This window comes from Lithobates pipiens, unplaced genomic scaffold (genome assembly GCF_037356315.1).
Source record: "Lithobates pipiens isolate NorthernLeopardFrog02 unplaced genomic scaffold, aLitPip1_a1.2 Scaffold_22, whole genome shotgun sequence".
Lineage (NCBI taxonomy): Eukaryota > Metazoa > Chordata > Amphibia > Anura > Ranidae > Lithobates > Lithobates pipiens.
In genome coordinates, this window is record NW_027507784.1 from 117,905,723 (window position 1) to 117,977,811 (window position 72,089).

A 72,089-nucleotide genomic window follows, 5' to 3' on the forward strand; every position below is an offset into this window, starting at 1 on the left:
ATTTTCAGCTTTGACTAGATTGAGCCTTAAATGATTGGCACTGGGCTTATCACAAGGTTGAAGTAGTCTCTTGAGTTTTGCAGTTGACTATGTGGTGTTCAGGCATAGAGGCGATCCCAAGTGTTAGATGCACAGCAGATGAACCCAGACCTACTTTGGTGGAGTTGAAGTTCAGAATCAATAAGTCCCTTAAAACAGTGCCATTTGAATTTGTGAAAATTCAATTTATAATACCTTAGGCAAGATCATACATACTCTAGAAAGTATTCTCCATTTCATCTTTGATATCAATTCAACAAAATATTAGCTAGTTAGATAGATTAGATAGTTAGATGGTAGCAGATTGGATTCTTCTTCCAGACTCTGATCTTCCCGGGAATTCTTGTACATTTATGCTGGAGTTGCATTTCATGGGTCTTGGCTAAACTCTGCAGCATCTTGCAAACTGTGAGTGTGTATAATGCACTGTGCACGCACCATGGGCAGTGTACATTAAAAAATATGCCAAAGAGACAAAGTTCCACTTTTAGAAGGTCAGGGGATATTTGGATGAGTCTATTGGTAAAGTAAGAATACCCCCTTTGAAAACAATTTTCTGGACATATTCATAAATTATTCTACCCCCATAGGGGAAAGGTAACAGCCAAGTGAGTAGAGTGGAAAAAAACAAATGTCAAATAGCTCACTATAAATATAGTAAGCCCTTGTTAAATTCTGTACCCAGTCAGAATGTTTTGGCAATTTGCATAACCCATTAAGAAAAACTTAATTAGTCACTGGCACAAATGTTTACAATGCTTAGTCTCAGTTTCCTGCAAAAGCTGACCAGCTATTTCTTTCCCTCACTAACCTTCTGGGAATCTTGTAAAGCTCTGTAAAATGCCTATAATTCATGCTGCAGGATACAATTAGACTTACAAATTTCAAGCGGTCACAAATTAGATGTGTGAAAATATGTTCTCTAAATATAACACCAAGTGCGAGAAAAACGCGTTAATCAGTGGTGTCTGTGTAGTGTAAACTGATTCCCTAAATGTTATTGCAGTCAGTAAAATCTAATCGTGTCATACAGAATGTGTTTTACTAAATTACTGTGATTATTACTTTAAGCTACCACTGGGATAGCCAGTAATTGACTGCAGCTGGTAGCATTTTTTTGATGCTTATTGTGCAGCTGAAATTATTCAAAGACAATACATAAATGAACACAATATTTGGTATTTTAAGGATGGATATATTTTGTTTTTGTTTTTTTTGGTTCGATTGCCAAACAAAAGTAAACACAAATCTAATAATATTAATTACGTTGTAATTTTGGGGAATTCTGAAGTGTTTTTGAAGTGATGAATTCATTTTTTTTGGGATGCTTTAAGAACCCCAAACCATTGTTTTCATTACAGAGAGCAACGGGAAATCCAACATTTTTGAATTTTCACAAAAACCCTAGTCAAGGTGAAAATTAGACATAACTGTGCCGCAACCTATGCAGAGCAGCTAGTAGTGCTTAGGAAGACACTGTTGTGTTGATGGAAACTCCTCATGCATTGTTGATGCCATTGTGGCTCAGATGCCATATGGTCAGAATCCTGCACCAGGTAGTTCCAGATTCCACTTTTTATGCAGCAGCCCATTCTGTTACAGATAATAGAGAATATTCAAAAATGGCAATCTATTCTAACATCACACACTGAAGGTATCTGTCATGGGAGGGATGCCTAACACAGGCATCTAGCACAGAGTAAATAGATCAATGGGCTGCACTAAAGGAATCGGGCTCAAAGGTAAGCGACAATATATATAAATATTTATTAAGGATAAAGACACGTGCAAACCAAACACAGTAAACCATGAACAAGCAAGAATGCAAATAATACACAGCAACCCCAAAACCCTAACCTAACTAACTAACTATATATACACACGGAAAGGGAACACATATATAACAACAAGGCAGGGATGAGAGACAAGGGAAACAGGAGGCCAGGTGGAGGAAGCAGAAGCAAGGGGAGCCAAGCCAGGAATCAGGGCACAAGTCTCAGGAACCAGGTACAGGAAACAGAGTCCAGGACGGGGCAGGAAGCAGAGGAACAGGTTTCTGGCAACAGATCAGATCAGGCAGGGACAAGGCTTGCAGGAAGGAATTCTGAAGCACTGAGCCCCAGTGAAGGGCGGGCTTATATACTCCCAGCAATTCCACATCAGGTGCAACTTGATCACTAGAATGTTCATTTGCTGGGAGACACCCGCTGGTGGTCACCAGAACTGCACCCTTTGATGCCGAAAGAAACAGTGACACCAGCAGGTGATACAAGCAATAACACTGTTCCTGATAGTATCAGTATAGACTTGTTATTTTTTTAGGCAAAAGCTTTAAAACCTATGAAGCAGAACTTCTGAAACTAAATTTAGAATATGTTCTACAGAGAATGATGTCTGTCATATACATTCTAATTTTAGAGATGCAAATCTGTTTTTTTCCTTACAAATCAAAATTAGCTGCCCTTGATAACAACAGTAAAATAAGGATAAAAATGTGGTCACTCCAGAGATAACCAAGGGTCATAAACTTGGCTCATTTTTTTTAGGTCTGGCTTAACACCCCTTTCGCGCTATGAGCTTTCTCCCTTCATGTGACTTCCACATCTTTTGATGCAAGAGAAACCCAAGACTGGCTAGCTAGTAGAGCTGCACGATTCTGGGAAAAATTAGAATCATGATTCTTTTGCTTAGAATGAAGATCACGATTCTCTCACGCTTCTCAAAAAACTGTTTTATTTGAAAAATTTACAATCTCTGAGAACATTAGGTTATCAAACCAAATGGCAATAAAATAAGCCATACAGAAAAGGGAGATCATCACTATAACACTGGATAACACATGAATGTGATTTTGCATGTAGTGGCCACTGGCCACATCCCTGGATTGTATAGAACATACAAAGGACTGTTCCTCCCCCTTGGATGGGACTTTTAAGGCCACAAGCAAACACTGAAGTGCATTAGAAATTTGATTTATTTCACATATATAGATCACATAATGGTCAATGGTTAAAAAGAATAATTTGTTTTGCTTTGTTTGTCACATGTATTATACCACATCTAGTGGTTTATGCCTTTAACCATTGTTGTGTGATCTATCTGTTTATGTAAAAATAAATCAATTTTCTGACGCACTTCAGTGTTTGTGGCCTTAAAAGTTCCATCCAAGGGGGATTTGGGAACAGTCCTTTGTTCTAAAATAACTTAAGCCATAATACTGGCTTCAATCAAACAAAATGTGAAATCAAGAAATTACAATTACTTCAAAAAACATTCAGGTAACAGTTACTAACAGATCATCTTCACTGTCAGTGTCAGTGTTGCCTAAGAACAGATAAGAGTGTAAATCCAAGGAGACAAGCGTTCGGATAGTTGTTGCTGCGAGTCTGAAGCTGGAACTGGTGCCCCTTCGCTTTGCGCAGCTTTGAAAAAGCTACCCAAGGTTCAGGTTGTGAATGTAGTGGCCACATCCCTGGATTGTACAGAACAAAGGACTGTTCCTTCCCCCTTGAGCTGGATGGGACTTTTTAAGACCACAAACACTGAAGTGCATTAGAAATTAGATTTTACATAAAGATAGATCACTCACATAATGATCAATGGTTAAAAAGCATAATTTGTTTTGCTTTGTTTGTCACATATATTATACCACATCTAGTGGTTTATGCCTTTAACCACTTGAGACCCGCGCTATAGCCGAATGACGGCTACAGCATGGATCTCCTTTTCCGGGACTACGTCTATTGACGTAGTCCCGTGCACGAGCGACCTGCGTGGCCCCTGAGGGGCGCGCGCGGCGCACTCTGTGATCGGCGAGTCTACGAGACTCGCCTGATTACCGATCCGTGCAAGGGGTCGATCCCGACCCCTTATCACGTGATCAGATGTCAGCCAATGACAGCTGATCATGTGATATAAAGGAGCCGGTAATCGGCTATTAATCCTCCTCGCGCTGATAGCGCGAGGAGAAAAAAAAAGCCGATCACCGGCGGCCGTGATCGGGACATCAGTCCCGATCACGGCCAGCCCTGCCAGTGCCCACCTGCCCCCTGCCAGTGCCCACCTGCCCCCTGCTTTGCCTGCCTGAATAAAAAATGTGTCCCCCCTGTCAGTGCCACCCAGCAGTGCCCACAGTGCCACCCAGCAGTGCCCACAGTGCCACCCAGCAGTGCCACCTAGCAGTGCCCACAGTGCCACTCAGCAGTGCCCCCAGTCTGCCTCAACAAAGGTGCTGCACCCCAGTGCCACATATCCGTGCCCAGCAGTGCCACCCATCAGTGCCCATCAGTGCCCAGCAGTGCCGCCCATCAGTGCCCAGCAGTGCCACCTATCAGAGCCACCTATCAGAGCCCATCAGTGGTACCTATCAGTGCCCCTTAGTGCCACCCATCCGTGCCACCCATCTGTGCCACCCATCCGTGCCATCTAAGCTGTGCCCGTCTTTGCCCATCAGTGCCGCCTTATCTGTGCCCATCGGTGCCGCCTTATCTGTGCCTATTAGTGCCGCCTTAACTATGCCTATCAGTGCCCACCAGTGTAGCCTATCAGTGCCCACCAATGCAGCCTATCAGTGCAGCCTATCAGTGCCCACCAGTGCAGCCTATCAGTGCCGCCTCATCAGCGCACTTCAATGAAGGAGAAAAATGACCTGTTTGCAAAATTTTATAACAAACTATTAAACATGATTTTTTATTTTTATTTTTTGCATCTTTTTTTGTTTGTTTAGCAAAAAATAAAACTCCCAGCTGTGATTAAATACCACCAAAAGAAAGCTCTATTTGTGGGAAAAAAATGATAAAAATTTCATTTGGGTACAGTGTTGTATGCCCGCGCAATTGTCAAAGTGCATCAGCGCTGAAAGCTGAAAATTGGTCTGGGACTGAGGGGGGTTTAAGTGCCCAGTAAGCAAGTGGTTAACCATTGATCATTGTTGTGTGATGATGTGATCTATCTTTTTATATAAAAATAAATCAATTTTCTAACACACTTCAATGTTTGTGGCCTTAAAAGTCCCATCCAAGGGGGATTTGGGAACAGTCCTTTGTTCTAAAATAATTTAAGCCATAATACACTGGCTTCAATCAAACAAAATGTGAAATAAAGAAATTACAATTACTTCAAAAAACATTCAGGTAACAGTTCATCTTCACTGTCAGACAGTGTTGCCTAAGAACAGATAAGAGTGTAAAATCCTAGGACAAGAGTCTGGATTGTTGTTGCTGTGAGCCTGAGGCTGCAACTGGTGCCCCTTCACTCTGTGCAGCTTTGAAAAAGCTACCCAAGGTTCAGGTTGGGAATGTACTGTAGTGGCCACATCCCTGGATTGTATAGAACAAAGGACTGTTCCTTCCCCCTTGGCCTTTGGATGGGACTTTTAAGGCCACACAGAAGTACGTTAGAATTGATTTATTTTTATATAAAGATACATCATCACATACAATGGTTAAAAAGATAATTTGTTTTGCTTTGTTTGTCACATGTATTATTATACCACATCTAGTGGTTATGCCTTTAAGTCTTTACCATTGATCATTGATGTTGTGTGTGTAAGGGCTTACCTAGATTGGAGTCCATGTTGCAGAGATGTAGTCTCACCCTTGCAAATAAACACAGCCCACAGTACTTATGCAAAACTAGACATGGCTGGAAGGCAGGCAGAATAGAACTGAGGTGTGGCTCAGAGGTAAGGTAACGGGAACAACTACTGGCAGTCATGAGTTCAATACCACCCAGAGCCACTAGAGGCGTGACTACACCTGGCTGTCCAAAATACACGGTAGGGACCGTGACAGTTCCCTCCCCTTAGGAATGCCCTCAGAGCATGGAACATCCTATTTCTTTTGGGCTTTCTTAGTTTTAGAAGTTCCAGTTGGGTAGGCTTTCGTCGCTCGCAAGGCTCTTTCGAAAGTCTTCAGGTCCTGCTTACAGACTATGGTGCCATTTGAGGCATACGTACAGTCAGGAGATAGCGGGATCACCGGCACAGGAACTTCAAGCGGGGTCACCGGCACAGGAACTTCAAGCGGGGTCACCGGCACAGGAACTTCAAGCGGGGTCACCGGCACAGGAACTTCAAGCGGGGTCACCGGCACAGGAACTTCAAGCGGGGACACCGGCACAGGAACTTCAAGCGGGGACACCGGCACAGGAACTTCAAGCGGGGACACCGGCACAGGAACTTCAAGCGGGGACACCGGCACTTCAACTGGGGAAACAGGCACCGACACTTCGAGCTGGATAGCAGGCAGAGATTCAGGGACAGCAGGAAGGATCCTAGAAGTACCCACTTGGAGAACCTTAGACCGAGGTGGGCGAATTGGACAGAGAGATATAAGATGCCCTCTCCCCCCACAGTAAAAGCAAAGACCACAGTCTCTCCTCCGCTCTCTTTCACCTTGGGATAGCTTGAGCCGGATGGCCCCTATCTCCATGGGTTCTACGTCTCCCAGGGAAGGTGTGCGTGTGACCTTAGGAGCGTCTAGGCTTTGTGGGGTAAGGACTTCAGCTTCATGACTTGGAACATACTGTGATGGCATGGAGTCGTATCTGTACCGGGTACTTCTGTCCTTGGATTCCCGCAGGCCACGCGAGCAAAGAGTAGACTTGGGAACTCTGGTCTTAGAAACACGAATGTAAGAATCCAGAGCAAACATGAATGCCTCCCAGCTATCCAAGACTGGACTCCTTTCCTGTAAAAGCTGATGAGCCCATGTTTTGCATTGTCCAGTGAGCAGGCTGATGGAAGCACGAATCTTAATAAAGTCAGTGGCATAGGTCCTAGGCTTAAGGGCAAACAACAGCTCACAATCCATCTTAAAACAAAAGAAGGATGCACGATTACCATCAAACTTCTCAGGCATCAAAACAAACGGTTCTGGACATGCAGGTTCCAGGGTTGGGTGTACTGTGCCTCTAAACAAACGGACTTCTTGCTGCAGCTCAGCAATGGTCTGGCCCAAGCTGGAGATTTGTAGAGCAAGGGAGGTGAGCATCCTGTACATCTCTGCGGACTCCCTGTTGGTCAGTTCATTATGTAAGGGCTTACCTAGATTGGAGTCCATGTTGCAGAGATGTAGGCTCACCCTTGCAAATAAACACAGCCCACAGTAACAAACAGATAAGCTACCTGGGCTGTGAATCTGTGCACAGGGGCTTGACAGGAATTTGCCAAAGGATTGTCCAGGTAAAGCCGTAGTCAGGGATTCCAGAAGACAGAATAAACGATATACAAGCCAGGGTCGGTAGCCGGGGTCAGTCTTGGAACTCAGGAACTCAGGAAACTTTGGCAACAAGAGACAATGAACTGACAAAGCCCTCAGAGTGAGGCAGTGTTTTATACCCTAGCTGATTAGGTAACCTGCCACAGCTGATCCAAGAGTGACAGGTACAAACAGAATTGCCCACAGTACTTATGCAAAACTAGACATGGCTGGAAGGCAGGCAGAATAGAACTGAGGTGTGGCTCAGAGGTAAGGTAACGGGAACAACTACTGGCAGTCATGAGTTCAATACCACCCAGAGCCACTAGAGGCGTGACTACACCTGGCTGTCCAAAATACACGGTAGGGACCGTGACAGTGTGATCTCTCTTTTTATGTAAAAATAAATCAATTTTCTAACACACTTCAGTCAGTGTTTGTGGCCTTAAAAGTCCCATCCAAGGGGGACTGGGGAACAGTCCTTTGTTCTAAAATAAGCCATAGTAGTACTCTGGCTTCAATCAAACTAATTTTAAAGAAATTACAATGAATGTAATGAAAAACAATTTGAAAGAAAAAAAATTACAATTACATTCAAAAAACATTCAGGTAGGTAGTATCATCATGATACTACCTGAATGTTTTTGAATGTAATTGTAATGTCAGATAAAGATAACAGATTTAAAGATTTTTAGCTAGAAACACAAGCCTATCCACATTTTGTGGCTTCAGTGCAGAACAGCGACAAGTGACAATGTTGCCCCCTGTGCTAAAAACCCTTTCAGAAGGGGAACTGGTTGCAGGAATGCAAAGGTATTTTCTGGCCAGTGCAGACAATCTCGGATACTGTTCCTTGTGAGTCTTCCACCAGACTAACGGATCATCTTCACTGTCAGTGTTGCCTAAGAACAGATAAGAGTGTAGTTCCAAGGACAAGCTTTCGGATTGTTGTTGGTGTGAGCCTAAGGCTGGATCTGGTGCCCCTTCACTTGCCGATTTGAAAAAGCTACCCAAGCTCTTTCGAGCCTTTTTTGCATGACATTGTCCACTAGGAGTTGTAGGGGGGCTTTCCTTAACTGTTGTTAGTTTTGACATCTCCTCTTTTAGCCTGTTCTGGACAGCAGTTTTGTTATTTTCATTAACGTAAGTCATCTTAAACCTGGGATCAAGGGTTGTGGCTATGTCGAGAAGGTCTTGTGTTTTTTGGTCCTGATATTTTTCCTCCAGATACCCCATTATCTTTGATTTCATTGTGCAAATAAGATCAGAGTCATCTTCCTTAACAGCCAAAACAGAAGACTGAAATAGGTGTAGAGCAGGTTTCACAGAAGAGACACTGACATATTGCTCTCCTGAAAGAGCATCTGTGAAGTCTGCCAGTGGGGTGAGAGTCTTGTCCACAGCCTCCAGGATCTCTAGGTCTTGCCATGTTGGCAAGAGGTGCCTAGCCTTGCGGTCAGAAGAGAGGACATGGGTGATGGCAGCTTGCTGCTCAAGTATCCTCCTCACCATAGCCTGCCTAGATCCCCACCTTGTTGGGGACTCTGTCTTGAGCTTGTGGTCTGGTAAACAGAGTTGTTTTGTGCCTCAGAAAGCTCCCTCTTCCTCCTCCAACTACAGCTAAAACACCCGACAAGCTTTTTGCACAAACCCATAGCACGCTCAATTCGTGGGTCCTTCATTGCATTCTCTATTGCGAGATGAAGCCTATGGCCAAAACACTGCAATCGTGTCCAGTGATTTATGGATATGGCCTTTACAATGTTGCTTCCGTTGTCTGTAGTGATGCACACAAGATTCTTCTCCTCCAATTTCCAGTTGATGAGAGCATTCTTTAATCCCTGCGCCAAAGCTTCGCCAGTGTGGTCCTCAGGGAAAAACCCAGTTTGTAGGCACCGACTTGTCATCTCAAAATCATCATTAATGAAATGGATTGTTAAACTCATGTATGGTTCCATTGCTCTGCTGGACCATAAATCTGAAGTTGCTGCAAAATTAACTATATCTTGCAATTCCGTTGCAACTCTTTCACGACATTTGACGTACAGACCAGGGATTGCAACATGTGAAAAATAAGTACGAGAGGGCAATTGAAAGCGCTTATTAAGGGTTTGAATTAGTTTTTTAAACCCCTCTTTTTCAACAGTGGTCATGGGAGCCATGTCTTTAGCCAGGTGAAATGTGATTGCTTCTGTTATTTCTTTGCACCTGAGAGAGTTTGTCGGGTACGGTGTTGCATTAAAAAATGTTCCTTTAATTGACGTTTGTTTCGTATGCTTGCAGGTACTTTGTGATTGAGCAGTATTCTTTTTCCCTACCGTCTCATATTCTTGTATGTGATTAGGTTTCAGGTGATTAAACAGATTGGTGGTGTTACCCTTTGGTGCACAAACAACGGCTAAACATTGCTTGCAGTAGATGGTTTGCTGAGTGTCATCATCTGGTTTGAATCCGAAATAAGCCCACACTTGGGAATAAGCCCCTCTTTTTGGAACAAAAAGATCTGGGTTTTTAATTTTATCAGACTCACTTGCGCATTGCTCTACCTCTGAGTCTGTGCCTGCGGCAGCCTCTGCACTTTCTGCAGGCAGGCACCCCCAGTGATTGTGCTGATACAGAAGACCCCATCTGGGCTAAAGAGTCCTGTGTATATTCTCCAAATTGCTAAGGTGCTGTTGCAGCTCTCTCTCTCTTTCCGTTATATTCAACTGGGTGTGATGTGGTGGACGGAAGCAGACAGATCTGTTGACCATGTTCTTGTTGTATGTACCTAGAGAAAACTAATTGAGAGCACACACTGTCATTTGTCTTAGTTTGAAAACACTGTTTTAAGTTTCAGCTAGCTTTATGCACATTGCACATGCATGCACTATTGCACTGACATTTAACCACTTGCTTACTGGGCACTTAAACCCCCCTCCTGCCCAGACCAATTTTCAGCTTTCAGCGCTGATGCACTTTGAATGACAATTGCGCGGGCATACAACACTGAACCCAAATGACATTTTTATAATTTTTTTCCCACAAATAGAGCTTTCTTTTGGTGGTATTTAACCACTTCCCGACCAGCGCACGACGATGTACGTCGACAGAATGGCACGGGCAGGCATATTGGCGTACATGTACGTCCAATATTTGTTGCCGCTGTGCCATCGGGAGCGCGCCGCCGGCGGCGCGCTCCCGCGCTGGTCGGGACCCCCGTGAGTCTGGTCGCGGGACCCGCAGACTCGATCGCCGCGGGCATCCCCGCGATCGTCTCACGGAGCGGCCGAATGGAGGAAATGCTGTATAAACAACATTTTTCCATTCTGCCTAGCAACTAGTGACGCTGATCTCTGCTCCATGTGATTGGAGCAGAGATCAGTGTACACTAAATGAAAGCCCAACCCCCCCACAGTTAGTAACACACCCCTAGGAACACTTAACCCCTACACTGCCACCCACTGGTTAACCCTTTCACTGCCAGTGTCATTTACACAGGAATCACTGCATTTATATAGCAGTGATTACTGTATAAATGACAATGGTCCCAAAAATGTGTCAAAAATGTCCGATGGGTCCCCCACAATGTCGCAGTCACAATAAAAATCGCAGATCGCCGCCATTACTAGTAAAAAAAAAAATAATAAAAAATTATTAATAAAAATGCTATAAAACTATCCCTATTTTGTAAACGCTATAACTTTTGCGCAAACCAATCAATAATCGCTTATTGCGATTTTTTTTACCAAAAATATGTAGAAGAATACGTATCGGCCTAAACTGAGGGAAAAAAATGTTTTTTTATATATTTTTGGGGGATATTTATTATTACAAAAAGTAGAAAATAATGCGTTTTTTTCAAAATTATCGCTCTATTTTTGTTTATAGCGCAAAAAATAAAAACCGCAGGGGTGATCAAATACCACCAAAAGAAAGCTCTATTTGTGGGAAAAAAAGGACGTTAATTTTGTTTGGGAGCCACGTCGCACGACCGCGCAATTGTCAGTTAAAGCGACGCAGTGCCGAATCGCAAAAAGTGGTCTGGTCTTTGACCAGCAAATTGGTCCGGTCTGAAAGTGGTTAATTACAGCTGGGAGTTTTATTTTTTTCTAAACAAACAAAAAAAGATGCAAAAAAATAAAAATAAAATCATGTTTAATAGTTTGTTATAAAATTTTGCAAACAGGTAATTTTTCTCCTTCATTGAAGTGTGCTGATGAGGCGGCACTGATAGGCTGCACTGGTGGGCACTGATAGGCTGCACTGGTGGGCACTGATAGGCATAGTTAAGGCGGCACTAATAGGCACAGATAAGGTGGCACAGATAAGGCAGTACTGATGGGCACAGATAAGGCGGCACTGATGGGCAAAGATGGGCACAGATAAGATGGCACGGATGGGTGGCACGGATGGGTGGCACGGATGGGTGGCACTAAGGGGCACTGATAGGTACCACTGATAGATGGGACTGATGGGCACTGATAGGTGGCACTGATAGGTGGCTCTGATAGGTGGCACTACTGGGCACTGATGGGCGGCACTGATGGACACTGATGGGCATGGATATGTGGCACTGGGCTGCAGCACCGTTGAGGCAGATTGTGGGCACTGATGGGTGGCACTGTGGGTAGTGATGGGTGGCACTGTGGGCACTGATGGGTGGCACTGTGGGCACTGCTGGGTGGCACTAGGGGCACTGCTGGGTGGCACTGACGGGGGGCACTTATTTATTAATGAGGTGGCACTGGCAGGGGGCAGGTGGGCACTGGCAGGGCTGGCCGTGATCTGGACTGATGTCCTGATCACGGCCGCCGGTGATCGGCTCTTTTTTTTTCTCCTCGCGCTGTCGGCGCGAGGAGGAATAATAGCCGATTACCGGCTCCGTTGTATCACATGATCAGCTGTCATTGGGTGACAGCTGATCACGTGGTAAGGGGTCGAGATCGACCCCTTGCTCAGATCCGTGATCAGGCGAGTCTCATAGACTCGCCGACCACAGAGCGCGCCGTGCGCGCCCCTCAGGGGGCGCGCAGGCCGCTTGTGCACGGGACGACGTCAATAGACGTTGTCCCAGCAAAGGAGGTCTGCGCTGTAGCCGTCATTTGGCTATAGCGCGGATCTCTAGTGGTTAAAAGGCAACAAACAGTGTTTTTTTTTTTTGTTTTTTTTAAGTCACACAACCTGGTGCTGTCATGGCTGGGCCCCTAACCGCTTGCAGATGACAGTCGGACAGGCTAGGCTATTAAAGAGGGTCATGTGAGGAGTGGACTTAAAATACTTGCAACAACCACTGTCCCTTAATATATTATGAATATTACCACAGTCTGAGTTAGCTAGCCTAGTACTAGTAGTACTCATATTATGAATATTACCACAGTCAGTCACAGTGACAGTCTTAGTCAGCTACCGTACCCATATTATAAATATTAGCACAGTCAGTCAGCTACCCCCCCAGAGGCCCAGACTGAGACTCTCTGTGTCGCACTAGCTGACTATGGTAATATTCATAAATAGGGGGATATCGGGGGGTAGCTAAGGGGGTAATATGGGGGTAGCTAAGCTGACTCAGTCAGAGTCAGACTGTCACTGTGGTAATATTCATAATATGGGGGTAGGTGACTCAGCCAGACTGTCACTGTGGTAATATTCATAATATGGGGGTAGGTGACTCAGTCAGACTGTCACTGTGGTAATATTCATAATATGGGGGTAGCTGACTCAGTCAGACTGTCACTGTGGTAATATTCATAATATGGGGTAGCGTAGCTGACTCAGAATGTCACTGTTACTGTGTGTGTGCTGTGGTAATATTCATAATATGGGCATTGGGTATCGTAGCTGACTCAGAATGTCACTGTGACAGTGAGCGTGACTGTGCTTGCTGCTGTGGTAATAATAATGATAATAAGGGGCAGTGGTCCACTGCTCGCTTGGCTCAATCACTCACACACAGGCTCACACAATACATGAATATACAATATACATGTGGTGGAAGGAGGAATCTCACTCACGTGTTGGAATTGGAAATCAGATCCGCGGCCTGCACACACTGCTGTGCTGTGTTCATTTCCCAGCCACAGTGAGGGTACCGCCCACGTCCAGGCATCACGACTTCCAGTTCCACTCCAGCGGTGTGTGTGTGTGTGTGAACTGCTCCGCATCTCGCTCTCCAATGACTGACATCAGTTCTGGTTGCTGAAAACAGAGTTACACGGCGCCGCTTACGTAGAACTGGCGGGAATATCAAAATGGCGGGAATATCAAAATCGCGGGTCATCCAGCCTGGAGATCGCGAGGGGGGGTGAATCGAGATTGCGATCTTATTACGATTAATCGTGCAGCTCTACTAGCTAGTGGCAATGCAGAGACAGGGTCACCACCATGCTCACCAATTTAACCTCCTCGCGCCCGCCCTATAGCCGAATGACGGCCGTAGAGCAGGCGCCTTCGTTCGGGCGGTCGTCCCTGGACGGCCCGATGTTTACTTCCGCAATGCGCGCCCCCGCGGGCGCGCATCGCGGAAGTTCTGTGTTCGCCGTGTCCCCCGGGGACAGGCAAACACAGATCGCTGTAAACGGCCAATCACAGCGGCCGTTTACAGCGTGATCGGCGTGTCCAATGGGAGATGATCTCATATGTAAACATATGAGATCATCTCTCGGCGCCGCTCTCCCTCCTCGCACAGACAGTGCGAGAGGGGAGAGATGAACGGCTGCAGCGGCAGCCGTTCTGCCTGTGGGATAGAAAAAAAAAAATAAAGTAAAAAAAAAAAATAAAGTTCCATCCTCCCCCAGCAGTGCCATCTGCCGCAATGCCATCCGCCCCAATGCCATCTGCCCCAATGCCATCTGCCCCAGTGCCATCCGCCCCAGTGCCATCCGCCCCAGTGCCACCTGCCCCCAGTGCCATCCACCCCAGTGCCACCTGCCCCCAGTGCCATCCACCCCAGTGCTACCTGCCCCCAGTGCCATCCACCCCAGTGCTACCTGCCCCCAGTGCCATCCACCCCAGTGCTACCTGCCCCCAGTGCCATCCACCCCAGTGCTACCTGCCCCCAGTGCCATCCACCCCAGTGCTACCTGCCCCCAGTGCCATCCACCCCAGTGCTACCTGCCCCCAGTGCTACCTGCCCCAGTGCCACCTGCCCCCAGTGCCACCTGCCCCCAGTGCCATCAGTGCCACATAGTGCCATCTGTCATCAGTGCCACGTATCAGTGCCATTTGTCATCAGTGCCACCTGTCAGTGTCACGTGCCATCTGTTGTCAGTGTCACGTGTCATCAATGCCACTTATCAGTGCCATCTGTCATCAGTGTCACGCGTCATCGGTGCCATGTATTAGTGCCATCTGTCATCGGTGCCACGTTTCAGTGCCACGTGTCTTCAGTGCCATGTATTAGTGCCACATGTCATCAGTGCCACGTATAAGTGCCACGCGTCATCAGTGCCACATATTAGTGCCATCTGTCTTCAGTGCCACCTGTCATCAGTGCCACGTATAAGTGTCCTCATTGCCACGTATCAGTGCCATCTGTCATCAGTGTCACGTGTCATTGTCCTGGTGCTTCAAAAGTGTAATAAATAGTCAACAAGTTAGATGTGTAACTTATGTTCCTAGAACACATGATGGCGCTCCCTGCATGTTGGGCCTCTCTATGTGGCCAGGCTGTGAAAAAGTCCCACACATGTGGTATTGTAATACTCAGGAGGAGTAGCAGAATTTATTTTGGGGTGTCATTTGTGGTATACACATGCCATGTGAGAGAAATAACCTATTACAATGACAATTTTGTGGAGAAAAATAAAAAAAATGAAAAATCTTAATTTTGCAAAGAATTGTGGGAAAAAAATGACAACATCAAAAAGCTCACCATGCCTCTTACTAAATACCTTGGAATGTCTACTTTCCAAAAAGGGGTCATTTGGGGGGTATTTGTACTTTCCTGACTTGTTCGGGTCACAAGAAGCGAGATCGGCCTCCAGTACATCAGATGTGATCAGTTTTGTGCGATTCGCACCACACCTTGTAGACTCTCTAACTTTCACAAAGACCAAATAATATCCACTAATTTGGGTTATTTTTACCAAAGATATGTAGCAGTATAAATTGTGACCAAAATTTATGAAGAAAAATTAATAATTTGCATAATTCTGTCACAGAAACAAAGAAATATGCGTTTTTTTTCAAAATTTTCGGTCTTTTTTCATTTATAGCGCAAAAAATAAAAACCCCAGAGGTGATCAAATACCACCAAAAGAAAGCTCTATTTGTGGGAAAAAAAGGACAAAAAATTCATTTGGGTACAGTGTTGCATGACTGAGTAATTGTCATTCAAATTGTGAGAGCACCGAAAGCTGAAAATTGGTCTGGGCAGAATGGTGTTTAAGTGCCCAGTAAGCAAGTGGTTAATAACTCAATGTTTGTGATATTTAGTATACATATGAGGTGTGACAATTTCTTTCCCCGAAATGGACTGTAAAAAAAATGTTTACTTACCTATACACTAGCAGCTGTTTACAACTTCAAAGTAGTCGCCTTGTGAAGGGACGCACTTCTAGACAACTGTGCCACTGCCGGAAACATTCCTGCAAGTCGTTTTCCAGAACACTGCACAGTATCTTTGACGTGGCATGCTGGAAGTCCAGAATGTCATCAGATTTGTCAGCACAACTGTGTGGGTCCTACATAGCACCAGCGATCTGCAACTGTAGGAGATGGTCCGGGTGCTTGCTGGACCTTCTTACACCCCTCACATTTTTTAAAATATTTTCTTATATCTTTTAATGTGACAGCAATGAAGAAATGACACTGCTACAGCGGCTTAGACATTAATGGCTGTGTGTTGAGTTATTTTGAGGGGACAGCAAATTTACACTGTTAGTGCCTAGAAAAAGTATTCATACCTCTTGAAATATTTCACATTTTGTCATGTTATAACCAAAAACGTAAATTTATTTTTGAGATTGTATGTAAAAAACCAGCATAAAGTGGCACATAATTGTGAAGTGGAAGAAAAATGATAAATGGATTTCAAATTTTTTTACAAATAAATATCTGAAAAGTGTGGCTTGCATTTATATTCAGCCCCCCCCCCCCCCCCCCGAGTCAATACTTTGTAGACCACCTTTCACTGCAATTACAGCTGAAATTCTTTTTGGGGATGTCTCTACCAGCTTTGCACATCTAAAGAGTGACATTTTTGCTCGTTCTTCTTTGCAAAATAGCTCAAGCTCTGTCAGACTGGATAGAGATCATCTGTGAGCAGCAATTTTAAAGTCTTGCCACAGATTCTCAATTGGATTTAGGTCTGGACTGGGCCATTCTAACACATGAATTTGCTTTGATCTAAACCATTCCATAATAGCCCTGGCTGTATGTTCACTCAATGACCCCCACAAACCCAATGCCCTGCAGCTGTTGGCTTCCCTTCTCTGCCCTCCTGTCGACTTTGGGAGCTGTAGGACATTGATAGAGGGATCGGTTTGTCCAAATATATCCCCTCTCTGCTTCTCCAACCCTCCTTTTAACGCTTCCCATCTCCCTGATTGCCCGGTGTCCCTTCCATGCAACTGCTGGCTGGCTCTCCCACCTCTCCCTCTCACCGACTGCTAGTGCAGGAAATGTGGTTGGAGGGGCTGCTCCATGCAGCTGCTGGTTGGCTCTTCCACCCCCCACTCTCCCTGGCTTTAGCCGCTGCTAGTGTGGGAGATCTGGATGGATTTCATCTAGAAGAATACAGACAGTGATCACAGTACTGATCGCTTCTGTATTCATTAATCACTGACAGATTGTAAACTGTGTCTGTTTGTGAATGAAATATAGAAAACACTGTTTACTACATTTAATTTTATGAACGAATAGTCCTATCTCATTCACCCAAAGTCTTGTCTTCAGTCCCTTTCTCTGTCTCAAAAAAATACATTTAGACCCCTGATGTCCCCCCATAAACACCCCCCCCCCCCCCCCATGTAAGTAAAAATAATAATAATTTAAAAAAAATAGTACCTGTAAAACAAAAACTAAAGTTGTAAAAAAAATTCAAACAAACAAAAAACATAGTAAGAGCCCTTGTTTTTGGCAGAACTGGATGGTGGTGGGAGTCAGCGGACAGAAAGGGGTGGTTGAAATTTAAATGGGGGGGGGGGGCGCCTAGGGTAGCAAAAAAACAAAATACACCACTGCACCTTTCCCCAGGGATTGGCCAGAGTTGCATAAATATTCAGCTGCTGATTAGACCCTTCCTAACCACCAACTTTCAGAACATTTCAGGACAGTCAGGGGGGAAGCAGTCAATCTTGCAGCCGCTGAAACACTGAACAGGATGTTATAATCAAACATAGCAATGCTGATTACAGTGAGCCAAAACTAAATTTGCCTAAGCCTAGCAGCTATCTAGCAAGGGGTGCTACATAAATGAGCAGATGTCAATGGTTGAGAAAACGTTCCTAAATGTATTTAACTTGGCATACCACCATGCACAGCATGTGCATCATGGTGCACTGCAGAGAGGGTTCATAGGCACCTATAGTATTTGTGCATTGGAGTGTTACTCTAAAATGGTCTCCAAACTTACCTCCACTGTGCAGTTTGTTTTGCACAGAGTGGCCCCCCGATCCACGTCTTCTGGGGTCCCCCTGTGGCGCTATCAGCTCCTCCCCGCAGCAGGAAACCACCTATGAGCACCACCACCACCTTATCAACCACCAGGTCAGCCTCTTAACCATTTTCCCCTGCTCCTCTGCACCCCACAATCCTCAGTAGAAACCCTGCAGCATCGGGGGGCTGGCACCGCACTTGATACACCTGCCCCAGCACCTCTTGCTGCCTCTGCAATTTTGGAAGACATAGACACAAAAGGATTGGACACATTCTCGGCAACTGATACCTTACATACAGACTGGGAAGACACTGACACACTAGGCAAACACACAGACTGGGAAGACGCAAGCACACTAGGCACACACACAAACTGGGCCACCACAGACTGGGAAGACACAGACATATTGGGTATTGGCACAGACTCAGATGGACTTACAGGCACCCCAGCTTCTGAGCTCTGAGCATACCCCATGTCCAGGCGGTAGAACTCTCTCATGAGCTCAGGCTTGTTGTGCATTACCTCAGAACACTGACTGTAAGGATGTCCCACCACATTGCAGAGATTGCACCTTATAATGTTTCAATCCTTTGCCAAATATCCTACACCCTGACACAGAGAGCACTTTATCACCGGACAGGAGGATGCAAGATGCCCTTTATCTCCACACTTGTTGCATAGCTTTGGTCAACCCGGGTAGAGGATGGTAAGACTGTCTCTCCCCAGGAAAGCTGAGGATGGCGGATGCTGGATGACCTTGTCAATGACTTTTAATTTTAACTGCACAGACCACTCTTCTGTCCATATTCCCTGATCATCCAAAATCTTCTTTAAGGGGCTCAGGCCATCTCCATACCTCCTCAACCATACAGATAAATCCCCTTGTGGTATGGACTCATTGCGGACAAGAATTGTCACCATTTTAATGAGGGGCTGGCGTGATACAAGCTTGGGGATGAGCCCTCTCCAGTTCGCCAGACCCCTATACTCGTGCTGGTATTTCTCCCAAAATATGTCCAAAGACTCTGGACGGATAAAGGATAAATCATACTCATAGTAACCGGCTGGACCAATCAGGGCAAAAGAAATCTGTGGGCCTAAAGCCTATCTGCAGAATTTTATCTACCACTGCCCCCCTATGCGGAGGAAGTCCTCCACCCTCCCATTTAAGCTGCACAACATTTAAACATTGAGGAAGATAAAAAAATGTCATATTCCTTCCTTGCTTGCTCCCCCTTCTCAGATCCTGTAGCAGCAACACCAGCATACCTTTTTTTTTCCACAGAACCAGTAATTGCAGTCTTGTCCTTAGACACAATCAAACCTGCTGACAGAGTGTCTGATTCAGGTGGGATAGCAGTCCTTGGATTAACAGAGGCGGGACCCACCCTCTCCCTCTAATCTGAACACGCAGCTTCTTTCCTGGGTTCAAGCACAGTCCTGTCCACTGCAGACTCCTGGAGATTTGTAGCACTACTGCACCCAGCATCTCCTCCACCATTCTAAGGAACAGCCGCTGTGTCTGGTCCAGGCAAAGTCACTGCATTGTCTATGGTGCTCCTCTGTGCAGAATGAAGCTGACAGTTATTCCCAAACACTCTCACCATTTTTTTTTAATCTGAAGCTTTTTTTCAGCAGATAAATGAGACAGTATTGTATGTTGGACATTGTCAATGGGTCTGGGCTGACTGCCCATAGCACTACACCCCTCAGAAAGCCCATTGTCATTAAAGTTCACACCACCATCTTGCACACACACTGTACCTGCTTGCTGTGCTGTTACTGCAATGTTATGGCTGGTGGTAGCATCAGACTTCCCCCCAGGTGTTGCAGACTTCATGGTGGATGTTGCTCTCTCCACAGGTCTCTCTTCCACAGGGCTAGGAACAGAATCCATATTCTCATCACCATCCAGGGAAGCCGCATCCAAAGGGGATTCCAGCTCAGTGATAAACTCCAGCATGCCAGTACCTCCCTCAACCTCCTGCTCAGATGTTCCATATTGCTGTTGTAGAGGGAGGGGGACAAAGGTCTCCACCATTGAGGGCTCAGCAGATACCTGAGGTGTTGAAGAGCTGGGCTCAACCTCCGGGCTCACTTTTTCACTCTCTGCTGACTCTGTCGGTTCCTGTATCTCCTCACTGATTGGATCACTTTCCATGCAGGAAGCAGCTTCTCGTCTCATTTGGCTGAAGTGTTCTTCATTACTATATTTCTCTTTAAATGCTCCATTATTTTCCTTCAGAGCACTCACCAGTTCTTTCTGCTTCCACACAGCTTGTTCCAAGTCTTTCAACTCAGGCCTAAGAGCCGGTATATTCTTGTTGAACACTTTGGCACAAACCAGCTTTTTTTTTCTTCTTAAATTCAGCTTTCAAAGCTAGCAATTTCTCCTCTCCTTTCTCAATCCACTTCAGCGTTTCCAACAATCCTCCATCTAAAGGCAGACAGGGACTCATCTCTCCTTGGGCAAGGCCCAGTGTCTTCCGTAGGCTGAGGCCTATCCAGGGGACACCCGCCAGGGTCATCCCCAGGATCCAGCATCCCTCCTGGGCACAGAAGCAACTTGGTCTCTGAAAGCACAGAAGCTAAGGAACCAGCAACCTCACACCTCACTGTCAGGAGATCAACAGGCAACAGCTACAGAGTCCTGATATTCCTCCATGCCTTTATCCAGGCCTCCTGCTGCCACCTGTCTTTCTCAAGACCCCGAATCTTCCCAACCTCACCCAGAATGTTCTGCATCACCACTTAGACGGGGAGGATTTTACCCCTTAAGGATACCTGACACCGTGCACTCCATATGAAATAACGGACTACTACGTTCCCACCATCCCCGTGCTGAGTTCCTGGGTCTGTACACCTCCTGGCTGCTGTGCCCATTATGAGAGTTTCCCACCATCCCTGTGCTGCGTTCCGACATCTGTACACCTGCTAGCTGTTGTGTCCATCATGAGGGGTTCCCACCATCCCTGTGCTGAGTTCCTGGGTCTGTACACCTGCTGTGCCCATTATGAGGGGCTCCCATCATCCCGGTGCTGAGTTCCTGGGTCTGTACACCTGCTTTGCTCATTATGAGGGGTTCTCATCATCCCTGTGCTGAGTTCCCGGGTCTGTACACATGCTGGTTGCTGTGCCCATCATGAGGGGTTCCCACCATCCATGTGCTGAGTTCCCGGGTCTGTGCACATTATGCTTCCCATCATCCCTGTGCGGAGTTCTTCTTTACAAGTGTGGTCTCAGATCTGGGCATTCCACTCTAGGGGTCCAATCACTGACTGCCTGACACCCTTTCCATTCCAGATTACTTTTTATCTCTTTCAAACTGTTCAGCAGCTCAGTACATTCTCGGCACTCATCCAATTCACAATAGTGTGAACCCAGCCTTAATCTCCACCCAAGCTACAGCTCAAAAAGAATCACCCCGTCCCCAATCTGCCACATAGTGTCACCTGTTCAGAGGTTAGGCCTACTAGTCCCTTCTTCCCAAACACGCATCACAACACTTACATACATATATGTTACTTGTCCTCCCAGTTCCTTCTTTCCTCTTTCTTAATTGACAAAAAGTCAAAATTCAACTATCCATAACTCTGTCCAGTCTGTTTAGGTTACATGTTTTTGAAAAAGGAGTGCATCTGAAACCACTGATACAGCAGATACTTTCTTAGATATCAGACACCTAAACTTAATCTACAAATAGAAGTTGCATCAAGAAACATTACTGGTACAAATCTAGTTGTAAAGTCAATCTGCCGCATAATCTTCATTGATAAACATTCTGCAATTATTAATATTTATGGCAATTACTTAGCATTTTTGCTTGCCTGAAATAAAGAAGTCAATCTCTGTTGTTTTGATTACACACAGCATGGCTCTCAGCAACCAGATGCACTTTATAAAATGAAGTAGTATATTGAAATTTTTTCAGGATGGAATATTGCCAGTTATGGCAAAGTACAAGCATTCATTCCCCTATATTTTCCTCGATTTGTATGCACATTTTAGAATTAATGTGCACATTCATTTTAAAATATGTATGCAGATAGAACAAACACTAACCTAACAGAGAGATGTTGACTGCCCTAACACTCGGATAAGTATTAAGAATTTTATGGCATCCATCTGTGCATGCTTTTTTTTCACTCTGAACCTCGCAAGTGGGAATAATAACTTTAGTATATATGATTTATTTTGCAACCATCTTCTTCTCTGTGCTGTCAAAACTGCTAACCATTCCCAAGGAAGTTCAATGAGCCCCATTTCTTTTTTTGTCCTGGGCTGGTTATAAAATGAAGAAATAAAGAATAGTTGTGGTGGGCAACATGGGCGCTCTCTTCTATAGGCTGGGTTCACACCTAAGATGGCCATAGATCACACAGAAACGCTGTTCTCCATTGCAGGGACAAATCATGGATGCCAACATTCAGCCCTTGCCCACTAAAGTAGAACAGTTGGTAAACTTTTAATCTAAAAACACAGATACTGGCTTGACTGTAGATCTCTTTAGTGTAGTATGCCTTATTGGAGGACATGTAGCTGTATTACTTTCTTCAACACCCACCCTGCTTGTTAGAAACACCAAAGGTGTTCTAAAGGGTTGAGGTCAGGACTGTGCAGGCCAGTCAAGTTCCTCCACCCTAAACTTTCTCATCCATGTCTTTATGGACTTTGCTTTGTGCACTGGTCCAGATTATTTGGTGGAGGGGGGATTATTGTGTGGGGTTGTTTTCCAGAGATGGGCTTGGTCACTTAGTTCCAGTGAAGGGAACTCTTAAGGCATTTTGGACAATTTTATGATCCCAACATTGTGGGAACAGTTTGAGGATGGCCCCTCAAACATGACTGCTCACCAGTGCACAAAGCAAGGTCCATAAAGACATGGATGAGCAAGTTTGGGGTGGAAGAACTTGACTGGCCTACATAGAGTCCTGACCTCAAAATGATAGAACACCTTTGGGATGAATTAGAACAGAGACTGTGAGGCAGGCCTTCTAGTCCACATCAAGTGCCTGAACTTACAAATGCGCTTATGGAAAAATGGTCAAACATTCCCATAGACACACTCCTAAACCTTGTGAACAGTCTTCCCAGAAGAATTGAAGCTGTTATAGCTGCGGGCTATAGGGTGGGCCAACGCAATATTGAACCCTACGGACTAAAACTGGGATGCCATTAGTTCATGTGTGTGTAAAGCAGGAGTGCCCAACCTTTTTAAGAGTGAGGGCCACTTAAGCAACTTGGTAACCAGTCACGGGGCCACAATGAACCGAGCAGGCGGATGACAGGTCACGGCTACTCTATAGGCTCTCCGATCCGATCCACCCAGATGGAAGGGGGGCGAAATCCCTTCTATTTTTTTTATCAGATTTTTAGGACCGGATTGGAGGCAGGCGAGATTAATCGGACAAAAGTCTGTTTACATCTGGCGCTCTGTATAGGTAAATTGAGGGTCCGATTGTGTAAGGCCGATCATGTGAAAAGGGCCTAAACTGCTTTCACACTGATGATTACCACACCGCAGGTGCAGCATAGTGCACCTGTGTTTATTCTGTGGGTTAACTGAACTTTGCCATAGACTCTGCCTGTGGCAAAATCGGCTTATGGGCTCTGCTTTGCAGCCGTTTTCTTCTTCTACCATCAGCTTCATTCACAACACCGATGCTGTGGTATGGCGGTTCGGCAACCTGCGATCTGGGCTTGCTAACCTGCCATTCCAGAGCAGGAGGTCGCGGGCCACATCAAAGGGCTCCGCAGGCCACTGGTTGGCCACCCCTGGTGAAAAGGCAGGTTTTACAATACTTTTGGCAATATAGTGTATGTATGTAAGTGTTGTGATGCGTGTTTGAGAAGAAGGGACTTTTCTTACATAGAAGGCCTAACCTCTGAACAGATGACAAAAGGGGGTTGATTTACTAAAGCTGGAGAGTGCAAAATCTGGTGCAGCTGTGCATGGTAGCCAATCCGCTACTAACTTCAGCTCATTCAATTTACGAACTAAGACTGGGAAGCTATTAAAGTTCATGTGCGTGTAAAGGCAGGCATCCCAATTCTTTTGGTAATATAGTGTATATTTGTTACTTGTTCTCCCAATTTCATTCTCTCTTTCTTTCTTGACAAAAAGGTCAAATTTCAACTATCCGTAACTGTCCAGTCTGTTTAGGTTACGTGTTTTTGAAAAAGGAGTGCATCTGAAACAGTTGATGCAGCAGATTATAATTGTACCAAATTCTTATATGCTTATGCCATTAAAAGGTTTGTTTTAAAATGAATATACGATTTTGCCAAGCAGAGGAAATCAACAGATTCAATGAACTATGGTATACTCTAGAGATCACAATAAAACCCACACAAAAAAAAGTGGCTCTTCATTATGGTCCTGACAAAATATCCCCTCATCAAAAAAAATGTTTTTAGAATTTTTTCACTGATAACTTTATTGGGGGTTGTCATGGGCACCTCTGAAATCTATCCTGTAAGACCCCTATTACAGCTTGACAAGTTCAATAAATAAGTAAAACTGTTTACTTAAAATGCAGGATATAGCCAAAACCCTGACGATTTATAATTTTTTTGAAAATTTTGAAAAACAACATACAAACATAATGAGTGGGTATGGACAGACAAACAAACTAGAAGACTTGTACGCAAACCACAAAAATGACAACTTGGTATTACTTCAAATTTCTAAATATTTCAAGAGAATTTAAAAATACTGTATAGGGATTTTGAACAAGATTGCAAACATACACAAGTCATTCAATTAACCCCTATTTCCCAAACAGCTGTCATCAACTTACTGACAACTACCAGGGTTAGCAATCACTACCCTGTTTCCCCGAAAATAAGACCTAGCGTGATTGTCGGTGATGGCTGCAATAGAAGCCTTATCCCCCAAATAAGTCCTAGTTAAAGTCCTTGTAGGTCTTATTTTCAGCGTAGGGCTTATTTTCAGGGAAACAGGGTGGGGATTATTTGGGGGGGTAGGGCTTATATTGCAGCCATCACTGACAATCACGCTAGGTCTTATTTTCGGGGAAACAGGGTAGTGTATGATGTCAGAGAAGAATCCTGCACTCCTGCTCATCTACTGTTTGTACTGACACAGGCACATCTAGGCCTGCTATAGTGTAAGATGTATTTTTATTACAGCTGCCATTAACTGGCCACTCTACTGTATCCAAAAAGGACTACCAGACTTTTGCTGTTTAAACTGCACTCCAAAATGACACCTAGGCACCTTCAAAGCCATCATATGCTTTTACAACCACTTATTGGGCCCTGTTCAGGTTTAACACCCCAGTGCCCAACTTGTGACCCAATGGCCCCCATGCGTACCATTAGTATTAGTTGTGCCACTCATGAGCCCAAGCAGTCAAAGATGGGAGCATTCATTTTTAAGTTGACTTTAATGACAGTGATCTCTAGCAGGCTATCAGATCTAGGGAACAGAAGGGCGCCAGACCGTCTGATGAAGAAGCTGTAGCTTCAAAATGCATTACCATTCCTTGCCACTGTGAATAATCACATTTCCTGTTCCTGTGAAGTCACAATCAGCTGCTCTTGTTTCCTGCCTCCTGGTTCCCAGCATTCTCTGGATCCCTGTAAGATCACACCAGTGCCCCAGGCTGCAAAGGGAAGACATTTATGAGACTCCAGGACTGGCGATTTTTATTGCATACTGAACTCATCTAATTTAACCTGTGAGTTACTACTTGTTTTTATTAAATATATGATTTATACTGCACTCAGTCTGTCTTCCCCTCTGTTCGCATTTATACACAGAGCTCATCGCTTCACTCTAAGCCCTTGTACACAAAGTCGGAGATTCCGACAACCAAATCCATCGGATTCTGCCCGTCAGATTTTGTCGGACGGATCTTGTCCGAAACTGTTGCATACACACGGTCGGACGAAGTTGTCGGAAAATCTGATCGTTCAGAACATGATGACGTTATTTCGTTACAACTTGACTATGTTCAGGCTAGTAGCCAATAGCTTTGATGTAGGAATTTGATCTGAGCATGCGTGGCACTTTGTCTGGTCAGAATTCTCTACACATGATCGGAGTATGTTTGATTGGAGCATTTTGTCGGAAAATATTTCCAGCAACTTGGAAAACTTGGTCCTACGGAAGCAGTCCGATACATACCACACACAGTCGGATTATCCGACTAAACGGTCCGATAGGACACATTCCGACGGATTCTCCGATCGTGTGTACAAGGGCTAAGGGAGCTGCCTCCAGGTGCTAATCATACAAGATCTCGGATCATTTATGGACATTATGTTTTAAACAAATGTTTTAATATTATGTGTGCTTATTCACACACATTTTATGTATACCTATATATTCCAGTTGCTATATAATTTTATGTTATCACCATATCTAGCGCCGCTGTTCATCCCTGATCTAGTAGGTTGACTACACTTGTGTTTGTTGTCCTAATTATAGACAAAAATCCCATTGGTATTAATGAATGCTAGCTCAACTTCAGAAAAACACATTAAATAATGAATATGCATGCCTGTGGAGTGTGGACCAGGCTTAAAAACCCCCCCAAAAAACTGGGCTGTCATTAAATGCTTACCACGTGAAATAGGGGCTTACTAAGACATACAAATATATTTGTCACTGTTGAAAACATCTATTTACTCATCTGTTTGGGTTATAAATAGGGTACAGGAGGATCATTTTCTTAGCACTCAGAGCAAGTTTGTTTATTTGTTTGACCAACATTTTCTAAAAATGCAGTCATGTTTGTTACATGTACCCGAGCAACTCAACTTTATGTGGAAGCCAGCCAAGACATTAACCAATAAAGGTGTAGAAAAACAAAAAATGTTTTTCCATGTTCTTGCATTGCATAACTTGGCATAAGCCATTGTCAGACTTGGGTCAGTAACAACGATGATTGAACAGCCTATGAGGCCCAACATGTTGTCAGCACTACTATGATGGAACTCTCTTTTACTGTGCCTTAATTAGGTTGTAGGTTGGGTTAATTTAAACGGCTGACTAAATGTTGTAATGTAATCAGATTTTCTGACTTGACACACGTTTTGTATCATTATTGAATATGCTTATTGTTATGCACATCCTTTTCATTTTGAAATAAAGAAGAATTAAAAATAAAAATAAAAATAAAGGTGTAGAAATACATGTCCAATTCTCAAGGAAAGAAATTAGGTCCTACAATTCATCCTTTTAAAACAGGGGTTCTCAAGTTTTTCAAAGGACCAGCTCACTGTTCTTCAGACACTAGTGGGGGTAGACTGTGGCCAGTAAATGTCCTAGCATTAGTGGTTAGTTTGTGTAAAAGATGCATCAGGGTTGGTGGTTAATGGGAGTAAAAAAAATGACCTAGAGCCTGTGGTCAATGGAAGGAGAAATAGTGCATCTTTGTTGGTTTCAGTGGGAGGAAGAATACTCCACTGTTGTTGTAAAAGGGATGAATAATTATTATTATTGGTATCATTGGGAAGAATAGCCCCCCATCATTGAAGTCAGTGAGAGGAATAATGTCCTATCCTTCGTGTCAAGAGGGAAGAAATAGCGCCCTATCGTTGGTGTCAGTTGGAAGAATAGTGCTCCATCATTGGTGCCAGTGGAACAATTGCACCCATCATTATATTAGTGGAAATGGGAAGAAAAGTGCCCCATTGTTGCTGTCAGTGAGAAGAATAATTCATCATTGTTGGTGTCAGTGGGGTGAATAGTTCCCTATCACAGATATCAGTGGGAGGAATAGTGCCCCATTGTTGGAGTTTTTAGTAGGAATAGTGCCTCTGCCATCAGTGTTACCAGGAGGAATAGTGCCCCATTGTTGGTGTCGTTAGGAGGAATAGTTCCCTATTGTTGGTGTCAGTGGGAAGAATTGTGCACCATTTTTTGCATCACTGGAAGTAATAGTACCCCGTCATTGATGTCAGTAAGGGGTATAGTGCTCCATTGTTGGTGTTAATGGGATTGCCGGGCAAGACATTATTCAAGAGATGCCTGATGCCTAAGGTACATTACTGTTGATGCAACACTATCCATTTTAGCCTCTGCTTTCCTTCTCCTTTTCCCTGGTGAAACCAATCTACTCATTAGGTGGCCAAAGTACAAAAAGTATATCTACAGTATCTCACACGGCACTCATACATCTATTTCCCAAAGACAACCTCTGGATATGATGCTGAGCACGTGCACTCAACTTCTTTGGTTGACCATGGCGAGGCCTGTTCTGAGTGGAACCTGCCCTGTTAAATCGCTGTATGGTCTTGGCCACCGTGCTGCTCAGTTTCAGGGTCTTTGCAATCTTCTTATAGCCTAGGCCACCTTTATGTAGAGCAACAATTCTTTTTTCAGATCCTCACATAGTTCTTTGCCATGGGGTGCCATGTTGAACTTCCAGTGACCAGTATGAGAGAGTGAGAGCGATAACACTAAATTTAATACACCTGCTCCCCATTCCCACCTGAGACTTTGTAACACTAACGAGTCACATGGGAGGAAAAATGGCTAATTGGGCCCAATTTGGGCATTTTCACTTAGGGGTGTACTCACTTTTGTTGCCAGCGGTTTAGACATTGGTGTGTTGAGTTATTTTGAGGAGACAGGAAATTTACACTGTTATACAAGATGTACACTCACTACTTTACATTGTAGCAAAGTGTAATTTCTTCAGTGTTGTCACATGAAAAGATAAATAAAATATTTACAAAAATGTGAGGGGTGTGCACACTATTGTGAGATACTGTATATCCAAGAACTAAAATTTAATAAATTGAAGCTTAATAGTTCTTGGATGTGGTGGCTGTATATGTTTTATTTTTATTTTTTCAGGCTATTTAGTTTCATCATATGATGCCACTAATAACCTAGTTCCTATACACTCATCGTAATTTATCTTCTGCTTTACACTGCAGAACACTTCCCACTTTCCTCCACCCCATAAAACAAGGGGGATGTTTTTTAAACTGAGCAAGACTTATAACACTATTTCATATTTTAGTACAACAGAGTCAAAGCGCACAGGAAGTTACAAGCTCTTTGGATTTCTGACAGAATTAATAGATATTTAAAGTATAACTAAAAGCAAAACTTTTTTTTGTTTTAGACAGAGTAAGGCTCGGTTCACACAGGGGCGACTGCGATCCGACTTGAGGTCGCCCCTGGTCGCCTCAGGTCGGACAACATTTAAAAATCAATGTAGGGCTGTTGGGGGGTGGAGTACCATGACGTAGGCGCGCGGTGAGGACGATCTCCGCATCCGCCTCCTCCCTCCGAACGAATGACCCACTGGATCCCCGCGGGAAGACGCAGCCTATGACAGACGCCGACGTATGAGTGGAGCGCCGACGCCGGGTCCGAGATCGAGGCTTGGACACGAGGAAGACCCGCAAGCTGCACGGCAGACGCCATAGACGCTATAGAGAGAGCCGAGACATGGTAACCCGAAGCCGCGCCTGACCAGGGCAAAGGGGAGAAACAGCCTGACAGCTCAGCAGACGGCCCGGGGATCAGCTGGTCGGACCCCAAACTGGTAACATCAACAGGTCGAGTGTCAGCCAAGGACCCAGCAACTGGAAGCAATGCGGGACGGAGCTTGAGCGTAAAGGTACCGGACGGGGTAGGGGGATGGAGCAGGAACCTGATATGAAGTGAGTAAACTGCCATACATTGCTGCATAAGGATCCTACTGAAAAAGGACTGATATAGAAATGATTGCAGACGATCTGAAGTGATAAGATGTAAATTGGCTGACCTGGATTGGCATGTCTGTTCATTAAGAGGGGAAAAGGGCTCTGTCATCCCCCAAACTATTGAGATTCAAATTACCATAGCCCTTTAGACGGTAAGGTGCAAAAGGTATTTCAGCCATGAAGCAAGTAAAATAAGCATTGTGATTAACTCTGAAACTCTATAGACCGTCCTGGAAATATATGGGTGGATGATGGAGGGTGAACATTCATAGAAGGTCTACATACGATTCCCTGACCAGACCAGACCCCCCCCCCCCAGAATGAAGGTACTCCCCCTACCTGAATGTTAAGAAAAAACTACATGGAAGTAGAAGTGACTCTTTATGAACTGTGGTAGAGTGGAGTTCGAGTGCCGGTACCTGGCCTGGCAGTCGGTGACCAGAGGGCCTCTTTTTCAGGAGTGGGGAAAAGTTTTATCTGAGATACACATATCCCCTTACCTCCTCTCGAGTTTATCTCTCCAAAACCTTGCCTCAGAAGAGCGAGTAGGATCTAAACCCCTTTTAGGTAGTAGAAAGACATCAGCCGAGACCATTCTGTATATTAACCCCCCAAGACTTGACCCACCTGGATATAGACTATCTACCTATGCCATTCGATCTCCTCCGGAGATAACTACACCATCCCAGCCCGAGTGTCTGGAAAGAAAACTTCCTTTCTATTCCTGTACATCCCTAGTGGGTACACGGAAGGTTTATTCGGACATTTTTGTAAATCCTGATGTAAGTGAGGAGAGCACAGGTTGACGCTAAATAAGGGCCACTTTTGGGGCTGAAGGATCCACTTGAAAGGACCGTAAGAAATAGAGGTTTACCTCCCCTAGTAGTGGGTTGATCAACGTGATTTTTTCCAAGTGTATGACTGAGTTTTGACGGGGATAAATATACCCCCTTGCCCCCTCCTTTATTTTTATTTTTTATTCTCTTTTCCTCCTCTTCTTGTTTTGTTGTGTGCACCCTTCGCCAACTTATTGCCTCAGAAGAGTAAGAAGGTATCAAGCCTCTTCAGGGTGCGCCCGGAGACCCCCCCAAGGGACAACTCCGTCAGTCCACATAGGTTGACGGGGAACAACACTATACATATATTTTCGTATTCTTTTCTTGGGTTTATCGCAGGTGTACAACGATATTTCTGTAAATTTGTGTGTAAGCAAAGGAGGTGGGAAAATGAGGGGGAAGACAAAATCAGGTAAAAGTGCCCCCCCGATATCCAGTCCCGGTGGGATACAGAGATATATGGCATGTAATAATGTGAACACCAGCATGTTGGAGGAGGGGCAGGAAAGCCCAAAACAGGGAGGAGGAAGGAGGTCAGGGCCGAGTAGACAGAAGTTAGGAGAAGAAGGTAAAGGTGCAAAAGCAGACGGGGGTAGAAGTGGGGGGATGAAAGAAATGAGCCCAAGTATTACAAGTACTATAACCCAAAGCTCGCACAGAGGCCAAGGGGAGAAAGGGGGGGAGAGAGCAATGGGAGAACCCATCCCTGAGGAAGAGACCCCGCGACCCAATCCCCAAGTGGATCCCGCCCCAATAAAAGAGATGTTGGGAGAAATGTTTGCAAAAATGGAGGCGGCTTTAAAGACAGAAATAGCGGGAGTACGGGCAGATATAGGTAGAGTTCTGGAGAGGGTAGAGGAGGTTGAAGAGAGAATGGACAACCAGGAGTTGAGAATAGAGGAGATAGCAGAACAGGTGCAGAACCTACGGAGAACAAATAGGTCCCTCCTTTACAAACTAGAAGATCAGGAGAATAGGAGCAGGAGGAAGAATGTACGCATTAAAGGTATCCCTGAAAAATATGGCGCCGCAGAGCTGAGTAAAATAGTGCAGCAGGTTTTCAACCCATTATTACAAAGAGACCCAACTGAGAACATAAAACTAGATTGGGTTCACAGGATAGTAGATCGGGGAGGAGTAAGCAGGGAAGCAACACGAGATGTGATTGTGAGGTTCCACTATGTAGAGGAGAAGGGGCATATAATGGAGAAATTGAGGGCAGTTTCAGGGATCCCCTTTGAGGGTACAGAACTGCGAGTATTTTCAGACTTAGCCCCAGAAACATTGAGGAGAAGAAGACTCCTAAAACCCATAACAGAAGTTATGACCGCTGCGGGCATCTCTTATCAGTGGGGTTTCCCAGCGTGTTTGTGGGGGCGAAGAGACGGCCGCTCGGCGGTACTTCGCTTCCCGGAGGACCTAAGAAGGTTTTGTGAGAACCTAGAGATTACTCCCCCCCCGCTACCTGGTTGGCAGGAGGAGATAGATACGCACTCCCCCCAAAGAAAGCTAAGATGGCAGAGAAGGAGCACTAAAGGGAGGAACGATGGAGAGGAAGATAACAGATACAGGGGACAGCAAAGTTGAGGGCTCGAGGGATCCAGGGGGAAGGGAGGGGAGGAGGCGGGAGGGAGGGAACCGTCGTCATTGGGTAGGTACTACCAGGTATGAACCCCCAAGGAAACATGAAGTATAGACACTGTCAGAGAGACAGGGTCAGGTTCATGTACATACATCGGGGGGGAGAGACCCCCTACCAACGCCCGCAGTGGCAGAGTTGGGGGAGAGGGAGGGAGGGGGAAGGGGGTTCGGGGCGTTGGGTAGTGGAAGGGGGGGTTGTGTTTCTTTTTTTTTGTGTTTTTTTTTTTTTTTTTACTTGTCCTTCGTGTCCTCCTGGTCCGCTGGAAGGGGTGGACCCACTCTGGGTCGGTGTGTGCGAAGCAATAAAATAATAGATACCAATGGTTCTTATTAACGTGATAACATACAATGTAAGGGGATTAAACACAAGTGAAAAAAGGTACAAAATCAATAAAGAACTACAATTTATGGGGGGAAAAGTTATATGCCTTCAAGAAACCTACATTACTAGTAGCTCCGGGATAAGTTTATCATCTCACCAATTTCCAATGTGGTTCTATGGAGATTCCACATCAGCACACTCCAGAGGAGTAGCGATTGGTTTTGAAAAATCAGTAAGATTTGAGATTGAAGACCGACTAACCGACCCAGAGGGGAGATACCTATTCTTAAAGGGCAAATTTGGAAATATGAAATGTACGATTGTTAACGTGTATGCACCAAACAGCAATCAAGAGAAATTTCTGTTGAGAGTATTAAGCAAATTAGAAGATTTTAGAATAGGAATGGTAATCTTGGCTGGTGACTTAAACTGGTGCCTGGATCCTAAGCTGGACTCCTCAGGGGGTGGCTCACGGAGAGCAGAGCATCAGTATAGGAAAATAAATAAAGCATTTAACAACGCTCAGTTACATGATGGTTGGAGGATTACTCATCAGAAAGATCGGGACTATACCCACTTCTCCTCAGTACATAAAACTTTTACAAGATTAGATTATATCTTTGTAGGACAACAATTGGTAGCCTTTTTAAAAAAAGCAGAAATTAAGTCAATCACTCTGTCCGATCATGCCCCTGTAAGAGTCCAACTAGATATACAGGGTCAGATGGGGACAGGAAGCGTGTGGAAATTAAATGACTCACTCATCCTTGAACAAGATGTAAGTGTAAAAATCCTGCAGGAATTAAGTGATTTCTATACGACGAATGACACAGGAGAATGCTCGAAGGCTACTATTTTGGAGACCCATAAGGCGGTCATCAGGGGGACCTTGATTGGAATTGGCGCAGGGAAAAAGAAAGACAGGGAGAAGGCGAAGAGACAGCTATACAAGGAGATTGAGGAGTTAGAACAAACTACCAGACCCAGAGGGCTCCAGGAATCACAGGAACTACAAAAAAAAAAAAGAGAACTGGAAGAATATCTAGAACAAGAGAGGAGGACAGCTTTCCATAGAATAAATAGGGAGAGACATTTGTGGGGCAACAAGTCAAGTAAGTGGCTAGCCAGAAGAGTAAAGGAACAGAAGAACAGGACCTATATATCGAGGATTAGAGATAGGGAGGGGGAGATGAAGTTCGCAACATCGGATATTGCAGAGAACTTCCAGTCATACTACAGTGCATTATATAACATAGGTAGGAGAGGGGAGGGAAAGGAGAAAAGGAAAGAAATAACCAGGGATTACCTAGAGAAGTATAAAAGCTTAAAAGTGTCAAGTGAGGATCTGCAGGAACTAGAGAACCCTATCTCAGTAATGGAAGTGGAAAGGGCAATTAAGGAAACAGCTATGGGGGGAAGTCCTGGACCAGATGGCTATTCCATCGTGTACTACAAAAAATTTAAAAATTTCCTAGCACCCAAGCTTTGTGACTATTATAATGAGGTGGGGGATGGAGGGACCTTCCGTGAAGAGGCCCTGCTTGCCCACATCTCATTGATTTTAAAAGAAGGAAAGGATCCAGCAGCGATGGAAAGTTATAGGCCGATCTCATTACTGAATGTAGACGTAAAGCTCTATGCGAAAATTTTGGCGGAACGATTTAAATCTCTCCTCCCCAAGTGGATCCATACCGATCAAGTGGGTTTTGTCAGGGGACGAGAGGGAAGGGACAACGCTTTAAAGTCAGTAATGTTGATACAGGAAGTAATTAGAAGAGAGACTCCCACTCTGCTCTTGTCGGTGGATGCCGAGAAGGCATTTGACAGAGCAGATTGGGAGTTCATAAATAAGACCCTGGAGCATTTGGGGCTGGGCGAAAGAATGATGCAGAGGGTAAAAGCATTGTATAAAAAACCGACAGCTAGGATTAAGGTGAATGGCTCCCTGTCTCGCCCCTTTGAATTATTCAACGGGACGAGACAGGGATGCCCTCTTTCCCCGATCCTTTTTGTGATTGCCCTGGAGCCATTATTGGCAGCAATTCGGGACAATCAAGACATACGAGGAATAGCAGTAAGAGGGAAAGAGTATAAGGTGGCTGCATTTGCGGACGACCTGCTCTTGTATGTGACACACCCCAGATTATCAATACCAATGATAGTGAAGGAAATAGAACAATACGGTCGAATATCTAATTTTAAAATCAACCTATCTAAATCAGAAATATTAAATTTGAATGTATCTAAAGAAATTCAGAAAGATTTAACCGCAAGCCTACCTTTTAAATGGAGTGGAGGGGAATTGAGCTACCTAGGGATTAAATTAACGGCAAAAAAAACGAAATTGTATGAAACAAACTATATACCCCTGCTCAATAAAATTAAATCCCAAATGGAAAATATGAAACATAAAAGAATATCGTGGATAGGCAGAGTGAACGTAATAAAAATGTTTATACTGCCAACGGTACTATATACATTCCAAATGCTCCCCATCGTCCTCCCGAGTAGTTTTTTCAGAAAATTAAAATCTCTTGTTCTTGCATTCATATGGTACCCCAAAAAACCGCGCATTGCTCACAAGGTCCTAGTAAAGGAGAAGGAAAAGGGAGGAGTGGGACTACCAGATTTTAAAAAATACTATGAAGCCATAATATTATCCAGGATAGTAGATTGGATACATAACTTAGAGGGGAAGAACTGGGCAGAGTTGGAAATAAGTTTAAGCGGGACAGACTTAACAAAAATGATTTGGATACCATCCCAAGTAAGGAACCTAGGAATAGGCACTAGCACGATCACAAGGCACACACTGAGAACATGGGACAAAATAAATAAGTCACACAACTGGACATGTAATTCCCCCTTAATGTCACTATTAGACACAAAATATTTTATACCAGGAATGGAAGAGCGAATGTTTTATAGCAGATGGGCACAGAAAGTAGAAGTAACACTGGGAGAGGTGATGATAGGAGACAGGATCTTAACATATAGGGAAATCACTCAACAATGGGGAAATAGACCCTTAGATAAATGGAGATACAATCAACTAGCACATTTCATACAAGGGCTCCCACAACCCCTACGAGGAATGAATGATTTAAGGCCACTAGAAAAATTATTTAAGGACCCACAAAGCATAGTGAAAAGGATATCCAAAGTATACAAAGTATTAAGAGGTGAGGGAGAAGGGGAATTACCCATATACTTAGGGAAATGGGAAAGGGAATTGGGGACTCTGCGTAATGACGAACAAAGGAGAAAAATATTAAAAATGACATATACATTAGCGAAAGACTCACGAACATATGAAATGGCATATAAGTTAATAGCGAGGTGGTATATGACTCCCATAAGAATGCAGAAATTAAGAAAAGGAGAGGACTTGATGTGTTGGAGGGAATGTAAAGAACAAGGCACGTTTAAACACATTTGGTGGGATTGCCCAAAAATAAGACCTTTTTGGGATAAGATAATTGAAAATATTTACCTGATAACTGGAATGAGGATTAGGAAATGTCCATGGTCTTGCCTGTTCCACGACACAGACATGGGAGTAAGACAGTATAAAGCTACACTTATCCCCTATCTCTTGAATGCAGCCAAAGCCGTAATCCCAATTCATTGGGGAGACCCCCAGGGGCCGACAATCTTAGAGTGGGTGAAAAGGGTGGAGCAGAGTAGACTGATTGAAGATTCGATCAATAAAACCCTGGAGCCAGAGAGTGCAATCCTAGGGAAATGGCAACAATGGCTGACATTTATAGAGAGTGGGATCTGTCTTGTCTGAGTAAATAGGAGTAGGGAGTAGAGGAGGAGGACGAAGGACACGGGCGGAGAATGGGGGGCACAACTCCGTCCGAAATTTTTTATTTTTTTTTGCCCGTGGGGGGGGGGAGGGAGGGAGAAGATGTATTCTTTTAACTGTATTTTGTAAGAAGAGAGGGGTAAGGAGTCGGTAGTTCTGTAATGTACTATACGACTCCACCCTCAAGATTTGTAAAACAATGTGTGAATAATTTTTGAATCATTTTTGAAAAATAAAAATAAAGAATATATAAAAATCAATGTAAGTGAATGAGAGCTGTCTTAATGCACGCGACTGAAGTCGCCTCCGACTTCAAAAGAAGTTCCTGTACTACTTCAATCCGACTTGTAGGCGACTTGTACCCATTGATTTCAATGGAGGTCGCCTCCAAGTCGGATCTCTGTCTATAAGGAGGAGACTTTGACAGAATTACTAGCTCTGAAGGGGGAACTCCACGCCAAATTTCTGAAAAAAAATTGGCGTGGGTTCCCCCTCCGAGAGCATACCAGGCCCTTAGGTCTGGTATGGATTCCAAGGGGAACCCCCCTACGCCGAAAAAACGGCGTGGGCCCCCCCCCAAATCCACACCAGACCCTTATCCGAGCACGCTACCCGGCCGGCCAGGAAAGGGGGTAGGGACGAGCGGGCTGCCCCCCCTCCTGAGCCGTACCAGGCCGCGTGCCCTCAACATAGGGGTGCCTTGGGGGAGGGGGGGCTTGCGGCCCCCCACCCCAAACCACCTTGTCCCCATGTTGATGAGGACAAGGGCCTCTTCCTGACAACCCTGGTCGTTGGTTGTCGGGGTCTGTGGGCGGGGGGCTTATCGGAATCCGGGAGCCCCCTTTAATAAGGGGGCCCCCGGATACCGGCCCCCCACCCTATGTGAATGAGTATGGGGTACAGTGTACCCCTACCCATTCACCTGTAAAATAAAAGTACAAAAAAAAACACAACACACGAGATAAAATACTTTATTGCACAGCTCCGGGGGTCTTCCGTTCTCGGGGGTCTTTTCGGCGGACTCCTCCGCTATCTTCTTCTAGCTCTTTTGCTAGCGGAGGAGTCCGGCTTTCTTCCTCGCCGCCGGCCTCTTCTTTCGACTTCGGGGGTCTTGTCCCCCTCTTCGGTTCTTCTGCCGGGCCACCGCGCCTTCTTATAGCTCTTTTACAGGCGTTGGCCCGGTCTTCTGTCGCCGCCGTCGCCGCCTTCCGTTCTTCTTCTCCAGGAGATGTTGACTCGACGCTCTCTCCGGCCGCAATGCCAGAGATTGATGTCACATGGTGACCCCGCCCCCTTACCATGTGACATCACCCCATGTGACCAACCCATGTGACATCAACCCATGTGACACCTCCCCTTGTCCCTATATAAGTGGCAGCGCAGCGCGTCCCTGGCATTGCTGCCGGAGAGAGCGTTGAGTCAACATCCCCTGGAGAAGAAGAACGGAAGGCGGCGGCGACGACAGAAGACCGGGCCACCGCCTGTAAAAGAGCTATAAGAAGGCGCGGTGGCCCGGCAGAAGAACCGAAGAGGGGGACAAGACCCCCGAAGTCAGAAGAAGAGGCCGGCGGCGAGGAAGAAAGCCGGACTCCTCCGCTAGCAAAAGAGCTAGAAGAAGATAGCGGAGGAGAAGACCCCCGAAGACGGAAGACCCCCGGAGCTGTGCAATAAAGTATTTTATCTCGTGTGTTGTGTTTTTTTGTACTTTTATTTTACAGGTGAATGGGTAGGGGTACATTGTACCCCATACTCATTCACATAGGGTGGGGGGCCGGTATCTGGGGGCCCCCTTATTAAAGGGGGCTCCCGGATTCCGATAAGCCCCCCGCCCGCAGACCCCGACAACCAACGGCCAGGGTTGTCGGGAAGAGGCCCTTGTCCTCATCAACATGGGGACAAGGTGCTTTGGGGTGGGGGGCCACACGCCCCCCCTCCCCCAAGGCACCCCCTATGTTGAGGGCACGCGGCCTGGTACGGCTCAGGAGGGGGGGCCGCCCGCTCGTCCCCACCCCCTTTCCTGGCCGGCCGGGTAGCGTGCTCGGATAAGGGTCTGGTGTGGATCTGGGGGGGGGACCCCCACGCCGTTTTTTCGGCGTAGGGGGGTTCCCCTTGGAATCCATACCAGACCTAAGGGCCTGGTATGCTCTCGGAGGGGGAACCCACGCCAAATTTTTTTCAGAAATTTGGCGTGGAGTTCCCCCTTCAGAGCTCATTCTCTGATTGGCCACGGCAAAAGTCGCCTGGCCTGGGGCGACTTGTAAGTCGCGCTGTTAAGTAGTGCCAAGTCGCGCTGTCAATCATTCACAAGTCGTCTCCAAGTTGCCTTCCCAAAGTCGTGTCGCCCCTAGTCGCCCCTGTGTGAACCGAGCCTAAAGATAGATAGATAGATAAATAAGGTTTTTATTAACGTCTGTGTTCTCATTAGAAGGTTTCACCCTCTCTATTTGTTCTGTTCTGGTTGTCCCCAGAAAATTAACAGAGAGGAAATTTTCCAATGGAAACACTAGTTATGAGGACCTGGGGTGCCCCAAGGGACTCCCTTCATTTTAGGGATTTCCTCATATTTCCTGTATTGGCTATGGTACAGGAAGTGAAGGTGATTCTCACCAATTGGACACAGACGGGTGGCAAAAAAAAAAATCTGACAGTGGCTATAACCCTCCCTTACTCTGTCCAAAATGAAAAAAAAAGTTTTGCTTATAGTTCTACCTTAAGATACAAGGGAAAAAAATAAGGCTTTAATGTATTTCATCTATGTATTTACATTTGTGCTCATAGGTTTACATACCCTGGCAGAATTTATGATTTCTTGGCCATTTTTCAGAGAATATGAATGATAACACAAAAACTTTTCTTTCACTCATGGTTAGTGTTTAGCTGAAGCCATTTATTATCAATCAACTGTGTTTACTCTTTTTAAATCATAATCACAACATAAACTACCCAAAAGACCCTGATCAAAAGTTTACATGCCCTGGTGATTTTGGCCTGATAACATGGACACAAGTTGACACAAAGGGGTTTCAATGGCTATTAATGGTAATCATCCTCATGTAATCATGTAATAAGTGTGTGTGTATAAAAGGTTAATGAGTTTCTGGACTCCTGACAGACCCTTGCATCTTTCACCAGTGCTGCACTGATTTTTTCTGGATTCTGAGTCATGGGGAAAGCATAAGAATTGTCAAAGGATCTGCGGGAAAATTTATTTGAACTGCATAAAACAGAAAAGGGATATAAAAAGATGTCCAAGGAATTGAAAATGCTAACCAGCAGTGTTCAAATACTAATCAAGAAGTTAGCCCAACATCAATAGTATGCAAGCTCTTGGAAGGGATGATATGTTACTATATACAAGATTTTAGAAACAAAAACTGTATCATTAGCAGTAATCAGCATGGATTCATGAAGAATCGTTCTTGCCAAACCAATCTATTAACCTTCTATGAGGAGGTGAGTTGCCATCTAGATAAAGGAAGGCCCATAGACGTGGTGTATCAGAATTTTGCAAAAGCATTTGACACAGTTCCCCATAAACGTTTACTGTACAAAATAAGGTCCGTTGGCATAAACCATAGGGTGGTGAGTATATGGATTGAAACCACCGGGCGAGTTCAGAGGGTGGTGATAAATGGGGAATACTCAGAATGGTCAGGGGTGGGTAGTGGGGTCCCATAGGGTTCTGTACTTAATTTGTTCATAAACGACCTGGAGGATGGGGTAAACAGTTCAATCTCTGTATTTGCAGACAATACTAAGCTAAGCAGGGCAATAACTTCTCCGCAGGATGTGGAAACCTTGCAAGAAGATCTGAACGAATTAAAGGGGTGGGCAACTACATGGCAAATGAGGTTTAACGTAGAAACATGTAAAATAATGCATTTGGGTGGCAAAAATATGAATGCAATCTATACACTAGGGGGAGAACCTCTGGCAGAATCTAGGATGGAAAAGGACCTGGGGGTCCTAGTAGATGATAGGCTCAGCAATGGCATGCAATGCCAAGCTGCTGCTAACAAAGCAAACAGAATATTGGCATGCATTCAAAAAGGGATTAACTCCAGTGATAATCTGATAATTCTCCCACTCTACGAGACTCTGGTCCAGCCACACCTAGAGTATGCTGTCCAGTTCTAGGCACCAGTCCTCAGGAAGGATGTACTGGAAATTGAACAAGTACAAAGAAGGGCAACATATCTAATAAAGGGTCTGGAGAATAGTTATGAAGAAAGGTTAGAATAAAGTGGGGATGTGTGCGCTACCTTTAAAAACCAAGTAATATGAGAGAATAATAAATAAATAAATAATATAGTAAAAAACACCCTAATACTAACAAAGTGTAAATACAAGTGTACTTGTAACAATAGCAAGAAATTAAATATTATGAAAAAAGTGCATCCATGCATTAATAAATAACAAGTGGCTTAGTGCATAATTCAAGTGAAGTTTGCTACATGCAAAAAAACGCATATATCTGTGTAAAGATAAAGTGTCTAAATAACATAAGAATGTTCCAAACAGGAATCCAGTAGCAGCAGATAAGTGAAATTATACAAAAATGGCAACATATATAAGGAAATAAAATAAGGCAAAAACCATATGAATAGATCAAAGTGACATCAGTGCATCACACTAAAGTGTCCCATACAAGATACAATCGTGCAACTCAGATAATCGCAATCCAAAATTTTAAAGTGCAATGTGCCAAAGAGACAGTCCTCTGGTGATGATCCGTGCCAGTGGTGCTAACGCTAGGTAATTACCCAGGGGTCAAGTCCTGGGGAAAAAAGTGTGGGAACTCCCACCCAAGATCCACTCCCCTACCAAAAAAAAAAAAAAAAAAGATACGCTCATATGCATATATATATTTCACATAAAATACAGTGACTGCAAATGCGACATGCTACAAGAGATGACCAGACTGCGAATGTGACTACAGGAGATGACCAGACTGCGAATGCGACATAGTACAGGAGATGACTAGACTGCGAATGTAACTACAGGAGATGACCAGACTGCGAATGCGACTACAGGAGATGACCAGACTGCGAATGCGACTACAGGAGATGACCAGACTGCGAATGCGACTACAGGAGATGACCAGACTGCGAATGCGACATAGTACAGGAGATGACCAGACCGGGAATGAGACTACAGGAGATGACCAGACCGCGAATGCGACTACAGGAGATGACCAGACTGCGAATGCGACTACAGGAGATGATCAGACTGCGAATGCGACTACAGGAGATAACCAGAGTGCGAATGCGACTACAGGAGATGACCAGACTGCGAATGCGACATAGTACAGGAGATGACTAGACTGCGAATGTAACTACAGGAGATGACCAGACTGCGAATGCGACTACAGGAGATGACCAGACTGCGAATGCGACTACAGGAGATGACCAGACTGCGAATGCGACTACAGGAGATGACCAGACTGCGAATGCGACATAGTACAGGAGATGACCAGACCGGGAATGAGACTACAGGAGATGACCAGACCGCAAATGCGACTACAGGAGATGACCAGACTGCGAATGCGACTACAGGAGATGATCAGACTGCGAATGCGACTACAGGAGATGATCAGACTGCGAATGCGACTACAGGAGATAACCAGAGTGCGAATGCGACTACAGGAGATGACCAGACTGCGAATGCGACTACAGGAGATGATCAGACTGCGAATGCGACTACAGGAGATGATCAGACTGCGAATGCGACTACAGGAGATGACCAGACTGCGACATAGTACAGGAGATAACCAGACCGGGAATGAGACTACAGGAGATGACCAGACTGCGAATGCGACTACAGGAGATGACCAGACTGCGAATGCGACTACAGGAGATGATCAGACTGCGAATGCGACTACAGGAGATGACCAGACTGTGAATGCGACATACTACAGGAGATGATCAGACTGCGAATGCGACATAGTACAGAAGATGACCAAGTAGCTAGTTTTAAAATGTAAACATGTCCTCAGCCCCTTTATGGCACCTCCTTTACATTCCTGTCCTCACCCCCTTTGTAGAACCCCCCTTCACATTCCTGCCCTGCCTCCCTTTTATATCACCCCTCCTCATTCCTTTCTGTTTCTGATACTTTTCCCCCTCCCTCCTTCATAACAGTGCCCTCTTCCCTGTCTTACCTTACACAGGACACAGCAGATGACATCGGAAGTGCAGCAAAGGGATGGACAGAGGGCGGGACCTGCCCCAGTTAACTGATTGGTTGATAGAATGCAGAGCAGTTCTATTAACCAATCAGTTAACTGAGCCAGCCCCTGCCCTCCGTGCATCACTGTGCTGCTCTTCCGATGTCAGCTCTGTGAAGACAAAGCAGCTAGCAGACTGTGTTAGAGCCTCGGGCGGCTCTGGTCCTGCAAAGGGAACGGCGTTCCTGCTGTGAAAAAAGTGCGGGGACGCCGTTCCCACGCGTTCCCGCAGGACTCGAGCCCTGTAATTACCTCACCGCTGCAAGGTAAGCAGCGAAAAAAACACAGGGCAACCAGATGGCAGGGGATGATCCAGGGGATGGCTGCACAGCAAATTCTTGGAAATAACACAAATTCCTCCAACTTCCTCGTCAGTGGTAGGTGGCAAACAGGCTCAAGGGGATAAACCAGAGAGATCCGCCATGGTGTAATATTTCAAACATTTAATTTTATTAAAAATCAATATCTACTCACAGGGGAAGTGGGGAAATACACAGTGAACAGCAGACCGCCGAGCGCCTTGCTCGGATGTAAACGTCACTTCTGGGTTCCTACGCGTTACGTCATCAATAGGACTTCAACTGGGATGAAGAAAGGTTGCTAGCACTGAACGTATTCTCTCTGGAGAAGAGACGCTTGAGAGGGGATATGATTTAAATTTACAAATACCATACTGGTGACCCCATAATAGGGATAAAACTTTTTTGCGGAAGGGAGTTTAACAAGACACATGGCAGCTGTAGTTGTTTGCCTGGAGTTCAACTTTAAAAGAGAAGTATGAGGTTATTTGAAAAAAAAAATTACGCTACATCTCTCCCTTGCTGCTTCTAAGACTAGAAGACTAAGACAGCTGGTCACTCAATTCTCAGTCTTTAGTGAGCAGAGAGTCGGTGACTGTCAATCTCCGGCTGTCTGCTCTTCCCTGCCCCTCCAGCACTCGCTGAAACACTGGGCTGTGAAGGGAATGGGAGCAGCAGGCTCAGTCTCCCAGCAGTTCGCTGAGAGGCTGAGCCAGCTGCCAGTCCATGCATCCCTGGATCCCGACTTTAACTGATCCAGACTCTGAATGTCTGAGTGATATAGAAGCAGGAGTATAGATTGAACTGCACTCCAGTGATCCATAGGAGAAGTAGAGCCAAAAAAGTTTTGGCTATACTTTTCCTTTAAAGCAAATACTGTATGTGCTTTTTATCTTCAGGGCAAAGTAAAAGGTGTGTTTTATTTCTCCACCTTTTCCTGCATATGACTTTTTTCTTTGCTCCCTAATCGCTCAGTTCAGCAAGGTAAAGAAAAAACACAGTACTTCCAGGTATTTAGGAGCATGTAACTCACTCAGTGTGACAGAGCTATGTGGCAAAAAAATCTCCTGCAGGCCAAAGTTTTTCCCCTGATACATGGCTAAGGATTTTCGAGGTGTCATCATGTTGTTCTTCCAAATGCTCAGACAGATATTTATGCATACATGTATAGCGCCAACTCTTGAAGAGCACGCGCTATGTGTTTTTTCTATTTAAAATTCCTAAAACCGCAGTTTGGTTTTGGGCTTATTTATACCAAATTATGGTTTCAGTACCAGTCTAGCTGGATTGCACTGGGTTCTGCTTGGCCACAGGTGTCGCTGTTACTTCTGGCAGGTGTGAGAACGCAGTTTAGCTAGGTGCATTGAGTGCCATTTCTTTCTTGGAACCAGCCCAGTGGGAGATTCAACTGAGGAAGAGACCAGGGGAGGACGCTTTGGGAGAGGGCCACGCATAAGGCTGGCTTCTCAGAAAGAGCCTGGAGGCTTCGTTGAAAGACACCAAGTGATTCTACACTCGTAAGGTATCGCCGACCGGCTGCAAGATACTGGTACCGTATGAGGGCTCTCTAAATTTGTCTACATCCTTCAGTTACTACAAGTGTTCTACAGCAAGTCTGTGGAAGAGACTTTGTTCACCAGTGTTCTACAACAAGTCTGTGGCAGAGAATTTGTTCAAGCATCCTACATGCAAGTCTGTGGCAGAGGTTTTGCTTTATTCAAACACTCTATCGGCTGCTAGGCCTAGTGAGAGGAGGTCTATCCGGTAGCTGTGAGAATCCAGTTGTGAGTGGCAATTCTCTGGATTTCTATAGTGAGAGACTTCCTATCTTGAGCAGTTCCAAGAGTACCTGAGCTTTCTACCTAAACCCTCTAGCCTTCGTTGAGAGACTGTTTTGTCTACCCTTTTTTGCAAATAAAAATCCCAAAAGTGAATCCAGTGTCAGTTTCTGCAATTCTTTGGGCCATCTACCTCGGGAAACCCCTATACACATACAAGGTCAAGAAGGTAACGGTAAGCCCAACAAAACCAGCCGCACCTTCGGGGGTCAGTGCTACATATGCATTTAATTTAAAAAATAATATTTTATTAGATTACTGAGTATTCTCATACATAAGCATAGGTGCCCTATACCCAAAATGTCTGGAAGTGTTTTTACTTTTAATAATACATGCCACAAACTATACCAACGATTCTCACAGGCAGATGGCAGTGAGAACTGTAATACGGTTTACAGGTAATTTCTGCTTCTTTAGACAGAAATGGAACCCGTAATCATAGATAATCTATGATTACGGGTTCCATATCTGTCTAAAGAAGCAGAAATTATCTGCGAAACACCTTATACTGCTAACCGTCATCTGTATTATTAATGCCTTCTGTATTATAAAATGTAAAAACACTTCCAGATAGTTTGGAGATAGGGCATATATACTTATATATGAGAATACTCAGTAATCCAATTGAATTCACTGTTTTAAATAATGATGTTTTTAGACTGAAGTTTTACCTAAAATGCATACTTTTACATATCTGTCTGAACATTTGGAAGAACAGCATGGTGCACCTCAAAAATCCTTTATACAATTTATTTTGTATGTTTGGTAGTTGAGTATCTAGGTGGGATGGTGTGTCAAGACAATAGAGATAAAAAATAAATAAAAATATATAGCAACTTATTAAAGTTAAACTCTAAGGGTGCACTCATAATGGTAGTTTTAACCATGCCCAGGCACGGTTCACCCTCTTGGTCCACTTTGTTTGTGTAGTGTTAGTGCTCTGAACTATGCCTAGTAACGGTTAAATATACTGTGCCCAGGACCACATGGAAGAGGTGGTCCTGGGCACAGTTCACTTGTGGTCTGGTACACTTCAGTGTGAGTGCAAAATGATGACTGAGCTCATAACTCTCCATAGATCCCTGAGCACAGAAGCAGGGATCACTGTGGTCTGGATGACTTAAGTGAGCCTGGGAAAGCTTGCTCAATTCCCAATGTGAGTGCAGACCACTGTAGGAGTAGGGAAGGGGCACAATCAAACAGTTTACCCTTTTATATCCATACCTAGTGTCAGTGCACCCATATATTCCTCATTACATACATCTATTGCACTTGTCCCATAATCAGATTTTAAAGTCGTTCTGCACCTTTAAAAAAAATATTAAAAGCCAGCAGCTACAAATATTGCAGCTGCTGACTTTTAATAAATTGACACTTACCTGTCCCAGGGTCCAGCGATGCCTGTGGCAGATGACGAGCAATCGATCGTCTCTCTGCTGCCCCTGCCGCCATCCTCTGTCAGGGAATCGGGAAGTGAAGCATTGCGGCTTCACAGCCCGGTTCCCTACTGCGCATGCGTGAGTCACGCTGCGCGTCTCTGCTGGTCCCCGCTCTGTCCTGGGAACTGTGTGTTTCCTAGAACACAACGGGGGGCGGGGCATCTGCGGCGGTCTGCGGCGGTCTTATCCCGGAAGTGGGTGCAGATACCAGGATTATCCAGGTAACTGCACCCCCCTCCCCCTGAAAGGTACCGATTGTGGCATCGGAGGGGGGGAGGGATCAGATGAGCGGAACTTCCACTTCAGGGTGGAGGACCGCTTTAAGTTTTAGTAATAGCCATGGATAAGTATGTAAATCATATTTTTAATAGAAATTTTAATAATAGTATTAATAATAGTCATCGACAAATATGAAAATGAATATGAATATTAGTCCCTTCATTTGAAAACATTTGCATAGTTGTCATTTTTATTAGTATCTCATTCATGTAATATATATAAAACTTTTTTAGGCCCCTTTCACACTGGGGCGGGGGCGGCGTCAGCTGTAAAGCGGCGCTATTTTTATCTCCGATTTACCGCAGTTTTAGCGGCACTATTCGGCCGATAGCGGGGCATTTTAATCCCCCCTAGCGGCCAAGAAAGAGTTAAAAAACCCCGCAAAGCGCTGCTACAGCAGCGCTATGCCAGCAGTAGAGCCGCGCTGCCCCATTGATTTCAATGGGCAGGAGCAGTGTATACAAAGATGATGCTGGCAGGACTTTTTTGTTGAGCGTCCTACCAGCGCACCACTCCAGTGTTAAAGCCCTTGGGGCTTTCACATTGGAGAAACAGCAGCAGCTGTTTCAGGGCGCTTTGCATGTGCTATTTTTAGAGCTGTAGCGCCTGCAAAGTGCCCCAGTGTGAAAGGTATAATGATTCATTAATTAGACCAGAGCACATAGGTGTCCGTTTATGAAACTGTGAGCAGTGGTGATCCCAAGGATCACTGCTGCTCAAAGTCCATTAATGGTTTATGAAACAGAGATCATCTCCACACACTGAGAAGCTGTCATTTACTGACACAGAAATGGCCAGTTTATGAAGCTGTCATCTGAGCACTTCGACTTGCGATCTGAGTCAGAATTCACACTTCCTGATTCACCAGCTCAGAGGTAGAGAATCGAGGAGTAAAGAGAGAATCTCAGGGGAAGGAGGAAGATTTTTGACTTCTTCCTTCCTCGTTCAGAACTCCCATGACAGTAACCATGTCCCCCATATATATATATAATGTATGTGTGTGTTTGTATATGTATATATAGTGTAGGGGAACAAATATTTTATCACTAGGTGGGCGGTCTCCTCCAGAAATTCAAAAAAGGGGGGGTGGGTATTCTTGCGCCAACTCAAATGGCTATAAACAATGTACTGCTGCATGCACTGAGGGAAATGTCTGAACCCAATGTGATAGAGATGAAAAAGTTTGTGGTGCGCTATACTTATACAATAAAGTAATTGGAATGTGTAGAATCCTAATAGGCCAGTATTAAAGATCCGTACTGGCCGTAACCAAATTAAAAAAACAACGTCACACTTGCTAATGGTGGACAAGTATCATAATGATGAGCGAGACATAGATAATAATACAATTTCTGTTAGGGAACCAATATCCCAAAAGCAGGTGCTGGCAGTTACCAGACTCAAAATTGTGTGGAAAAAACACAGCACTAGTAAATCAGGAAGACCAAAAAGCGATGTGCAAAAAAGATAAATATATATATAAATAATGCAGTATATGCAATAAACACAATTGCAATATGTGAACTAAAGTGCATATATCCCAAGTGAAAATAAATGATAAAACAGATTTAAAAATAACGGGTAGTGGAAACAAAAATTCATGCATAATAAATAAATAACTCCATAAAAACGTATATCACAGTGTCCATAGAATTCTTCTTTCTGTAAACAATATGTGGCGTGTGAACATATAGTGACTCTTGAAAAAATAAAGTGCAAGTGCTGGCAATCAAACTTCAATAAAGTGCTGCTAGTAGTGGGTGGTTTGTGAATTCCTCCGTGTAGGGATGAGCTTCGAGTTTGAGTCGAACTCATGTTCGACTCGAACATTGCCTGGTTTAATATACTACACTATGGGGCATCCTTCCTGTGCTTAATCTCTGCATATGACCTATTGGTGAGACACTTCCATCCCGGAGTTCCCAAAGATGACCATTTAGGGGGATGTTTACACCAATTATAGGCAGGATACCTGTAACAACAAGAGCCTGGGGCTACTATCCCACATTAAGACGGTTACCAAGGACCCCTAAAGTCATACTTATATGCTGTTACATTACAGCAGTAAGGTAAGGGGACACCCATATATCTAATCAGCACGGAGGTAAGGATGAGCCGAACACCCCCCTGTTCGGTTCCCACCAGAACCTGCAAACAGACCTAAACTTCGTGTGAACTTTAGAACCCTATTAAAGTCTATGGGACTCGAACGTTCAAAATTGAAAGTGCTAATTTTAAAGGCTAATATGCAAGTTACTGTCCTAAAAAGTGTTTGGGGACCTGGGTCCTGCCCCAGGGGACATGGATCAATGCTAAAAATAAGTTTTAAAAACTGCAGTTTTTTCAGGAGCAGTGATTTTAATAAGGATTAAAGTGAAACAATAAAAGTGTAATATTCCTTTAAATTTCGTACCTGGGGGTGTCTATAGTATGCCTGTAAAGGGGCGCATGTTTCCCGTGCTTCGAACTGTCCCTGCACAAAGTGTCATTTCTGCAGAAATTTTTTTTAAAATCACTTGTGGTTATAATGAATTGTCGGCTCCTTAATACAGAGAACACGCAATGAGTGTTCTCTGTATTACAGGAGCCGACAATTCATTCATTGATAAAAAAAAAAAAAAAAAAAGTGTGGGGTTCCCCCAAATTGAATTACCAGGCCCTTCAGGTCTGGTATGGATATTAAGGTGAACCCCATGTCAAATTAAAAAAAATTGATGTGGGGTTCCCCCTAAATATCCATACCAGACCCTTCAGGTCAAGGTATGGATATTAAGGGGAACCCCGTGTCAAATTTTTAAAAAAAATTTACGTGAGGGTCCCCTAAAAATCCATACCAGACCCTTTATCCGAGCACGCAACCTGGCAGGCCACAGGAAAAGAGGGGGGACGAGAGAGCGCCCCCCCTTCCTGAACCCTACCAGGCCACATGCCCTCAACATTGGGAGGATGCTTTGGGGGTCTGTGACCCCTCAAAGCACAATGTCCCCATGTTGATGGGGACAAGGGCCTCATTCCCACAACCCTGGCTGGTGGTTGTGGGGGTCTGGAGAGAGCGCCCCCCCTCCTGAACCGTACCAGGCCACATGCCCTCAACATTGGGAGGATGCTTTGGGGGTCTCATCCCCACAACCCTGGCTGGTGGTTGTGGGGGTCTGCGGGCAGGGGGCTTATCAGAATCTGGAAGTCCCCTTTAACAAGGGGACCCCCAGATCCCAGCCCCCCCCCCCTCCTGTTTGAAATGGTAAGGGCCTACCATTTCACAAAGAAAGTGTAAAAAATGGTTAAATAAGACAAACACACTTTTGAAAAATTCCTTTATTAAAAAGATTTTTTTATTATTATTATTATTATTTATATATTATTATTATTTTCAGTCCAGCGCAGTCCATCCATGCATCCATCTTCTGTCTCCACTGAGGAGAAACTGCGGGATCCCAGCGCTGATGTTTCTTATATTAGGAGGGCGGGGCCACCCGTCACCTCACCATACCCCCTCTGATGCTAGTGAGGGAAGCCAGGGCTTCCCCAATGACGTATGGGTGACCCCGCCCCCCTCTGATGTAACGCTGGCTTCCCTCACTAGCGTCAGAGGGGGCAGGGTCAGGTGATGGGGGGCCCGCCCTCCTAATATAAGAAACGTTAGGCGCCGGGATCCCCGCAGTGTCTCCTCAGTGGAGACAGAAGATGGATGCATGGATGGACTGCGCTGGACTGAAAATCACCCGTCGCTGGATCAGATCAGCCATCGCTGGACCCCGGAGAGATGATCATCTGTCGCTGGATAGCAAGAGTGGATTACCACCGCAGGAATCTATTTTTTATTTCTTTTTATTTTTAATAAAGGAATTTTTCAAAAGTGTGTTTGTCTTATTTAACAATTTTTTACACTTTCTTTGTGAAATGGTAGGGGTACTTTTGTACCCCCTTACCATTTCAAACAGGGGGGGGGCAGGATCTGGGGGTCACCTTATTAAAGGGGGCTTACAGATTCTGATAAGCCCCCCACCTGCAGACCCCCACAACCACCAGCCAGAGTTGTGGGGATGAGACCCAAAGCATCCTCCCAATGTTGAGGGCATGTGGCCTGGTACGGTTCAGGAGGGGGGCGCTCTCTCGTCCCCCCTCTTTTCCTGCGGCCTCTTTTTTTATTTGATGCAGGGTCCCCCTTAACCACTTCCCACCCGGCCAATGCACATATACGGCCGGCTGGGAGCCGTCTGCTTCTGATAGGACGTTCAGGAACGTCCATCAGAAGGAGCGGGATCGCGCGCGCGTCACCCGGACACGGCGCATCTCAGATCGGCAGGAGGGCTCTCTGATTGGCCCTCCTGATCACATGACGGCCATGTCCAATCACGGCCATCATGTGATGTAAACAAACAGCCGGTTGCTAGGCAATCGGCTCCTCCTCTCCTCACACAGAAGTCATCGCTGAGGAGAGGAGAGCAGATCGCTGCAGCCGGCTGATGATCAGTGAGTATGAGCTGTTTTTTACAGCTTTTTACTCACTGATCACCAGTCTAGTGTAATACACAACACACCACACAGTATAAACACAGTCCCCACATATGTCCCCAAAACATAAATGTCCCCAAATAATAAAAACACATGTCCCTAATAATAAAAACATGTCCCCCACATATGTCCCACTAAAATCACATGTTCCAATGATTATCTGCACACGTATATACGTGATCACCTGCACACATATGTACATGATCATTTGCGTACATATGTCCGTGATCACACAAACCAATTATTATACACTTAACGGATTTTTTTTTACCAAAAACATGTAGCAGACATGCATACATTTTGGCTTAAATTTATGACAAAATTTGATTTTATTGGATTTCTTTTAAAATAGAAAAAAGAAAATATAGTTTTTTTTCCAAATTTCCACTTTTTTGCGCTTATATCGCAAAAAATAAAAAACTGAGTCGTGAATAAATACCACCAAAATAAAGCTCTATTTGTGCGAACAAAATGATAAAAATTTCATTTGGGTACAGTGTAGCATGACCGCGCAATTGTCACTGAAAGCGCTAGAGCGATGAAAGCTGAAAATTGGGCTGGGAAGGAAGGGGGCGAAAGTGCCCTGTATTGAAGTGGTTAATATCCATACCAGACCTGAAGGGTCTGGTATGGATATTTAGGGGGAACCCCATGTAAAAAATGTTTTAAATTTGACGCGGGGTTCCCCTTAATATCGATACCAGACCTGAAGGGCCTGGTAATTGAATTTGGGGGAACCCCACTTTTTTTTTTTTAATCAATGAATGAATTGTCGGCTCCCGTAATACAGAGACACTCATTGAATGTTCTCTGTATTACGGAGCCGACAATTCATTATAGCCGCGAGTGATTTTAAAATACTTTTTTTCCTGCAGAAATTACACTTTGTGCAGGGACAGTTCTAAGCACGGGAAACATGCACCCCTTCACAGGCATACTATAGACACCACCCCAGGTAGGACATTTAAAGGAATATTACACTTTTATTGTTTCACTTTAATCATTATTAAAATCACTGCTCCTGAAAAAACTGCCATTTTTAAAACCTTTTTTTGCATTGATGTCCCTTGGGGCAGGACCCAGATCCCCAAACACTTTTTAGGACAGTAACTTGCATATTAGCCTTTAAAATTAGCACTTTAGATTTCTCCCATAGACTTGTACAGGGTGTTCCGGCTTTTCGAATTTACTGCGAACAGCCCAAATTGTTCACTGTTCGCTGAACAGGCGAACAGGCAATGTTCGAGTCGAACATGAGTTTGACTCAAACTCGAAGCTCATCCCTACACGGAGGAATTCACAAACCACCCACTACTAGCAGCACTTTATTGAAGTTTGATTGCCAGCACTTGCACTTTATTTTTTCAAGAGTCACTATATGTTCACACGCCACATATTGTTTACAGAAAGAAGAATTCTATGGACACTGTGATATACGTTTTTATTGAGTTATTTATTTATTATGCATGAATTTTTGTTTCCACTACCCGTTACTTATTTTTAAATCTGTTTTATTATTTATTTTCACTTGGGATATATGCAATTTAGTTTACATATTGCAATTGTGTTTATTGCATATACTGCATTATTTATATATATATTTATCTTTTTTGCACATCGCTTTCTGATCTTTCTGATTTATTAGTGCTGTGTTTTTTCCACACAATTTTGAGTCTGGTAACTGCCAGCACCTGCTTTTGGGATATTGGTTCCCTAACAAAAATTTTACTATTATCTATGTCTCGCTCATCATTATGATACCTATCCACCATTAGCAAGTGTGACGTTTGTTTTTTTTTATTTGGTTACGGCCAGTGCGGATCTTTAATACTGGCCTATTAGGATTCTACACATTCCCATTACTTTATTGTATAAGTATAGCACACCACTACTTTTTCATCTCCTCTGGAAATGTCCATGGACTGAGCAGTGAGAATTTATCACCACTTAATAAATGGACGCCTCTCATGAGATTCCAGTATCAGGGGCCGTTCTCCACTGTTTGAAGCGTTTGTAGAGCTTCACTCCACCAAAGGTGAAGCGATCTACAAAGCTTCATAAATTGGCATCCAGAGGAGAACGATCTCCTCTGTGAATGCCAGAGAATGGAACAGTGACATTTTTTCACTGCTTCATAAACGGACACCTAAGACTTTTTATTTTTTGCTATATATATGTAGAGTCTCAGTTGCTTTGCCATCTGGAAAGCCAATTACTGTGCATCAAGCTGTTGCATACCAGGTTATTCAGTGTAATAAATATGTATTGAACGTCAGAGAAAAACATCTTTCTTTGGATTTCAAAACATTTTGAGGTCTGTTTCTGATGAAATCTCACTGCTGTACTTACCAAGGTATTTGTTCACGCTGGGCTGAAAATGATTTACTTGAACATGGTCAGTTGTAAAAACTTGAGGTTAAATGCAGTAAGATAAGGTGCTAATGTTGCGACTGTGACTTCTCTTTCCCGTGAATTCATTTAGTTGACTGCAGTTAATGCTTTCTTATGTATTTGAGCACAAACATACGTCAGTGTGTTCAGACCTGTCTGGACTGCTGCCAACCAGATGGCATGGACATAACTAGAGAATAGATGCTGCTTGTTAGATGCCAGGTTTTCGCTTTTTAGGGGGAAACATGGCTCATTATAAGCAGAAAAGACACATTCTTTTTTTTTTTTTTCCTTAAATCTTATAGAGTTGCGATTTTTACAGGTGGCCCATGCAATGTCATTACTCGTAAATTGCAAGTTGTTTTACAAGGCCAGACATTTTGAAGAAAACTGGACAGCATTTAACACAGTACACAGCAGTCAGTCAAGTACATGGTTCTGTGTATCCCATTTGCTCAGAGAGAGGTTAACAATCTTCCACTGTTATATGGAAAAGCACACAACACAGACAAAAAGGTTGTCCATTATTTAGTGAATAAGCAAAATGTTGAGTTTCCTATTTGAATGTGTAATTTGTGAATAGTACGAGACTCAAAAAGAAGGTGACAACTCTAACACCTGGCTGGCGCATGCAGTCCATTATTTGCAAGGACCTTTATCAGTTTCTATAGACACCATGCCCAGGTTCCAATTGGTTGGTTATAGTCACATGCCATTCCCTGAAAATTATCGTGTCACTGGCACAAACCTATATTTTCAATTCACAGAAAATGTATTCACTGGATTTTTCAGCAGGTGGCCTATTGTAGACTGGCTGCAGGTTCATGAATATAGACATTTAGTGGCTTGGAAGCTAAAAACCAGGTCAAGAATTTGTTGCAATACTGAGAACCAAATTTATTATAGCAAACATAGTTACATAGTTAGTCTAGTTGTAAAAACACACACACGTCCATCTAGTTCAACCCACAAACATCATCATAACATCTAGAGTTGGATGTTGGAGAAATGGGACAAAGAAGGTGTCTTGAACTCTGATATTTAAGTTTTATGGAGCCAAAAATGGTGTTATACTAATTAAGGTAGAGGCATTGTGCATCTGATGAAGGTAAGAGCTCTGCTAGTTTGGTACAGTACATATTCAATAACCCTAAATGAATATGCAGCCCAAAAGGTATATAGGTCTAAAGTTCAGAATATGATTACATTAGGGGGGTTATGTGCTTTGAGGCTTACAGTATGTACGGAAAATGTGCTATTTAGAACATCTGCTCTGCCTGTAGCAACCAGTCAAGAATCTTTGTTTCGTCAGCTATAACAAGATGTTTTCTCATTAGTACATTTTTTCTAACATAAGTCGCTATGTGGCAAGTTTACAAACAGACGTTGCTTAGTGAACATTTTCTTTAGATGAACCCTTTTGTCCAAGCGTTGATCATGACAGTATCTATCTATACATAGCAATCCAAACATGCGATTATGCATCAGATTTAGTGTTAGGAAACAAGTACAAAATACAGATGACATGTGGAATGTACAACCCTTCTATTTTCTTGTCAGAGGGTTTTCATTTTCTTTAGACCATTCAATTTAATAGACACCAGTGGTCTCTGCTTCTTACTAAATATAGCCATCAACCAATTGTCTGACATTTCCAAAAAATTTAAGAAATGAGCTGAATTTTGCATGGAGATACCCTATGCCATCTGCTGATATTTTTACCCATAATAATATTTGTCTCATAATATAAGTATTTATTAGGCAAGGCCATAATATGAGCATTTTTTATGTTTGCCAACTGCCTCACATTTAAAGCTTAAAATGTATTAAAAGACAAAAATTATTTTTACCTTTGGCTACAGTAGTCAACTATTATTAACTCCATCTGTGTCCCATCTAGGCAGATTCACCTTCTCTATTTGTTTTGGTAAACATTATCTGACTAAAAGTGGAAAAAATACCACACATTTTTTAAAGTGATTGTAAAGTCTCGTTTTTTTTTTCTATAAAAATAACAAACATGTTATACTTACCTGCTCTGTTGAAGTAGATTTGCACAGAGCAGCTCAGACCCTCCTCCTCTCGGGTCCTTCTTTGGCGCTTTTGGCCCCTCCCTCCTGTTGAGTGCCCCCTCAGCAAGCAGCTTGCTATGGGGGCACACAAGTCGAGCTGCAGATTTGTGTGTCCATTCAGACACGGAGCTGTGGTTTGGCCCCACCCCCTCTCTCTCCTGAAGGGATTGGTTACCCTTTTCTGCCAATCCCTTCATTGTCTGCCACTCACCCAATGAATTAAACTCAAAATACTAGCAATAACTTACAAAGCCATCCACAACTCAACCCCCAGCTACATTACTAACCTAGTCTCAAAATATCAACCATATTATTCTCTTTGTTCCTCCAAAGACCTCCTGCTCTCTAGCTCCCTTGTTGCCTCCTCCCATGCTCGCCTCCAGGACTTTTCCTGATCCTCTACCATCCTATGAAAGTCCCTACCCCAAACTATCCAGTTATCTCCTACTCTATCCATTTTTGGGGTGATACCTGAATCCCTTCTCTTCAGAAAAGTCTGTCCCACCTAACAACTGCATTTCCACTATCAGCTCATCCCCCACAGTTATTGCCTTTTGTATCATTTGACCCCTCCTTTTAGACTATAAGCTCTAACGAGCAGGGCCCTCTGATTCCTCCTGTATTGAATTGTATTGTAACTGTACTGTCTGCCCTTATGTTGCAAAGTGCTGCACAAACTGCTGGCGCTATATAAAGTATTCCTTCATGGTTGTACACATGGATCACATGCACACACACACACACACACACACACACACACACCCACGCACAGTTTGCCCTAACCCCAGCAATGTATTCAGTCAACCTTGAATGCCTGAAGTGAACAGAATTTTGGGCATGTAATAGCTTGTTTATCAGTTCTCATATTTCTTAAATCTGTATATGTTATTATGAGAGGGATATTTCTTACATTATATTACTAAAGTTTTGCTCACACTGCAATAGATCATATAATACAGTTTTTTTTAGTAGTAGAGGAACATTCCAGGAAGCCCTAGCTACTACCGATAGCTACACTCGTTATTGTAGATAGCCCTCAAATTGCAGAAGTGCAACTCCCTGCCCCCAACCAAGGAGTATGAACTGATCCATTCAACTTAATAAATACTTCTACACCTGCATTGGCCAAGCGCCTGCCAAGCGCCTGCTAAATGAAAAAAATGGAGTGTGAACAAGCCCCTAAGTCACAGTGCATTAGTAATTAGATTTTTTTTTCTAAATGGACTTGACAACAGGGTTAGTTGCTAAAACCCTCCTTCCAGTATTGAAGGAAAAACAATCTGTACTGAGCTATTTAAATGCTTTTTTCAACTATTCTCGGATAGCATTAGGATATAACAGAAAGAAATAGCACAGCATTTTCATTATCCAGCAAAAGCAACAGATGTAAAATTATGGGCATTTTCAGTAAATAGTTATTTAGAGAAATTTTATATTTTTAATTTTGCATGTGGCCTTCATGATTTGAAGTGATTTCTGTCCTTTATGTTTATGATAATATTTATTATAATGATTTGTATCTTATCTCTCTATTGGTTTTGGCTTAAGATAAGTCAAACATAGCATTAGTCACATCATAAGCCACAAAGAGATATTGTTGTTTGTAGAGAGTATATAATTAATTGTCAGCTACTGAGCTCTGTAAACAACAGACTTTTACAACAAAAAAGGTAATGAGAGCATGGAAAACACTATATAAACTATCTCATAGTTGCACCTGTTTGTACTGTACAGGTCCTATATCACCCCCAATATAGATAAATACCCCGAATGCTTTATTAACCCTGATATCATTATACCTGTTACCAGGCTTGCTCAGGTATTTAAGAATATTGTACAAAATAGTGTTTGTTAACCCCCCCCCCCCCCCCCCCCCAAAAATGAATCCTGCTCCTTGTTATGTGGCACAGTTATTGTCCTGTATCATTTGGCCCCCTGTAACACCTAAAAAAAAACTGGCTGATCCTGACAGTTCCTCCCCACCCCTCTGTAAACTGACCACAGTGTATCATGGCTGCTAAGACCAGACACTGTGGTCAGTTTACATTCCTCTGTCATCAGCAGCCTGGTATCTGCTCTTCTCTCCCCTCCTGCTGCGTGTGTAAGCCGCCCCTCCCCCCTCCTGTTGCTCTTATAACACTAACCTGTATACACCATCAGCACTGCCTCCTATTACAGTTTCCCCCTCTGTGAATGATTTATAAATATGCCTCCTCCCCCCCAGACTGACATCACCAGCGGAATCTCAGCCCCGCCCGCTGCAGATTCTCTCCGGGGAGGAAAGGAGGAAGCTGGCAAGTCATGTGATTGCAATCTCGGCAGTGAAATTAGGTATTTGCAGCATTTATTTTTATAAAATCACACAAAGGGGAATAATGCAATAGGAGGCAGTGCTGATTGTGTATACAGGTTAAAGTGGCTTAACAACCACATTAAGTTTAACTTAGAAAAAAAACAACAAAGAAAATCCTTCCTAAACTATGATGTCCAAGGTTCATTCATTTACTGACTATGAGCAAATTAAGAAAATGTTTTTGACAGAGGTGCTCTTCTCAGAGTAGTGTGATGTAAACCTCAGGCATGAAAGATGAACAAAGCACATTCCACTGTGTGTAATAACCTGAATCCAAAGCATTGAATCTGGTTTCTCTGATCTCTCCTCACATTAAGCTGACACAGCCTCCCAGCACACAGCAGATGTCTCATACCATCAGCTCTATGTTTCTCTGAGCCTGTGAAGAGGGGGTGTGTCACACCCCGCCAACCAGTTTCTCAGATTTCATGGAGCTGTGTATACTAGGTCTGCAGTGTGTGCGACTTCAGATTTTGGAAGCCTGTAGATAAACAGATACAACTTATGTAGGAGGATCTGTTTAATCTCTGTTTATCACCTGAGGCCAGTCGCTGACTGAGCAAATTAAAGTCTTCTGTCAACTGCTGTATTTCAGCCCTTCTTTCGTGTTTAGTTTGCGAAGCGAGCTGAATGAATCTGGCTCTCATCACCGCTTTATGTGCAGCCCACAGAGTGCATTTGATGGGTGCTGGTGAGGCTACATCTGATGGGCGCTGGTGGGCTGCTTCATTAAAAAGGTGGGGTATACATGAGCAGGGCAAAGGGGGTGGAGTCAGGGGTGGAGCCAGGGTTGGGCAGCAAAATAAGGTTTTGCCTAGAGTGTCAAAAATCCTTGCATCAGCCCTGTGTGCAGTGTGCAGGATTGTTCAGTAGAGCTTCACTGATACACCATTTAAAGCGTCCCCCTCACCCCAGATGCACCCATTAAGGTAATTGTCATTATGGAGTGATCAGATAGAGAGGTGTCGTATATTTTAGAGGCTGTCACCTTTGGGGTTGCATTTGAAGGAAGTAAGATGTGATCTATCCTAAAGTGGGTTTTGTGCAGGATGGAGTAGTGTGTGTAATCCTTGGTGCGGGGGTTCATTTCCCTCCAGAAGTCAACTAGGCTGTGTGTCTGTATGATCTGTGCTACCTGCAGGCTTTGTCTGGGGGGTCTCTTGGCTTTTGGGGTCTGAGGATTGGACTTGTCCAAAGAGAGGTTAAACAGAGTGTTAGAGTCACCACTCAGGATTACTGTGCCTAGGAAGTGAGGCTTTAAGGTCTGTAGAGCGGCTTCAAAGAAATTATCCTGGTGTGTGTTAGGAGCGTAGTAAGAGATGAATGTGTATGTCCCCCCATTAAGTGTGCCAGCTACTATGACATAACGGCCTTCAGGATCCTTAATTATTTTAGTAGGTGAGAAGTGAACCCTGTTAGAGAAACACATTGCTACTCCTCTCGTCTTATTGACCACATTTGCTAGGTGGAATTGAGTAAATTTTTTGAGAAGGAATGTGGGGTTGTAGGTAGCTGGAAAGTGTGTCTCTTGTAGCAGCACTACATCTGTTTTTAGTGTGTGGTGCTGTTGTAGTATTTTGCGTCTTGTTACTGGTGAGTTAAGTCCCTGCACATTGTGGGAAAAGATCCAAGCTTTTAGGTTTGTAGTTGGTGTTTTGGTCATGGCATAGGTGGTAGTAGGGAGCTATGTGCGAAGTATGCTTACTGATCAAGGGTAGTTTCCCTGTCAAGTGGAAGGCTTCCTGGACTCCATGGTGACCCTGTTCTGTATCGTGTGAGGTAGGAATTCCAGCAGGACCCTGTGAAAAAAGCAGGATGGGGGGAGGTGGGGAGGAAGAAAAGGGAGGATAGTGTAGAGAAAGAAATGGAAAAAGAAAAAGAAAAAGAAGATGCATTAGAAAACAAATTTTACAATGATATCCCAGTCCCCACTAGAGCTGGGGAGGTACCCGCCCCTGCCCCGCCATTTACCCAAAGGTAACCCAAGTCACCCTAAAAAGAACGAGGTAATCTGGCTCCGACAAGGGAGATAAGTAAAGTTCTCCTATCAGTGTCAGATGGAGGCGCACTGTAACCACTCCAGTCACCCCCACCGAAAGATTGAACTATAACAGTGTAATAATCTTAAAGTCTTAGCAACGTTGTTTTCTTATTGATTGTATAAGTACACTTGCCAATCCTCTCTAAATCTTAGGCTACTCTTGGCCTAATAAATTCTTTGAACTATATCAAGGTGTGTAAGTTCTGGGTGAGAGAGGTGTATCATCTTCAGGTGTGTAGAGAAATTACAAGACAATTCAGCCGTTCCTCCAGGGGTAGCACTACAGCCGTAAAAGTGATCGTACTAAAAATTCAATAAAATATACCTGTTCCAAAAAATGTAAGTGAACATATGACCACACAAGAACTAACTGTGCACATCTACATCATATAGTATATCATTGCCTTTCATTTCAGCTGTAGCTAATCAGTTTCTTCCACACTGACTCCCTTATTAAATTAGGCAAAGTTGGTTCACATATAATAACCTAATTGGTATGCAGAGTCCCTCTCTATATAGGTACCTTTACTGGTGAACCTATAGTGCATTAGTTAGAACATCTATTGAACACTAATGTGACTTTCATACAAATTACAATATATTAAGATTCCCACAACTACTATAAACTTTTGTTATATATACTTTATTGGAAATATCTGCTGCAGAGATTTGATCCAGGAAAAGCCAATCTTTCAGGGAGGGTACTGCTCATCCTTGAAAATCTGATATGCAGTTTAAGGCACAAAATAATCATCATGGTTTGTACAGCAGGCTGTAATCACATCAGTCAGTACACACTCTGCTATCTTCAGAACAACCTCTTCACTATTCAAAGAAGAACTCTTGGCAAGGAACACCACTAGTCAAAGGTCATTCCTTTTGTTTGATTTCCTACGCTTTAGAAATGTATTTTAAAACATTGTTTACAATTCACCTTCTCTAAATTGTCTCTATAATACTTGGAATTGCATTATTTTAAATGATAACCTATTAAAAGATCAGCACTGGGGGGCGTGGCCAAGAGCGGCATGTGATAGGACGTGTCTTGTGGCGCTCCTGTTCCTTATTCGACATTGATCCCTCTCCCAGCCTGCAATCCCGCTGGATTTTGCTCCTAAACCTGCCGGTACACTTCCCTGACACACCTGGTACTGCTGCCAAACTCCGTGGATGCGATGCTGACCCGCAAACAGACGTAAACATGATGCCCGCCGGAGATCCAACATGGTGCTGCAGCTCTGCTCTCCCAGCACCCATGTGGAACAGCTAAGCCATAGGAATTGGGTAAGCCCCCTAAGACACCTAAAGGCACTGTGAAAGACCCCCTAGAGACATGTTATGCTATGCCCAGAAGCTGTCGAACTCTATTGGGCAGGAGGACGGTGATAACATGTCAGTTATCCCCGATGTATTCCACACCCAGCCGGAGGATGCGCGGCCTACCCAGGGCCCCTCAGGCAGCACTGACCAGACCCCTCATGATATAGAGGACATTAAGGAGGGTGACGAGGCTGACCAATCCACACTAGCTGAAATCCTTAAAGCTGTGCACAAGTGTACTGCATCAGTACACACTCTCCAGGACCATTTCGGGGGTCTCAAAGAGGAATTGTGTTTCATCCGCCATGACCTATAGAAAACTAGAGAGTGTACCACAGCTGCAGCGGGGCTCATTAGCGATATTGAAGACAAACTGAAAGAAACATGCAGACTACAGCCCGGCTAGCATGGGCGAACAAACTCAAATCAGATGATATTGAAAACCAACTGCGACTAAACAGAGTCTGTATTGTGGGGCTCCCAGAAAAAACGGAGGATAGAGAATCCACTGAATTTGTTGTAAAATGGCTTCTTGAACCTTTTGGGAAGGAGGTGTTTACCCTGCTATACTCAGTCGAACGTGCTCACAGAGTGCCACTGAGGGCCCTCCCGCCAGGTCACCTCCTGTTCACCTTATTAGCCAGGCTGCTTAACTACAAAGACAAAGAAATTGTGCTTCGCCCAAGCAAGAGAACAGTGCAATATACAGTATAATGGAGTTTGTGTTTCATTCTAACCTGATTATTCTGCAGAAGCTAAATTCGCTGGAGTGAAGAAAAGGTTGCAGCAACTACGTGCCACCTATGCCATGCTGTTTCCAGCCAGACTCCGGATAGTTCCAGGAGGTCAGTCAAACTTCATTGAATCGGCTGCTGAGGCCTCCTCGGGGCTAGATACCAATGCAAATGGTCTCTGGGAGGGGAGCGGAAGCAGATGATTGTCCCTGCACTCCATAGGAGCAGTAAGTGAAGTATTACTAGGCTTGGCTGGGAGGCTATGTTTACCATCTACCCCATGCAATTTGAGAGCAAGTGAGTTTAATGAAACCTTTGGATGATTTTTTCCTAGTGGACATCTTCAAGGTCTATTCACACCGGAAGGCCCTCCGGTCCCTTCTTGAGGATTACAAGTTCTGTTGCCCTTAACCTTTTTTTCTTTTTTGTTGATTTATCTTTTGCATTTTTCTTTTTTGTCCTGCTAAGTTCCTGTCATGATTATGGTGCTGAGGTAACCAAACAGTAGTCATAGGAGAACACAACACAGAAGAAACTCAATACCTGTGTACTGTATTATACCCCATGTCTTGATTACTATACCAACCTGCCCTGCCAAGCTGAGCGGGATGGTATGTGACTGAGGATGCCCATGGCCCGAGCCTTTTCTTGCCCTGCATTTTCTAAACTACCACCTCTGAATGAGTACTGTCCCTCTGCTTTCCTGGAACATTAGAGGCCTTCAGAACCCTTTTAAATGAACTATGATGACCACTATCCTTAAAAAATACTCCCTGGCTATCTTTGCACTTCAGGAGACCCACCTGGTGCCAGAGACAGTGTCTAGTGTAAATTTTAATTAGGTGGGATGGGCGTACCACTCAAGGGGGTGAGTGTACTGGTGCACCGCTCAGTAGACTTCCAGGTGCTTGATTAATTGAGGGAGATATGTGATACTACTGTGTAGAATTTATCAACTGAAATGTATTCTTGCTGATTTATATACCACCTCTGTTTACATCTGAGGTATTAAGAATGCTCCAGCTGGGAAGCCCTGATGCACCCTTCATAGTAGTGGGAGACCTAAATTTGTTATATGAAACAAGTTCTAGACAAACTTCCCCCTCCAGTGGCAGGCTGCAAAATTGCCTGAACGGCACTGCTCAAATTGATGGAGGAGGTGGGATGGATGGATCCATGGAGGGGACGAAACCCAAAGCAGAAGCAATTTTCTTGTTTTTCCAAGACAAGTCTTTCTTTATCAGTCTTTCTTTATCAGTGATTGATCTTTGTTTATGTACGCCCCAGACATTCCATCTGTTGTGGGATATCCAGTATCTGGTGAGGAGGGTGTCGGATCACTGAATGCCAAACCTGCCACAGATCTGCCGAGGGCACCGTAGAACCTCAACACATTCTGGCTACACTTGTTTACCTCTCATGAGCGGATAAATTTCACGATCTCTGAGTTTTAGCAACACCATGAAGCCCATCCCAATTTGAATGTGGCATGGGAGACGTTTGAAGAGGAAGTAAACTCTCCCACTCTAATGCTTCTTTTCATTTAGTCCATTATAATAAGTAATTATTAAACTATAGCCACTGTAATTCAGCCCAAAACACATATTACTTACTGTTTAAAGAAACGTTAAAAACCTTGTTTCCGGGGGTAAGGCAGCACCATCTTAAGTATTGTTTTCTGAGTCCACAGTGGAGTGTATTTCCGCCCTTACATTGAGCACTTCCTGTACTGTTAACCAAGCCTCCTTCTCAATCCAACGTTTCTATGGCAACCCCACTTCCCTGTTCATAGCTGACTTGTTTTATTTCATAGTATTTACTTATGCTGATTACCTAGTGTTTGCCTGTGTGAGTCCTATCAGCTTCAGCTGATAAGACTGCAGTAATGCTGTCCTATGTCCTGCTTTACACTGCATGTGATGTCACATGGTCACATGGTGTGTAGGAGGAAGCTCTGAGTGATTATGCAGCCTCCTGGGAGTTCAGTGCTGTGTGCCGTAGGAAGTCCTGATAACAGATAGATAAGCACATAGAGAGTGCGCTGTAAATCAGGGGAGATCTGAGCATGCTCAGTGACATCATTCTAAAGAACAAAAAGGATTACAACAATACTAAGCAAGTAAGGAGATATCTACAAGCAGTATTCATTAGGGTTTTTTATGCCAATTTACATGGGACAAAGTTGTGGGGGAGGGTTTACAACCACTTTAAAGCATTCATGAGAGGTATTCTTATTACAGAGGTCACGGGTATAAAATCTAGAACGAATGTTCAGAAAAAACAAGCTGCCCAGCTGGTTAGTCGTATGGAGGCAGAGTTTATAGCCGACCCCTCTGGTCTCAAACAGGGATGACTGGTTGGCGGCTCAGGAGGCTGTGGACTGCATTACTAGCTTGGCTGCTGACCGCAAACTTTTTTTTAATAGATTAGCATTTTATGAGGAGGGGGAACAAACAGATTGTCTGCTTGCGAATCTAGTCAAGGCTTCCCAAACCCATGTTGTCGGAAAATTAGATCGCTCAGAATGCAGTGACATAGAACACGTACGACCGGACTATAAAGCTTTCGTCTTGTAATTTATTCTGAGCATGCGTGGCACTTTGTCTGTCGGAAATTGTCTACACACGATCGGAATTTAAACAATCAGATTTTGTTGTCGGAAAATTTTAGAATTTGTGTGTCAGAAATTCCGACTGAAAAAGTCAGATGGAGCCCACATACAATCGGATTTTCCGACAACAAGATCCGATCGCACATTTTACGTCGGAAAGCCAGACCGTGTGTACAGGGCATTAGAGGGGATATCCACTAAATGATTTACAGTACTACTTACAGGACGTAGCATTGCCCTGTTTATCTGATTCCCAAAGGTCACTCTTAGACACCACTATTAAAATAGAGGAACTACAGGAGGCGCTTAGCCTTTTCCCCAACTCCAAGGCCCCCGGGGATGATGGCCTCCCTATGGAAATATTTAACACTTCCTGCCCTGCCTATAGCAGATTGACGGCCGAGAAGTGGTTCTGTTATTCTGACTGGGCGTCATATGACGTCCACCAGCATAACATGCCAGTGCGCGCCCATGGGGACATGCAGAGCGGCGATCGCTAGTGCGGCATTTTTCATCTTTGTAGGCTTTTTCTAAATTTACATGCACCATTGGACAACGCAAGAGATAGAGCACTACCATCACTGAACGTCCATAAGGCCTTCGACAGCATAGTGCCATTACCAGTTATGGGCAAATTTGGTTTTGGTGAGGTGTTCTTGTCTTAGGTACACCTTTTATACAGCTCACCGCAGGCAGTTATCCATGAGGCCGGACATATTTATTTACCATTCCCCTTATTTAGAGGTACCTAGAAGGGGTGCCCATTGTCCCCCCTCCTCTTCGCCATTGCCATTCAGCCCATGGCTGCCTTGATCGGGCTAACCCCTGTATCAGAGGCTTTCGGTATGGAGAGCTACATGAAAAACGTGTGTTCTATGCAGACATCACTATGCTGCTACTGGGCGATACCGGCGATTCAATGAAGGAAGCAATGTCAGTGATTACTGGCTTTGGAACATACTCAGGCCTAGTAATCAACTGGACCAAATCTTCACTCATGCCGACAGACGTAGCTCCGGATAGAATGGGATGTATGGTACATGATGTACCGGTGTCTTCTGGTTTTAAGTACCTGGGAGTCTATGTCAGTCCTGTGACACGGGACTATGTTTCGCTTAATTTGTTACCCTTGATCAATAGAATTTGAGATAGAACTGAAGTATGGGCGCGCCTTAAGATGTCCTTGGTAGGCAGGGTAAATCTTATAAAAATTGTCTTCATGCCGCAACTTCTTTACATTTTGCATAACATCCCTATGGTGGTTCCCCTTAAGGTATTCCAGATCATTAACTCCATCTTCAGAGCATTATAATGGCTCAACAAGCCACCATGGATTAAGTTGGAGCAGCTTCAAAAGGAGGGGGTTGCCGTTGCCTAACCCGCGGCTATATTACCTAGCAGCCCAGCTACAGCATATTGCCCAGACCATGCCCTCAGAGCAGGAACAGGGAGGGAGGAATATAGACATTGACTCGACTAGGGCTCTTATGTACCATGCCACAGGGTTCACTGATGTAGCCATGGGCCTGGAGGCCCTAGCATATGCGAAATCCAACAAACGTTTCCCCACATGTGTCCTCATGCAAAAAGTCTGGAACAAGGCTAGGCAGCAACAGGAGGTGGATGGTTTTACCAACTACAGCCCTATCTGAGCAAACTGATACTATGAAGAGCTACAGGAGTTTGGGGCTCGGTGGAGGAGGCATGGAGTTACACACATGCGCCACATTTTTTCTGCTGGTAACTTGTGCTCTATTTCTTTTCTGTGGAAGCAGTATCAGCTCCCCTTATCTGTGTATTTTTAATACATGCAGTTGCATCATGTGAGAGGGACCCAGTGGACTCTTTCCCCGACTCCATATTCCATTATATGGAGGAGGTTACACATTTTAAGGGCTTTATCTCTAGATGCTACTCAATGATTACGGATGAGCTTCGTGTTCGAGTCGAACATACGTTCGACTCGAACATCGGCTGTTCGCCGAATTCCAAACGTTATGGGCTGTTCGTGCCAAATTCGTGTGGCGCTCACGACCCAAAATGCACTGCATCATCGCAGTGTATTGCTGGCTCATGATTGGCCAAGCATGCACTGTGACCCCGCATGCTTGGCCAATCACAGCGCCAACAGCGAGGAGAGCCATGATGCCTGTGGCCAATCATAGCTCAGGCTGTGTAGTACACGCCCCACACTATATAAGGCCGCCAGCGTCTGAAGCAGTTAGTGGGTGTTCTGTGTACCTTCAACACAGTATACACCGATCGTTATCGGCCGATTTTCGATCTTGCTCTTCTGTAGTGGTTGTTGTCTGCGTGCCCTGACCGCAGTATACACCCCGCTATATTCACCTCACCTATATAGCTAGTGATCTATCTTTTATAATAGAGCTTGCAGTCAGTAGTGTTAGGAGCTTGTGCGTGCTGTCTGCGTGCTCTGTACCCAGTACACACCGCTATATCCACCTACATAGCTCTTCTCTATTTGAGCCATCTGCCATCTGCAGGAGTTATTGGAAGTTGTGTGTGCCTCCAGCACAGCACAGTATACATCTGTATATACCCCTTTATCTCTGGTGTTCTATAATAAAGGCATCTGCAGGAGTTAGTGGGTGTTTTGTGCCTCCAGCACAATATACACCTGTATCTACCCTTTATTGCTGTTCTCTAATAGAGCCATCTGCAGGGCTTAGTGGGTGTTGTGTGACTCCATTACAGTATACCCCTTTATCTCTGGTGTTCTATAATAAAGGCATCTGCAGGAGTTAGTGGGTGTTGTGTGCCTCCAGCACAATATACACTACCCAACTGCTGTTTTACCCAACTCCCTTCAGGCCATTACCATGTCTGGAAGGCCAGCAAGGAGAGGCAGACAGGTGCGAGCCGATAAAAGAGGGCAAGCAGGCTCTGTGTCTAGAGACAACAGTGCTGGTCATGGACGCGGTGCATTGTCATCAGCACGTGGCCATGGGACACGCTTGTCCTTCTTTTCGGCAGCTGGACATGTTGAACCGCAACATGCCAACGACTTGGTGGAGTGGATGACCAAGCCCTCTTCATTCTCCTCATCCTCTCTCACCCAGTCTCAGGGTACTAGCAAAGCAGCTGCCAACGCATCGTCTTCCCTCGTCTCAATGTCATCATCAGTGACTCCTTCCCTAGACCCACCACATCCTCCTGAGGAGTCTCCTGAACTCTTTGAGCACAGTGTTGGGTACATGCTTCAGGAGGATGCCCAGTGTTTTGCAGGCTCTGATGATGACACTCAGCTAGAGGAAGGCAGTAGCGTGAATGCAGAGAGAGGGGATGCTCAAGAAGGACAGCAATCTGGCAGTCATGTTCCATAATCTGCAGCATATTGCCAGGTTTGCTACAGCGATGAAGAGGGAGGGGATGATGAGGGCACTGACTCCACGTGGGTGCCTGGTAGGAGAGAGGAGGAGGAGGAGGAGGAGGAGGCACATGTCCAACGAGGCAGGATGCCCTCCGGGGGCCAGCTTAGGGGCAGCACACCGACTGAATCACACCGCAGAGCTCCGCCTGTGCAGGGCGCTGCCTCTGCGCGTTATTCTAAAAGTTCTTTGGTGTGGGCCTTTTTTGAGACAAGTGCATCAGATCGCACCGCTGCTATTTGCAACATATGTCTCAAGCGTATCTCGCGTGGCCAAAACATCAGCCGCTTGGGCACCACATGCTTGACCAGACATATGTTGACCTGCCATGCAGCTCGTTGGCAAGCGTACCTCAAAGACCCACACCAAAGAACAAAGCGGACCTCTCCTTGCTCCTCATCAGCTGGCATCTCCAACCCCACTAGACCTCCAGTCCTCTCTGAAACCTGCTCTGAGAGGAATGAAGGTGTAGAATTAGGTGTGTTACAGCCAAGTGCTTCCGGGCACTCTGCTAGCAGTACACCCACGTCCGATTATAGCAGGCAAATGTCCCTGCCCCAGCTGCTGGACCAGCGAAAGAAGTTCACTCCCAGCCATCCACATGCCCAGCGGTTGAATGCTAGCTTGGCTAAATTGCTAGCACTTCAACTGCTGCCTTTTCAGTTGGTAGACTCGGCCCCCTTCCGTGAGTTTGTACAATGTGCGGTTCCTCAGTGGCAGGTCCCCAAACGCCACTTTTTCTCACGGAAGACGATTCCGGCTCTCTACCGGCATGTGGAAGGCAATGTCCTTGCCTCGCTGGACAGGGTGGTCCACGGTAAGGTGCATATTACCACTGACTCATGGTCCAGCAGGCATGGACAGGGACGTTACCTGTCTTTCACGACCCATTGGGTCACTCTTCTGGCAGCTGGGAAGGATGCAGGACAAGGTGCAGTAGTGTTGAAGGTTGTTCCGCCACCACGCCTCCAAAATGCTACTATTGGTTGTGACACACCTCTCTCCTCCACCCCCTCCTCTTCTTCTTCCTCCATGGCCTCTTCCAGTGCTCTGTCCTCAGAACCAGCGGTGCTCCGTAGGCGTTCCAGGGGCTACGCAAGTACGCAGGCAAAACGATGCCATGCCGTGCTTGCGCTGGTTTGTTTGGGGGACAGGAGCCACACTGGGGCGGATGTTTTGTCAGCTCTGCAGGGGCAGGCCGAGAGGTGGTTGACGCCATGCCAGCTTAAGCCAGGAATGGTGGTTTGCGACAATGGCACCAACCTCCTCTCCGCCCTCCGACAGGGACAACTGACCCATGTGCCCTGTGTAGCTCACGTCCTTAACCTGGTGGTGCAGCGGTTCTTGGGCAGGTACCCCGGCTTACAGGATGTCTTGAAGTAGGCCAGGAAAGTCTGTGTGCATTTCCGCCGATCATTTAATGCCTGTGCTCGGCTGGCTGAGCTCCAAAAGGAGTTGAACCTGCCCAAGAACCGCCATATATGTGACATGCCCACCAGGTGGAACTCAACGTTGGCCATGCTGCAGCAGCTGTACACGCAGCAGAGGGCCATCACCGAGTACCTGTGCAACTACAGCACCAGGACAGGCTCACGGGAGCTCGGTTTTTTCTCACAATGCCAGTGGGGTATGATCAGGGATGCATGCACTGTCCTGTCACCGTTTGAGGAGGCCACAAGGATGGGGAGCAGTGACAGTGCATGCATCAGTGACACTGTACCTCTTGTCCACCTCTTGGAGCATACGCTGCGTGGAATAATGGACAGGGCACTTGAGGCAGAACAGAGGCAGGAAGAGGAGGACTTCCTTGCCTCTCAAGGCCCCCTTTATCCAGACAGTGTTCCTGCTGTGCCACCCATCACACAGGAAGAGGATGAGAAGGAGGAAGAGGAGGAGGAGGATGATTGTGTCAGCATGGAGGTGGAGGCTGGCACTCAGCATCAGCAGCAGCAGTCTTGTAGGGATGATTTACAGTCCCAAGAAACACGTGGACTTGTACGTGGCTGGGAGGAGGTAGCTGCAGATCATGTTGTCCTCAGTGACCCAGAGGACTCCGGACCAAATGCCTCAGCTAACCTACGCTGCATGGCCTCCCTGATCCTGCAAAGCCTGCGGAAGGATCCTCGTATTCTTCGGATCAAGGAGAGGGACCATTACTGGCTGGCCACTCTCCTTGATCCACGGTACAAGGGTAAGGTTGCCGACCTTATCTTGCCATCGCAGAGGGAGCAGAGGATGAGACATCTCCGGGAGGCCTTGCAGAAAGGTCTGTGCAACACGTTCCCAGAGACTGGGAGGTTACAAACTCCTGGTCCTGGACAACGTGTTGTTGAGGCATCGGTCAGAAGGAGCGGTGGAGAAGGTGGCCATCTGACTGATGCTTTCAGACAATTTTTTAGTCCGCAGCTCCAAGGTATGATCGCCAGCGTCTGATTTACATGGTGCAGGAATACCTAGGGGCAAGGTCAGACTTGGACACCTTTCCCACCGAAAATCCTCTGGCTTACTGGGTCTTGAGGATGGATCACTGGCCAGAGCTTGCACAGTATGCAATTGAGCTACTGGCCTGTCCTACATCCAGCGTTCTTTCGGAACGCACCTTCAGTGCTGCTGGTGGCTTTGTTACCGATCACCGAATCAGTTGATCGACTGACCTTCATCAAGATGAATCAGTCTTGGATCACCCACAGCTACCAAGCACCTGAAGCTGATGTAACCGAATAATTTTTTTTGAAATATCACATCCCTTCAAGACTGCCTATGCTGATGCTGAGTGACTGTCCTGTTATGTTGATTGTCTATCCTCTTCCTCCTCCGCTGATATGTTGGAAGAACATTTCTGGTTCTGGGTGATGCCATCAGCCCAATTTTTCTGCCCCTGTTTAACAGGGCGTTTAATTACAATTTTTGATGCAATGCTTTGCAGCAGGGCTAATTCCTGCAATAAAAATAGAGTATATGGGAGAGGTTGCAGTGTGGTGGCACCAGCACCAGTGCCTAAGGCCCAATTTTTCTGCCCCTGTTTAACAGGGGCGTTTAAGTAAAATTTTTGATGCAGTGCTTTGCAGCAGGGCTAATTCCTGCAATAAAAATAGAGTATATGGGAGAGGTTGCAGTGTGGTGGCACCAGCACCAGTGCCTAAGACCCAATTTTTCTGCCCCTGTTTAACAGGGGCGTTTAAGTACAATTTTTGATGCAATGCTTTGCAGCAGGGCTAATTCCTGCAATAAAACTAGAGTATATGGGAGAGGTTGCAGTGTCGTGGCACCAGCACCAGTGCCTAAGGCCCAATTTTTCTGCCCCTGTTTAACAGGGGCGTTTAATTACAATTTTTGATGCAATGCTTTGCAGCAGGGCTAATTCCTGCAATAAAACTAGAGTATATGGGAGAGGTTGCAGTGTCGTGGCACCAGCACCAGTGCCTAAGGCCCAATTTTTCTGCCCCTGTTTAACAGGGACATGTAATTACAATTCTTGATATAATATTTCACCGGAGGGCCCGTTCCTGTGCCCACCCAGAGTAACTGTGAGGACTTATAGTGTTGTGGCACCAGCACCACAACCACCAAAAGTCAATTTTTCTACCACTGTTCAACAATGGCATGTAATTACAATTCTTGATATAATCGTTCACAGCAGGGCACTCCAGCGCCCACCAATAGTCACTTTGAGGGCTTACAATGTTGTGGCAAAACCAACACCTTGTTCCGCCATTTCTGTAGAGCATATAGGGCAGGCCCCTACTTTCAAACATCCAACTTACAAACATCTCCTACTTGCAAACGGAAGGAGACAACAGCAAGTGAGATGAAAAAAGATGTACAACAAAACAAGTTATACAGGGGTGATAACCCTTCCCTATGTTTTCCAAAAGGCTTAAAAATTGTTTTTTTGACTGGAGCTACACTTTAAAAATGTACCAGTTGAAAATTACAAACAGATTCAACTTAACACAACAAACCTACACAGTCCCTGTCTTGTTTGCACCGCCTGTATACTGCTGTTCTGAGTATATAGGGCCTGGGGGCCACACGCATTTCCTTTTTTTAATATGGGTACGGGGTTCCCCTTAATATGCGTACAAGACCCAAAGGGGCTGGTAATGGGCAGGGAGGGCTACCCATGCCATTTTTCTCAATGATTTTCAACCATATTGCAGGAACCAGATATAACATTAAAACCGCAAGCAGTTTTAAATGATGTTATTTCCGTTTAATGTCATTTTGTGCAGGGACTGTTCTAAACACGGGAAACACGTGGCACTTCACAGGCATACTACAGACACCCCCCAGGCACCATATTTAAAGGAATATTTCACTTTTTTTTCACTTTAATCGTCATTAAAATCAGTGCTCCTGCCAAAACGGCCATTTTTAAAAACATTTTAGGCATTGACCCATGTCCCCTGGGGCAGGAGCCAGGTCCCCAAACCCTTTTTAGGACAGTATCTTGCATATTGGCCG

At 44.7% G+C, this 72,089-nt stretch overlaps 1 protein-coding gene across 1 annotated transcript; it reads right to left on the reverse strand.

Moving 5' to 3' along the window:
* Window positions 1-7,919: 7,919 nt before the first annotated feature.
* Window positions 7,920-30,103, reverse strand: LOC143925687 (E3 SUMO-protein ligase ZBED1-like). Its single transcript, XM_077450149.1, has 5 exons — window positions 30,009-30,103; window positions 19,916-20,120; window positions 19,582-19,822; window positions 8,890-9,819; window positions 7,920-8,800 (listed from the first exon to the last, which is right to left on the reverse strand). Exons 1-5 carry the CDS (start codon window positions 30,101-30,103, stop codon window positions 7,920-7,922), a joined length of 2,352 nt encoding a protein of 783 aa, XP_077306275.1.
* Between the last annotated feature and the right edge of the window lie 41,986 nt (window positions 30,104-72,089).

Bases quoted from the DNA above. Each gene is read 5' to 3' on its own strand.
- LOC143925687 (XM_077450149.1), bottom strand. From the start codon at position 30,103: ATGGTCTCGGCTGATGTCTTTCTACTACCTAAAAGGGGTTTAGATCCT. The intron at 20,121-30,008 runs GTAAGGGGATAT...ACCGGCTCTTAG, and splicing joins AGAGATAAACTCGAGAGGAG to GCCTGAGTTGAAAGACTTGG. The intron at 8,801-8,889 runs GTTTGTGCAAAA...TCTGTTTACCAG, and splicing joins ACGAATTGAGCGTGCTATGG to ACCACAAGCTCAAGACAGAG.